The sequence below is a fragment of the Epinephelus fuscoguttatus genome, linkage group LG1, assembly GCF_011397635.1.
Source record: "Epinephelus fuscoguttatus linkage group LG1, E.fuscoguttatus.final_Chr_v1".
NCBI lineage: Eukaryota > Metazoa > Chordata > Actinopteri > Perciformes > Serranidae > Epinephelus > Epinephelus fuscoguttatus.
In genome coordinates this window covers 10,860,566-10,931,315 of record NC_064752.1, presented here as the reverse complement: position 1 = coordinate 10,931,315, position 70,750 = coordinate 10,860,566, and the positions used below count along the sequence as shown (strand labels likewise).

At 41.3% G+C, this 70,750-nt stretch overlaps 5 protein-coding genes and 1 long non-coding RNA gene across 10 annotated transcripts in view; 2 read left to right on the top strand and 4 right to left on the bottom strand.

Moving 5' to 3' along the window:
• LOC125889390 (uncharacterized) overlaps positions 1-9,212 on the bottom strand; it is an 11,274-nt gene extending 2,062 nt beyond the window's left edge. Inside the window, exons 1-5 of one of the 2 annotated variants that reach the window (XM_049577318.1) lie at positions 8,916-9,212; positions 7,822-7,912; positions 5,827-6,021; positions 4,138-5,733; positions 3,882-4,050 (exon numbers count right to left, since the gene is read on the bottom strand). In XM_049577318.1, coding sequence (XP_049433275.1) covers positions 3,882-4,050; positions 4,138-5,733; positions 5,827-6,021; positions 7,822-7,840 — 1,979 coding nt within the window. In that variant the 5' untranslated portion in view covers positions 7,841-7,912; positions 8,916-9,212. Of the gene's footprint in view, positions 1-3,881; positions 4,051-4,137; positions 5,734-5,826; positions 6,022-7,821; positions 7,913-8,012; positions 8,112-8,915 lie in introns of those variants that run through there. The other variant, XM_049577330.1, reaches the window with a different exon arrangement.
• Positions 9,213-16,434: 7,222 nt separating this feature from the next.
• LOC125889446 (transcription factor HES-1-like) lies at positions 16,435-17,200 on the bottom strand. Its single transcript, XM_049577476.1, has 2 exons — positions 17,078-17,200; positions 16,435-16,781 (listed from the first exon to the last, which is right to left on the bottom strand). The coding sequence occupies exons 1-2, from the start codon at positions 17,198-17,200 to the stop codon at positions 16,449-16,451; spliced, it is 456 nt and encodes a 151-aa protein (XP_049433433.1). The 3' UTR covers positions 16,435-16,448.
• A 4,719-nt stretch (positions 17,201-21,919) lies between these two features.
• Positions 21,920-34,236, bottom strand: LOC125889386 (uncharacterized). The gene is made up of 6 exons (XM_049577302.1): positions 33,821-34,236; positions 30,341-30,564; positions 29,163-29,265; positions 28,831-28,926; positions 27,417-27,931; positions 21,920-26,256 (listed from the first exon to the last, which is right to left on the bottom strand). Exons 1-6 carry the CDS (start codon positions 33,860-33,862, stop codon positions 24,804-24,806), a joined length of 2,433 nt encoding a protein of 810 aa, XP_049433259.1. The 5' UTR covers positions 33,863-34,236; the 3' UTR covers positions 21,920-24,803.
• Positions 34,237-38,380: 4,144 nt separating this feature from the next.
• Positions 38,381-55,010, top strand: LOC125886287 (ATR interacting protein). 4 transcript variants are annotated; one of them, XM_049572383.1, is made up of 18 exons: positions 38,381-38,460; positions 41,998-42,341; positions 42,865-42,956; positions 45,070-45,240; positions 45,326-45,438; positions 45,737-45,882; positions 45,971-46,069; positions 46,551-46,656; positions 47,360-47,530; positions 48,611-48,878; positions 49,074-49,127; positions 49,320-49,495; positions 50,280-50,416; positions 50,637-50,728; positions 52,092-52,178; positions 52,261-52,339; positions 52,426-52,647; positions 54,318-55,010. In XM_049572383.1, exons 2-18 carry the CDS (start codon positions 41,999-42,001, stop codon positions 54,389-54,391), a joined length of 2,430 nt encoding a protein of 809 aa, XP_049428340.1. In that variant the 5' UTR covers positions 38,381-38,460; position 41,998; the 3' UTR covers positions 54,392-55,010. The 4 variants fall into 4 exon arrangements, with proteins under 4 accessions (XP_049428340.1, XP_049428331.1, XP_049428349.1 ...); XM_049572374.1 differs by lacking the exon at positions 38,381-38,460 and adding an exon at positions 40,368-40,682; XM_049572392.1 differs by lacking the exon at positions 38,381-38,460 and adding an exon at positions 40,368-40,691 and having other exon boundaries at positions 45,974-46,069.
• trib3 (tribbles pseudokinase 3) lies at positions 54,770-62,019 on the bottom strand. The gene is made up of 4 exons (XM_049572404.1): positions 61,396-62,019; positions 57,542-57,820; positions 57,144-57,436; positions 54,770-56,913 (listed from the first exon to the last, which is right to left on the bottom strand). Exons 2-4 carry the CDS (start codon positions 57,818-57,820, stop codon positions 56,421-56,423), a joined length of 1,065 nt encoding a protein of 354 aa, XP_049428361.1. The 5' UTR covers positions 61,396-62,019; the 3' UTR covers positions 54,770-56,420.
• Positions 62,020-62,093: 74 nt separating this feature from the next.
• LOC125886283 (uncharacterized) lies at positions 62,094-66,688 on the top strand. The gene is made up of 3 exons (XR_007449020.1): positions 62,094-62,235; positions 63,944-63,994; positions 66,657-66,688. It is a non-coding gene; the product is annotated as an uncharacterized LOC125886283 (long non-coding RNA).
• The last annotated feature ends 4,062 nt before the right edge of the window (positions 66,689-70,750 follow it).

Genomic DNA, 70,750 nt, shown 5'->3' with positions numbered 1-70,750 from the left:
CAAAAACTGTTCAACAAAATATTATCTAAATCAAGATTTCGGACACACAGATCATCGTCTATTTGCGTCATCACCATCAGTTATAGAGTCATGCAATGGTAAATGTGGAGCACTGCATTGTGCGATTGTTAGCATAAAGTAGTGAATATGCCATGAACACTCCTTTTTTCCTTCCATTATGGAATTTCTGAGGGCACTATATAGTGGATATATTTACACACTCAGCGTTCAGACCCAGCCTATTCATTTCTGTCCACTGTACTGAAAATTTGTTTTTGGTCTTATCTTTTGACTCATTTGAGCTACCCTACTAATTCAAGATGTGCTCTATAGAGGACCTGGCCTTTCCAATGATATCTCATGTGGGTGGGATGATGGGAGCTTTCTTTTCATGTTGAGACAAAATGGAGAATGTAGCAAAACGCCCATGCTGGGAAAAGAGATAAGTCAAATATTGTTAAGATAGAGGTTTTTTTTTAACCTATGGTAATCATATTTTCTTTTTTTATGAACATGTCAGTAATTATAAATTGGTGTCAGAGTGCAGTTAAACATTTTGTTAGGAAAAATAATAGCCTTTTTATGATTGTCAACTGTAATGAACATGAGAACCATTTAATGAGGTTAGTTAATAGATAACTAGCTTGCTAGTTCTTTGTTTACTTTCAAATCTCTTCCCAAAAACACATTTCTTTGTGCGGTAATAAACATGGTGAATGTATTTTATATGTAAAGTAATTAATGTAATAAATAAATACTTATTTATAATGTTTCATTCAACCTGTTTCCACTATTGTAGGAGGCAGAATATGGTGTAAGACAACTATCAGAAAGATGTGTGCATAATTTTAACCATTCATATTCGTAATGTTAAACATTTGTATGTCATTAAAATTGTTGTACACACAATTCTGCTGTCATATACGTGAGTCTGTGAAATTGTTCGGGTTAGGATTGTTTTTATGTGAGTATGAATCTTAAAGCTGTGAGTGCAAAGTCTTGTGAATACAACTCTAATTTCTACGACTACGAAGTCCTCACTGTGAACACGAATTCAAGTTTGTGGGTACAAGTGGCAAAGTGTTGAAGTTACGTCACTCAGGTCACAGGCAGGTCACAGGGGAAAGTAATCGAACCGCGATTCCTCCAAACAAAGGCAAAGGTGGCCGTTGACAGAGGACCGGGTGGAGCTGCCAGCTTATGTTGCGGTGTCCTATTTCTGAAGTCCTGTAAATCATTCTTTAGACCAAACAGCCTACAACAAGAAATTTCTGATGTAAGACACTAACAGCAGAGTTGGAGCAGAAGGTCATGCAGGGTTGACTCTGAGCTGAGAGTAAATGATGAAGGTATAGTGTACAGGTGGTGCTGTGACTGGCTGGTAACTGAAGCCTGATCCACTGAATCGTGTCCCATAAGAACAACCCAAGTGTGTCTTTATTTTTCGTTTATTTTTCATTTTCATTTCTGCCACACTGTCAACACATGCTCATTCTTCCATACAGGTAGGCCTACGTGTGGTTCTGAAATGACAAGTAAATACATGCTTATCTATAACTAGGTTGTAAATAAACCTCTTTGTATTACTCACGTTCTTCACGTTCTCTTCAAGAGAACAGTTTGCAAAATAGTTTAACCAACAATTACCAGCAATTACTGTGTGTGCAGAGTTGATACTGTTAGCAGTGGTATTTAACTGGGTTTCCACCTTAATGTGGAAGAAGAGTGGAAGTAGGTTAAGCTGCCTCTCCACCAGTAGATGGCAGTATGAGAACTTAAATGTATGCCTGGTTTGTCTCTTTGTGAACTGTTGGCTTATTTTCCAGGTTATTGATCTAGATGTATTTAGTACTATTCATTTAATTTGTTATTTGATCTTTATTTACAACCTAGTTATAGATAGCATGTATTTACTTGTCATTTCAGAACCACACGTAGGCCTACCTGTATGGAAGAATGAGCATGTGTTGATAGTGTGGCAGAAATGAAAATGAAAAATAAAGACACACTTGGGTTGTTCTTATGGGACACGATTCAGTGGATCAGGCTTCAGTTACCAGCCAGTCACAGCACCACCTGTACACTATACCTTCATCATTTACTCTAAGCTCAGAGTCAACCCTGCATGACCTTCTGCTCCAACTCTGCTGTTAGTGTCTTACATCAGAAATTTCTTGTTGTAGGCTGTTTGGTCTAAAGAATGATTTACAGGACTTCAGAAATAGGACACAGCAACATAAGCTGACGGCTCCACCCGGTCCTCTGTCAACGGCCACCTTTGCCTTTGTTTGGAGGAATCGCGGTTCGATTACTTTCCCCTGTGACCTGCCTGTGACCTCAGTGACGTAATTTCAACACTTTGCCACTCATACCCACAATCTTGAATTCGTGTTCACAGCGAGGACTTCGTAGTCGTAGAAATTAGAGTTGTATTCACAAGACTTTGCACTCACAGCTTTTAGATTCATACTCACATGAAAACAATCCTAACCCGAACAATTTCACAGACTCACGTATATGACAGCAGAATTGTGTGTACAACAATTTTATTGACATACAAACATTTAATTTTTAGCCGCTGCGCTCGGAGTTGAAATTATCTGAGTGAAGCGCGTTGTTCTTATCATGTGAAGGCCGCTTTACACCATAGAGCAGGGGTGTCAAACTCATTTTCACCAAGGGCCACATCAGCATAATGGCTGCCCTCAAAGGGCCAGATGTAACTTATAAATGTAACTAAATGTAACCAAATGTAATGTTAAATAAATGTAACTACTCCTTAATGTTAAATAACTTTGAATTTATTACTTATTCAAGTTACAAATATTACAGTTGCATAGAAAAAAATATGTTTGCTTGTTGCTTTGTTATAACATAAATCCTTTTAATTTGTCAGGTTATGAAACCCACATAACTCCATCAATCAAGGATCAAACTATCCAAGTGAATAAAGAAAAATAACATCAAACACAAGTTATGACATTAACTTTGTTCAAAACGGGTTAGGATGTGGAAACACTGCCGTCTAGTGGCGGGAAGCCGTCACTTCGCGGGTAACATAATCGACATGCATTGTGGGAAATGTAGTTTTTGGTCAAATCACGCTTTTGACCTATTTATTTTTAGACAATCAGACCTTTTAAGCTCTCGCGGGCCACATAAAATGACGTGGCGGGCCACATTTGGCCCACGGGCCTTGAGTTTGACACATATGCCATAGAGGAAGAGGTCCTGGAGAAAGTTTTAGAGGTGTCTGTCTGTCTGTCTCTCTCTGTTCCTCTGTCTGTGTGTCTCTCTCTTCCTCTGTCTCTCTCTCTCTCTCCCTCTGTCTGTCTGTGTGTCTCTCTATTCCTCTGTCTCTCTCTCTCTCTCTCCCTCTGTCTGTCTGTGTGTCTCTCTATTCCTCTGCCCTCTCTCTCTTCCTCTGCCCTATCTCTGTCTGTGTGCCTCTCTCTCTCTTCCTCTGTCTGTCTCTCTCTTCCTCTGCCCTCTCTGTCTCTCTCTTCCTGTCTGTCTCTCTCTTCCTCTGTCCATCTCTCTCTCTCTTCCTGTCTGTCTGTGTCTCTCTCTTCCTCTGTCTGTCTCTCTCTGTTTCCCTCTGTCTGTCTGTCTCTCTCTCTCTTCCTCTGCCCTGTCTTTCTCTTCCTCTGTCTGTCTGTCTCTCTCTCTTCCTCTGCCTCTCTCTTCCTCTGTCTGTCTGTCTGTCTGTCTGTCTCTCTTCCTCTGCCCTCTCTGTCTCTGTCTCTCTTCCTCTGTCTCTGTCTCTCTCTCTCTCTCTCTCTCTCTCTGTCTTTCTGACCCAGTCAGCTGATCAATTAAACTGATATTGATTTTTAGGGGTCTTTTTATGTATGTGTGTATGATTATTCATGTACATTTACCTTTGAAGAAACTCCATTGTGGCCCCGAGTTCCACTGGGTAGTGCATATTGAAGATGTAGAAACACATGAACATGCCAACCAGTGCGTCGGTGAAGCTCTTCAAGTTATCCATCATCACCTCCTGGTCCACTGCCACCACGAAAGCTGTTGCAGACAATGGACTCTCTCCTGTGAAAAAAAGTCATCAGTAAATCCACCCATTTAAATGCCTCTATTTGCATGTAGGGCACACACATTATATTGGCCCTCACTTACCACATACAACAATGCATGGTGTGGGTGGCAGGTGTTCTGTCTCAACCTCCACAGCGATGCATGTTCTGTCGACCATGTGGAACATTCTTGCATGATCCTCTTTGAAGTGTGAGAGTAGCATCAATACCGCCCCACAGGGTCCACCTCCAGCTTGGATCTCTGCTCTCTGTTTTGCAGCTATGCTTGATTTCTCCAACGGAAGAGACTGAAAATATTCCAGGACTCTGGCCAGTTTTGAGGTCATAGCCTCCTCAAATCCCTCATTGATGTGGACACCAGTCAGGAGTTTGAAGTGTGCCTTCATGCCTACAAGTGAGAAGAGGAGAGGCCATTCTTCAGTAAGGGCCCGGGTGTCCTTACCAGACATTATGTCGTTTCTCTGAGATATGAAGGTGTCTGAGATTAACTGTTCTATTTGTTTTTCATTCCTCTCATTTTCCAGGAATATTTTTTGCATGTCTTTTTTCTTTTTCATCTGTGCTTCCACATTCACAGGTCCAGATTCCCACTGAATACAGCCATATGAGTCTTTCCGTTGCTTTGTATTTTCTGGTACAGTGCTGGTGTCATCTGGGATGATCCTCTTGTTACCCAGCGCCTCATTTCTCTTGCAGTTATCAACTCTGCACTGGAGTTGTTTTGTAAGAGAATCATAGCCGCTTCCAACAACTTCACCTTCTATGACGTCTTTGAAAGACTCTGGGTACTCTAGGACCATCTTCTGTGCAACTTCACGTAAGTGCTTCTTCACTGGTGTCTTGTAAGTGGCAAGAATTTCAGCTGTAATAATGCGAATCACTTCCCTCCTTTCTCTGGCTGTGGGCCGCTCTTGATTGTGTAATTTCTTCCTTACAATAGCTGGCAGCATGTTCCAAGGGACTTGAAAATTGTAGTGCCAGTCACTGCTCAGTTGTCTAGTGGGACTAGAGCATTCACTACCAGATGGAGAGGAGATTCGGCTTCCAAATGAGGTTCGAAAGGCTTTCCGTTGCTTTGTATTTTCTGGTACAGTGCTGGTGTCATCTGGGATGATCCTCTTGTTACCCAGCGCCTCATTTCTCTTGCAGTTATCAACTCTGCACTGGAGTTGTTTTGTAAGAGAATCATAGCCGCTTCCAACGACTTCACCTTCTATGACGTCTTTGAAAGACTCTGGGTACTCTAGGACCATCTTCCGTGCAACTTCACGTAAGTGCTTCTTCGCTGGTGTCTTGCAAGTGGCAAGAATTTCAGCTGTAATAATGCGAATCACTTCCCTCCTTTCTCTGGCTATGGGCCGCTCTTGATTGTGTAATTTCTTCCTTACAATAGCTGGCAGCATGTTCCAAGGGACTTGAAAACTGTAGTGCCAATCACTGCTCAGTTGTCTAGTGGGACTAGAGCATTCACTACCAGATGGAGAGGAGATTCGGCTTCCAAATGAGGTTCGAAAGGGTGTTTCTGGAGTTTGAGGTGTGCCTGGGCTTCCAAATGAGCTTCGAGAAGTAGAGGGTATGCTTGGGCTTGTAGTGACCCAGAGTGTTTCTTGAGTTTGAGGTGTTCTTGTGAAATCCTGCTCCATGCTTGAAGCTGCATCACTCTGAGCTGAGAAGACACCTAAAAGCACAGAGACATACATAATGCTGAATAGTAGACCAACAATGGCACTGGTGGCAATATACTCATATTACAGATTGAGCCTTGACTTACTTTTAACATGTGCAATAAGCTTCCTTGCTTGAATGGGTCTGAGCACACCTGCAAGGTCATTTATCTGGACAAGCTGCATATCGTCAAGCGTTTCCACCCCAATGTCTTTGAGGATATCCATAATAGGTTGCAGTGTAGCTGGCGTGCTACACATTGGTAGTGCTTCTTGAACAAAAGTGGCTATGTCATCCATGTCTAAAAGGGGGGAATAAATGACGAGTGAAATGAAAACATATTTACAGATCCAAAACACTATGCTTCAGGGATATTACTTTCATTGCAAGCAGACTGTATGCAGCCAGTGGATAAAAATCAAGACACTGATCAGCATTGATGCAAAGCATATCCCTTGCTGATTCTCCAACTTTATGAAGCCCATACTCTGGCATGTAAGATGATGAGTGTGGTGTCACAAGAAAATACACATTTTTGTTTTCTTTCATCAGTATGAGCTCAAGTTGTCCAAATTCCACAGATTCATCATTCTTAAGGCACAGAAAGGAACCCTTTCTATAGAGTGTTCCCTGATAGCGCACTTCTGCGGATATAAAGTCGGGTGTGACCAAGCTCTCCTCAACAGCATTGCGTACCTTACTGCTGTACAACGGAGCATAGTAAGGGGAGGAATCCTTCACTTGCAATGCTGGAGGAAAGAAGGAGCTGTAGTTCCTGTAGGACTGCAGTAGCTGGTGGTTGTTTGCAAGAGATTTACAAACATTTTTAAAGTTTTGTGTCCTCCTTACACATCGTTTAAAGTACGAATGCTTGCTCTCAAACCTCATTGTCCACAAGCGAATGAGTGGGCCAAGCCTCATGATCAGAGATGGGTAGTGAAGGAGGTAGTGATGCTTTGGTTTAAGTTTTTCAGAGGGAAATAGATGCTTCCTTGTTTCAAGATATTCTTGTATGTGGACCTGAAGGAAACTGACTTGGCCAGCAGATATCTTGGGTGCACAGACTAACTCAACCACTTCCTTTAGCATTATAACTAGCTGCCATACCTGGTCCTGGGTGTCTTTGATTCTGTCCCCAATAATGATGGGAAGAAGTCTCAGCAAACACCAATTCTCAGCTGCCTGCCCACCAACCGTAATGCCACATTCACTGACTTCTGAAGGAACAGAACTAGCATCAGAACCCAGGTACTTGAACTGTTTGATCTGCCGGTTGAGCTGCTGGTAAGTCATCCATTTCTTTACCTTCACAAAGTACTGAATGTAAATGGATAGGTCATAGGCAACTACTCCTTCAAACGTGTCATGGCCTATGCACGGTGGAAGGCCTGGCTGACACATATGAAAATACTGAAGACCATTGAAAAGTGAGTCAAACTTTACTCCATTTACAGTTGTTGTCTCACTGTCTTGTAGTAGCTGCACTGCCTCTTTGTAACTCTCAACAGTTCTCACTGGAAACTTGACACTCACTTTGTCCATGTCCTGTCTGGGCACCAAGCAGTACCTACAACAGTGAGAGGAGGTACTGAAATTGTCAGCATAACTTCCAATGCACTGGGATCCCAAATTGTCACCCTCAGTGCACAAGACTGTTGCTCGTACAGTATGACCTGAAGAAGTGACAAGCCCATTATCCTCTAGCTTTCTCAAGTCTGAGAACATTTTTGAAAACAGTCTCTCATGTCCAAAGTATCTGAAATCTCGCTCTGTGCACAAAAGTAAGAGCTGCAGCTGATCAACACTTGACTGATAGAACGGCTCAAAGTTGGCAAGTGTGAAGGACACCCCCACTATCTTGTGCTTTTTCTTTGCTGAGCCAAGAGGGTTGACTACCTCAAAAGCATCCTGGTATAAAAGAAGCTTTAAATTTATACCTGGCTGCATACACAGAGCATTTGTCTTGAACACTGATCCATCACACACATCAGTCAACACCCCAGGAGGAGGGACATTTTGAGTCTTCCCACATTCTTACCATACGACAGGATCTTTTAGCATAGCTTTCAGTGTTTCTTTGAGAGGGATGTACTGTACATACCTGTCACTTCTGTTGTCATCCGTCCCTAGATGAATAGGTTGTGGGTGAACATAGTTGAAGTTTTTGAGGAAAAACTGCTTCCTGGTATATTCTGTAGAGAGAGGAGTACTGCATGAAGAATGCAAATCTGTCAAACTGCTTAAAGCTTCATCAACATCAGAGTCAAAGAGGTTTGTTCTGGCTTTAAGTACCTCTTTGAATTGCTTTTTTGTGTGCTGACTGCAAATATCATGTAAGTCATATGTCTCTTCAACAATCATCTGTGTAGTGGATGAAGGAATGAGGTGTTTTGCCTGCAGTTTCATGTAAAACATACAGAGATTTTTTGTGTACAAAGCTCTCAAATCAATATCATCTGGCATGTCTACAGATTCAGGGACATTTTCAGCTGTACCACTTTCCATCACATCAGATGCTGTCTCAGTACTCACCAACTCTACAGAACATGTAGCAGATACTTGCCCTGCTGTTGCATGTTTGTGGATCCTGGATATATGGGAAGTAAATGAAGACCTTACTTTAAATGTTTTGCCACATTTAGCAAATAGACAATTTACCTACTCACTTTTGGAAAGATCATGACCTGAGATGTGCAAGAAGGTCTTTGAGATCTGTGCACTGTTTCTGACAACTTATGTTCTCACATGTATATGGTCCTTGCACAATGTCCAATTCTGACACAGACGGGTTGTTATGGCGTCTATAACAATGCGTTTTAAAAGCACTGTATTTGACAAACACACGTTTGCAGTCAGCAACACAACATGGAAACTGGGCATTAGCTTCATGTCTATGTAGCGGTTGGTGGTCTACATAACATTTTACTGATGTTAACAAAAGGCTACAGAAGCGGCATGGAAAGACCTTCGCCATTTCGCGTTACACCAACAACTGTAGGCAATAAAACACACTTGAAACTTAGAGACTTGTTCACACCAGAGCTAAGAGATCCATGTATATATTATTTCACGAACTGCTTAACATGGTAGCATGGTAGAACAAGTGCTTTTGAAATGAAAACCGAGTCAGACCACTCAGAAAATCTTACGAGGCTTAAAATCTTACCATATATTATTAGCAAAACACGTACTTACATGCGTCAAATGTAATTGGCATGGAGATACCCCTGAGCAGCAGCGCGGTCTTTTGCTACTTTGGATGGATGCTACTGACCAGCACAAAGCTAGTGTGCGCAGTAGAAACAGTGTTACAATATCTACTCACAGTCACCAAACATACATTTCAACATGAAATTAAGCTAGAAAGTTTATTAACGTTACTCATTGTGTTCGCCGCGTGTGTATCTAAACAGGGAACAGGGTCGACACGTCCGTCCGTTTTTGCTGCAGCAACTTGGTTCATGCACAGTTCGCCTCAAAACAATAGTTTGAAGACTGAGCAGGCGCCGCATGGATGGGGGAGGGGTAACTGTGCTCAATCCTTTCAAAAGAGAGACTGTAGCCTGTAGCTCTGACTGCTTCTCTGTGCTCCGCGTTCACGTGTGCGCGCTTGCGCGAGACCAGCGAAAGCATGAGCTTTGCTCACCCGTGTTTACATCACGTGACACGTGAAACACGTTTCAAATGCAAAGCAATGCCAACGGATGAGGAAAGTCTTTGCTGGGACTGGAATTGGCGATGCCTGCACTTAAGAATGTGGACATCAGCAGAGGTGGGTAGTAACTAGTTACATTTACTTAGTTACATTTACTTGAGTAACTTTTTGGATAAATCGTACTTTTCAGAGTAGTTTTAATGCAAAATACTTTTTTACTTTTACGTGATTTATATTGTTTTAAAGCAACAATACTCTTACTTGAGTACATTACGTACGTATTTGGCTACTCTACCCACACATATACACACACACATTATATATATATATATATATATATATATATATATATATATACACACATACATATATATAGTGTAAGAATATATTTGTGTTTGTAAGAATATAAGAATATAGTGTAAGAATATATTTGTTTCTTTTGCCTTGATTTATGTTATGTTTGTAAAGATTTAATTTATTTTTGTTTTAGTTAAAGGGGTATCATTTAAAATACATGAATTTGCAGATTATTTTTGATTGATTGATTACATTCATTGTTACAACCCGGCTCAAGTGGCCATAACAAAAGAGAGACACACCATGATGAATGGTTAACGAAAGATATTTTATTGGAAGCAAATCAAACCAAATTAAACCAAATTAGCAAATAACTAAATAAGAATAACATATGGAGTGTGAATGTCAGTGATATCAGTACTATGTGTGAGTAATAAATGATGGGTGTGGGAGAGTATGTATGTGTAAGTGTTGGAGAGTGCGTCAAAGCAAAGAAACTAAAACATTACCAAACCAGACCAGAGTGGTTGCCTGTAGGAAGAAGCAGAGGGTGAATGAATGAGTGGCCACAGCTTTTATCAGCTTCAGTGCACTGGGCCCAGGTGCACTGAGTTGCAATCAAGGCAGCTTGGGAGAGACAGGCCTGAGACACTCACAGCAGACACACCCCTAGATGACACAGGGATCGTCACATTCATGTTCTTATTTTACAAATAAATCAGATGTTACTCAACAGTTACTCAGTACTTGAGTAGTTTTTTCACTAAATACTCTTTTACTCTTACTCAAGTAATTATTGGGATGACTACTTTTTACTTTTACTTGAGTAATATTGTTCTAAAGTATCAGTACTCTTACTTGAGTACAATATTTGGCTACTCTACCCACCTCTGGACATCAGTACTGACGAGACTGCTGCTCTTCAGAGACCGTGCATCACCGATCACCCTGAGCGCGCACACGTGAGCAAGGAGCACAGAGAAGCAGTCAGAGCTACAGGCTACAGTGAGGCTAAAAACAGAGTTCATATGATGTTTTTCGAAACAGCTTTTTATGTTGGTGCTACAGCACACTTGGATCACTACAGATGAACAGTATGGAGATACTTTGTGGATTCAATTTTGTGTTCTTGGACATAAGTCTGGGGTGCCGTCTGCCATTAGGTGTGCTAGCTGCTCCCCTCGCTGATCTCCGCAAGGGATGTGAGGACTCTAAAACTTCACCAGGGCCTCCATCGACATATGGGTGAGTAGATAATGGCTGAATTTTCATTTTTGGGTGCACTATTCCTTTAAGAGGGAGCTGTTCATTTTCCAATAAGATACTTTTTTAAGTCCAGATGTATCAAGAAAAAGACAAACATTAATTGTTATTGCCTTGCGATTTGTTTAGGGTGTAGATAAAACCATCACAACCATGATACTGTCCTTATCAAATGTTTTGGATACAAGCCAAAGGTCTATACGAGAATGTCTGGAACAATCCTTATTACTCCATGTGTAAATTTGACTCTTTGGAAATTTCTCTCTCCATATATCAGTTCTTCCTGAGCTCAATCCTTGCCTTTGGTTTGATTTATTCTTTTGAGCTTTGTTCCTTCCCAGCTTATCTGAGTTCTGTTGTATGGTTGTGCTATACAGATTTAATTGCAAACTACAACTGTTTGGTAAGTTAAAGATGTGTTGCTGATTACAGCTTGAAGTGGCGATGAGGTCTTAAAATATTTTGAGAAGGTCTTTTAAAAAGGTATTGAAATTAACTTCAGGATTCCTGTATATGCTCTGGTAATGTATGATAATTAAAAAAGCAACTCAAATTAGAAATGATCATTTCAGTTCTCGGGCGGCATGGTGGTGTGGTGGTTAGCACTCTCGCCTCACAGCAAGAGGGTTGCCGGTTCGATCCCGGGCATGGGAGCCCTTCTGTGCGGAGTTTGTATGTTCTCCCCGTGTCAGCGTGGGTTCTCTCCGGGCACTCCAGCTTCCTCCCACAGTCCAAAGATATGCAGATTGGGGACTAGGTTAATTGATAACTCTAAATTGTCCATAGGTGTGAATGTGTGCGTGAATGGTTGTTTGTCTCTATGTGTCAGCCCTGCGATAGTCTGGCGACCTGTCCAGGGTGTACCCTGCCTCTCGCCCGATGTCAGCTGGGATAGGCTCCAGCCCCCCCGCGACCCTCAAGAGGATGAAGCGGTTAGAAGATGAATGAATGAATGAATTTCAGTTCTCATGTTTGTCTGTAAAACGCCAAAAGGTTTACACGGATTGTCTAAAGAAATGCCTGTTTTCTCCCTAGATGGAAAATCGGAGGTATTTAAGGAGGCCCCAGCAGCCAACCAAGTGAAGAGACAGTTTGAAATGATCTGACAACAGTTTCTCACGCACAGTATGTATTGCCCAAATTGAATGTGTCCTAAAATGATTTTTTCATTTGTTTAATTTGCAAGAAATAGTTACAAAGTTTAGTGGCTTTGACCTAAGTCCAAATATTGCTGATTGTCTTCATAAGCTGCTCCTGTGCTCCACAATTGTGGAACAGAGTCCAGCTCCCGATACATATTCATTGCATTGAGAAAAAGGCCTCAAAATTACTCTTATTGCACATAACAGGCAATAAGTAGATTCTGCTAGTTTATGTTAGAAAAACCTATGTAATTATGTTAAATTTTAATCGCCATCCCACAGGGATACATTGCTTTTTCACTGTGGTGAAAAAAGAATCCATACCATACATACACAATGTTGACTTGCCTTATAACAAATGTAGACATCCTTCTTTATCTTCTTTACGTTGAGTTGACTGTGGTCTACCACACAGCTTAATCCACCAGAGACATTTAGCTCTGTTTAGATGTGGTTTAGGTAATGGGATGTCGGGGATGAAATATACCCCATCGCCTAGCCTCTCAGGTATGGAAGCAAATCGTGACTAATATTTAAATTAAAATGCATTTGCAGAAATGCTTTTTCATTTTAAGAATGTGGCTGCATTATTTCTCTCATAAATAAAGTTAATAATCAATCAACCTATTTGCATTTTAATTTTCTTCTTCAAGACTGCTCATTCTTTACTTAATTAAAATGAAAAATAAAAAGTCATTTGAGATTTAATTTTCAAAATATGCCCCAGCAAATAGATATCAAAATTCAATATGAAATGTAAAATTTGAAAATTAAAATGCATTTGCAGAAATGCTTTTTCATTTTAAGAATGTGGCTGCATTATTTCTCTCATAAATAAAGTTAATAATCAATCAACCTATTTGCATTTTCATTTTCTTCTTCAAGACTGCACATTTTATGCCATAATCAAAAAGAAAACAAAAAAGACATTGCAATTTCCATTTTGTGGTCTGCCCTGCAAAATAGTGCCCATAAATTCGAAAATGATTTGGCAATCTGAGCGGCACAGGAGAGTGATGTCAGTAGCCGCTCTTATTCAGCTCCGTGCTGACCGTGCTACCCATCTAATTCGGTAGGGGGCGGTGTGCACATTTGATATATGGATGCATCACAGATCATGGCGCTCTCTGAGATTGTGCTTTCTAAACATCGTAATTTCCCAAAACTGAATAAATACCACACATAGCAACACAAAACTGCTTTGCTAGCTCAGTCATGTTGTAACTAAAATATCTGCTGGAAAAAATAATTTTTTCATGGACTGTTCATTGAGTTACGGAGTTAATACGTCTGCTGACTTGACAGTCATTTAAGCTAGTAGCAGGTGTGGTGTCTCTCAGTGTTGCAGCCAATTTAGATTTGTGTATGTTTGTGTGTGTGAATGTGTGTGTGTTTATGGTAGGCACTATGGTTGCTACGGGCTACCTGCACAGCTGTGGGCATAGGTGGTGATCAGTCACATGCAGGTTAGATAGGGGAGTCACAGCTGATCAGTGTCAGGGACGTAGTCAGTTTAGAAGTCAGTTTAGAGAGCACAATGAAAAAAAACCCCAAAATGAAAAAGTATTTCTGCAAATGCATTTTAATTTTCAAATTTTACATTTCATATTGAATTTTGGTATCTATTTGCTGGGGCATATTTTGAAAATTAAATCTCAAATGACTTTTTCTTTTTCATTTTAATTAAGTAAAGAATGAGCAGTCTTGAAGAAGAAAATTAAAATGCAAATAGGATTACTGATGATTAATTTTATTTCTGAGTCAAATAATACAGCCACATTCTTAAAATGAAAAAGCATTTCTGCAAATACATTTTAATTTAAATATTAGTCACGATTTGCTTCCATACTCAGGACACCTTGTATCAGAGTTGTATTACCCCTGCACATTTTGATGGCTTCTGGACGAAACCAGGTCCATCTGTCTCCAAAAGTTGTGTATAGCACCTTGTATCTTGAGAAATTGCTTTGACACTTAGCTGCTATGCTAACGGCTACTATGAGAGCACGGTCAGACTGAATAATGCAGTGAAACGAAATGGCAATTCTGAGTATCAGGCTAGCAATGCATTGAGTTGAGTATGTGCAGTAAGCTCACATTGCATAATCAAAACTTCTTGATAATTTAGTATACATGCGGGCGTTTCTTGCATATATAATCCACATACTATGCAGCTGAAACACTACATACTGACATACTTAGCATGAATAGTACATTAGCAATACAGTATGATGGACAGCATGACAGCTCCTCAAGTAAAGCCAAAACATCTCAATCACCCCCTGGTGGCTGGCTGTAGTATAGGACATAAAGTCCACCCTCTCCATGTTGTCAAGTGGAACATGGGCCAAACTCAAAAAAAACTTCAAGTACACATAATTTATTTATTTATTGTAGGTAGGTAGGTAGTTCTTATGCTGATGTTACTTATAGATGAAAGATGTTTCTATTTCCAGTTTTGCCCTGCAATTAATTAGGGCAACTAGGTCTAGTCAAAGTAACTTAATTGTAGAGCACAAGAGCAGCTGCTGAAGAACCTACTCAATTTTTTTTGGACTTGCAGTATGGACAGTACAACACAAAAGTTATGAATATCACTTTAAAGGATAAAACTGGTGGAGTGTTTACTTATTGTAAACATGACCTGTGAAAAGAGCAAAATCTGCAATGCTTTTCTGTTAATAACTAGGGTGCATCTATCCACCGCCAGAAATATATATTTCATATCATGTAACTATTTGAACTCCATGGTATTCAAAAATAAAACAAGTCACAGATTTGCAATTTTTCTTTGCTCTGCACAGCTTTTTCTAAACAATATTTTTCAAGATAACATATTGATGATTACTGTATGATTATACTGCGAGTGTCATGTTTTGAAGAAGTTTATCATAGATTGTTGCTCATGCCCATGCAGTAGAATAGGAGAGGGCTTTCCAGTGTTACTGGATGGGCAGGGTAGGGAGCTATCTGGTTTCTGCTATTAGGGATTGTGACTGAAAACATGTCATTTGGGCCCAGGGTTTAAAATATTGAAATATTCCTATTTTATTTTTTTTTTGTTCATATAAAAACAATATTTTGGAAGTCAAACACTATATTGAACAATTTTATAAAGTAACTGCTGAATACCTTACATTTACAGAGATTGCCATAGCTGTTTTAATGTGTAATGAGATTTTATCAATATTTGTTCAGATTACTAAAATGATTGTTTAATACCTTAAATGTACAGATATTATCTTTAAATATACCTATTAATGTATTTTGATGTACAGTGTTTAATTTTCCATTGCCCAATTCTCTAAAATAACTAATACTGTAAAGGTGCAGAAATTCCTATTTGATTAAAGGTATATATTTTGTTTATACATTGTGTCATTGTTTTTTTACTTGGGGAAACCACAATTATGCAGCAAATCAGTGTAGATGGACAAGACAGTTTCATGAAATGACTACTAAATACCTTTCATTTACAGGGATTGGCCTTAAATGTAGCTATTTTTGATGTATTTTTAATGTACTCTGCTTTTTTCCACTGTCCAACGTACATTTTTAAATCTTGTAATTCTTTAAAATTACAGATTAATACTGTAAATGGACAGACATTTATTGTTTATAACATTTTTATACATTATTTCTCAGTCATTGTACATGAAGAACAGTATTTAAACAGGAAATTACTCTAGATAGATGAGGCCATTCCATAAAAAAACTAAATACCCTTAATTTACAGAGATTGGCCTTAAATGGAGCTATTTTTGATGTATTTGTAATGTATTTAGCTTGTTTTTCCACTGTCCAATGGTTGTTTTTTAATATACTAATTCTCTAAAATGACAGATTAATACTGTAAATTTGCAGATATTTATCTTAAATTTTATGAACCTACTTCATTTTTATACGTAATAACTTTGTTATTGTACATTGAAAAAATAGTATTTTAACATGAAATTACTATAGATAGACTTGGCTGTTTCCTAAAATAAATAATATATACCGTGAAATTAAAGAGATTAATCTGAAAGGTATCTGATTTTAATGTTTTTTGACATAATATGTATGTTATTTTACAGTATAATGGGCATTTATCAACTATAATATACTGTATTTTAATTAATTTTGACTGTAAAAATCTACTCTGTATTTTTACAGTTATTGTACGTAGTTCTGTGATATGGTTATTTACTGTAATTTTACAGTATCTGTTTGGAAACTTTGCTGCCAGTGCTTTTACCGTTTTTTTTTTTTGTTTTGTTTTGTTTTTTTTGTTTTTTTCATCAAATGTCAGAATTCAGAAGAATTAAATTTCAGTAATCTTTGACCAATATGGTCATCTGAGTTTATCTGGTAGCTCCAGTCTGTAGGTGTCTACCACGGCCTCCAGAGGGCGCTGTTGACTGGACTCTGTTCTTTGGTGATGCTGGTCTGGACTGTGGAGCTCAGAGGAGAGAAGTCAGCCTCTGTCAGGTTGTTATCAGAGGAAGACTGCAGCTTGTTGAAGTGGTTCAGCAGTCTTCTCTGCTGTTGATGCTGCTGCTGCAGCTGTGTCAGGACACAAACTGTCATCTCCAGGATGTCTGCTTTCTCCAGCTTGGAGTCTGGCTGCTGTTTGAGGAACTCTGGACCCAGGAGAGACTTGAGCTGCTCAATGCTGCTGTTGATTCGCTCTCTGCGTAACTTCTCCACCAGAGGCTTTCTGAGCTGCAGGAAGAAGAACAAAGTCATTAATAAACTTATTCTGGAGTAAATGTTTGCATGAACAAAGACAAGCTTTCAATAACAATATTTAAATGTTGTTGGATGTTGAGTTTACCTTGTGGGTCAGAGTGAGATGCTCCTGAGAATTGGAGTCTGGCTGCTGTTTGAGGAACTCTCCACCAGAGGCTTTCTGAGCTGCAGGAAGAAGAACAAAGTCATTAATAAACTTATTCTGGAGTAAAGTGTCAGCATGAAGCTTTTATTAACAATATATACGTCTTGTTGAATCTTGAGTTTACCTTGTGGGTCAGAGTGAGATGCTCCTGAGAATTGGTCATTACTGCAGTGATTGTAGGTGCCATGTCTGGATCTGTGTGCTGTAGAGGTCTCTGTAGAGAGAATCTGATCTGTGCTGGCTTCATCCCTCCTATTTATAGTCCCACATCTCCATATCAATGTGTGAGTCTGGGTATGACTGGACTTTCTCACCGTTTTCAGCCCATCAGAGTGCCGCTCAAAATAAAAGGGAACGCTGAGCTGCCACATGCTCAGTGGTCATATTAGACGAACAGATGGAGGACAGGATCAATGACCGTAATGAATCACACGTGCAGTGGACTGTGGATTCTGTATACAGTCAAAGTATAAACATCACTTACATTCTGTAGGGTACAAATCACTGAATAGAAACATCAGTGGAAAAATTATTTGTCCGTAACATGTCTGCAATACTCATTGAAATCCTTGGAGGTGATTAAAAGTATATCATCTGTATGCCGGCTCCAAAACACAAAAGCATTTAAATATACGTTTTGATCCCAGTTGGATCTTTGTCAGGTTAAAATAGTTTTGGCTGCCACACTGATATGTGCACCAATAGTCTGACAGGCTCTATGATGACAGGTGGTGATAAGCAGCTCAAAACAATTAGCAATTAAAAAAAATACACAATCGAAGTTTTACCGAAAAGAAAAATACAAGAAACAGCTGACTGAAGTGCTGAGGGTCACACTACATGGAAACTGTTTGAATGCAAAAAATGAATAGATAAAAAAAACCCACAAATTTGTTACTTATTGCCATGTATGCTCATAATATTCATTCTAAAACAGATGAGCAGGTTTTCACATCAGTACCACCACACTCCTTAGCCCCTGTGTCTTCAGGGCAGAGGTCTTGATCTTTTGTCCCACTGGGGGGCTCTGTGAGTCACTTTTCCCTGGTTTCTCACACTCTGTCTTTTCATTGCTGCTACTGAAACATCAATACAAGTGTGTGAGGCCAAGTGTGTGGCCCCTTGGAAAGAAAAAGGTTTAAAATAAAGTGTTCTTTCCTACAACACCTCCAACTGATTACTGCACTGAAGTAGAGAAAGAAAAAATATTTAAATATTATGAGTGGCACATTGAAAATGCCTCCACTGAGTCTGTGAACTAATTATGACCCACTGCATTTAAAAACATCAATAATCATCAATCAGTGAAATATATATACTTTATGAAAAGACAATATAATTGAGACTGAATACCGATGTTTGTCATTGAACCCCAGTGTGAAGGTAAAGTGCTGTACTTGTAGATACTTGGATACTTGCAGAAACTTTGCCTCCCAGAACTTTTTACTGCAGCTCAAGGTTTTCATCAGCAGATAGAGTTTGAAGTGTCATAGAGATGGCTCTGTTGTTATTATGTGACTTGGTGAATTATAGATGCATTGATAATAAGTAACTTTTTTGTTTTTTCTTTTCTGATTTTGAGCTTCAGGGCCAGCTTTGCTTAGCTTAGCACAAAGACTGGAAGCAAATGGAAGCTGCTAGCCCAGCTCAGTCCTCCAGCACCTCCAAAGTTGTCTGATTTGAACATACAGGCGTCTCTTTATAAACATTGCATATGCAGAAAACAAGGTCTGAAAGAGGTTTACGCCACTTCCCACGCAAAAGTTGTGATCTATAAAAACAGACTTGATGGTAGAAACTTTGACCTACGCTTACGAACATTTTGAGAGACAGGAAATTGGCAACGCAGATGCTGAGGTGGAAGCCTGATTGTAGAAATTGTCAAATATTTTTTGGCGCACACCATATTTGAATTTTTGAACATAAATTTTTAGCATGGATCCTATGCATGGTTTTATAAATGAGACCCCTGAGGAGAGAATAAGGGTAAGCTGCATATATCTGGTGAATGTAATTTTGTTTTTTTAATAATAGTAAACTTTATTTATATAGCACCTTTCATAACATAAAATGCAGCTCAGCTTTACAGCAGAAACAAATCAGTATGACAGGTATTATAACAGAAACCACAAAGAGCAAAAAAGTAGTACTTGCAATAGAACATGTTAATAATGCAAAAAAAAACCATTCAAAAAACATATTTTTAAATATTTATTTTTATGATTTCTTCTTAATCTCCATCCTATTTATCAAATGCTGTCAACAGTTATTACAAGACATTTTTTTAAACCAGCAGTATTTATTCAAACCTTAACTGCAACATCTGATTTAAAAAAAGGTTCATGCCTTATTTATTTAAGGTTAATTAATGACTGACCCAACAGAATATTGTTGTGCTTTAATGCATGATGTATGTTAATGCATGATTTATAATGGACTCATGTGGGGTCCAGGCCAGTAGCTAAAGAAGGGACTCTTAAGTAATCTCTTCACATGCTGTACATAAAACATGTGGCCTCAATTCATAATGTATAACAGTATTACATTAATTCACCTACTCAGACCAGTTATGAAAGACTTAAATATCTGTGTCCAAGTTTCAAAACATCTAAAATATCTGCAATGTGTTCAATAAAAACACAAAACCACAGTTTCATAGCTAATTAAAATCTCTTTATTACAATCACATGTACATCATCATATTCCAAAAAGCTTGCTGTTGTGAAAAGTACCCTTGCACAGACAGATGGAGGTGGTGTTGCAGGCTGGATGGAGGGATTGTCAGATGGAGTAAAACAAGTGTTGAGTTCCCCAGCAGCAAGTGTCTCCGCTCCAGTGTGCTTTTAATTTTCACATCACATGAGGACAGCAGCGCTATTTTCAGCCCTCAGTGTCCTTGTGTAACGTAAGCAAAGAGAGTGAAAGGGGGGGGGCGGGTGGGAAGAAAAAAATCTTTCTTCGTCATCCATTATTCAGACTGTTTGAGTCACAGCCGAGAGGGAGAGGGAAAACGTGGAAACAAACAGATTCCACTTCTCTTCTCTCTCTGAGTCTGAACGTTTAAGGTGTTTTAAACAAACAGTTCGACATTTCTGTAAACCATCTTGCTCTCTGTCTTCTCCAGAGTCAGATGAGTCAGTCTATTCTCTATTCTCAGTACACAGGCCATGGATGTGTTTAGCCTCGCACAAAGACTGAAAGCAAAGGGAAGCTGCTAGCCTTGCTCAGTCAAAAGAGAAAAATCCTTCCAGCAACTCCAAAGCTTAGCCTGGTTCCTGACCTCTGAATTACTGCTGCACATCTCTGATTATTTAGTGATTCAGCTATGTGTGGTGTTGTGCTGAGGGACAGCTATTTCCCTCGTTGGGAAGAAAAACAAACAAACAACCGAGCCATGCAGTTTTTTCTCTGCCAGAGTAGCAGTAGCGTGTATATCAGGTTCCTTTATTTTGGACTCTCTCGAGGCAGTTTGCAAATTGTTGGATTGATGACTAGCTTGTTAGGGAACAGGATAAATCAGACAGCTTTGTTGATGTTGTATTTTTTTTCTTTAGCCCCATGAGCAGCATCATTCTAGATTCACCACCCCTGGTCCAGACTATAGACTGTATAAAGATGGATGACATGAATGCTTCCCTAAAGTGATGTCAAAACATCTCTATTGACCCCTGGTGGCTGGTTCACATCCTTCTGTGACCCTGTGTCCTCATATGGGGACATTAAATTTTGGGTTTACTTGACCTTATACTGCATTCTACTCAACTGAGACCTATTGTCCTCATTAGTGGACACTTTTTTTTGAGCCTTCTAGTGATAACAAAACGATAATACACTAGTCAATGTAAAAACAAGATGGCAGCCATCTCTACCAAGTCAGTCTGCAGCTGATCCTGAAACAAAAGTGGACAAGGTCCAAAATCTGATCGCAGTTTATGGTTGAAACTTGTTTTATGTGATTAATAATGTTTGTAATTTGACAACAAATTTGGCAACAAATTTGACCAATTTTAGCAACTGGTTTCTGTCATTTTAGGTAGATCTGATCACGCTGATGTGTGTTCATTTTTCTGATAAATTTGGTTTTAATTAGTTATTTGATGTTATAAAAAGGAGATGTGACATCATAGTTGACAGCTGTGTCTGTCAATCAGTGTGCTCACAATCAGGACGTTAGCATGTCGCTCAGAGTACTGGCAGAAATAGGCTAGCTGTATCTCTCTGTGCCAACTAAACCAAACACATCCTGTAGAAAATGTAAGTTCTTGTATTTCTATTCCTGCACCCTAACATCTGCTGTTGGAAGTTTTTCTTTTGCTTCCAGTATTTGTACTAATCTGGGCTAAACACATCCAGGAACCATTGTTTTACTAAACACACAGAGATGAAACTGATATCCAGCTGAAACATCCGACCCTGGACAAGACAGAACAAGAATATTTATCCAAAATGTTGCAGTGTTCTTTAAAGCATTAGTGTCAGTGATCCTACTCAAAATTCATGGATGCCACATTTAACAAAACTGAACCATTTTCCATGGATTTTGACAATATTGTGAGTGTTAAACGTACTACTACTACAATGTTGATCTCTGTGCTGTATGTACAGCCTCCATAACACAGCTATAAACCTACAGAATCACATGATAAACCACTGGAGGCGTCTGATGGCATCAGCATGACCTGTTACTATCTCTGACCTCATCTGCACCTTCTGACAAAATCAATATGTACATGTCATAATGACACAAAACAACAGTAAAATTCAATTTAGCCATTTAAAGCGACAATAATATTCACATTTTGTGTTCACTCTTTGAAAATGGTAAATCAAAAATTTCACCAGCTTTTAAGGAAATTAAGTAGATTTTAAAGATCATAAAAACTGTTCACATTGGTTTCGTAACCATCACAAGAAAAATATTGAAATATGTCCAACACAATGACAATAAACTTATTTTTTTCCTCCATAAATCACTATGATAGTTTATAAAGAAAACATCAACACATACTGTCGTTCTATCTACAGTCTTTCCACTGGCCTCAGTCCCTGGTACAGAAAGGTAGGGAAACTTTTAGTATAAAAAACGATGTGCAAAAAGTTGTTTTCTTAGGTCCCTCTCAATGAAAACAATGTAAAGAAATAATGTAAATATCTACACAACCTTTGCTCTTGCCATTTCAGATTCTAGGATTACTGTGCACTCATGGCGACTCGTCACATTTGTGCATCTGTTTGATTTAAAACGAGTTACTGCATTCGATGAACTCCTGACAGGTAGCGCACACAACACCTTCATTTTCATATTAAAACTAGCTTGAGGTATTATTGCACATTTTCCCGAACTGCAGACCTGGAATCAGCAGATTTCAGATTCACTCCCACTGTACCTGTTTTTAGTGGAATGTCAACGCTGTCTTGAGCTCTGTCTGTCCTGACTGTACAAACACTGCAGCAGTCTAGACAACCTAAGTTGACTTGAGGTGTATCTTCCGTGGAATTTTTTTCCGCACAGTCAACGCATGTCTGTAGATTTCAGTAAACGTGCATAAGCTGTTACCTGGGTAGGTAGATCTGTAAACATCCTGCCAACAGTAAAGACACCAGCAGGAACAGGGAACTATGTGCCATGAAGAGCCCAAAATCTTACGCTGCATTCACGCAGGCCAGCAGAACAGTAACAACACTCTGGTTATTTAAACTTCACACGTTATTAGTGCTTCCCTTTCAGAGACTTCCTCTACCTCCGCTGAGGAGGTCATGGTTTTGATGTCATTTGTGCGTTCATCTGTGCATTTGTCTGTTTGTCAGAGGGATAACAGAAAAACTGCTGCCCTCATTTTCATGAAACTTGATGGAAGGGTGGAGCATGGTCCAAGGAAGGAGACATTAAATTATGGAGCGCCTCCGAATCATGAGATGGATACTAGAGCTGCTCACTCAAAGTCAGAGCAATTTTGTTTTTTAGTCAGTGTGCTGTGTACAATGGAGTGAGTGCGCCTCACTTTCATAATCATGGTACTCATGTCCTAAAAAGTACATGTATTGTTTTAATTGGTGGGGTTTCTGTGGTGGTAAGAGCGTCAACCTGCTGCCGAAATCCTCTGAGAACCTCCATGGCACATTGTTCCCCATCCCTGATCAACACGGTTTCACTAGTGTTTCACAACCAAGGAAATCAGGTCGCTTTTTTTCATTTTAGTTACAAAAGCTCCCACCGATTGGTATTTTAATTGTAAACAGAGTTTCTATAAAAACCATTCAGGATTTGGTATCAAATCTCAGTTGTCTTTGTCTGCATTGCTACAGTAGATGTGTTCTGTGGCCCTGATGTAAAAGTAGTCGTATGTGATCTATCGTTAGTGCACAGCCAGGTACATCACGCAGAACAGTATTGCTCCCCGAAATCTCATGGTCTGTTTGAGGATTTGAGTCTGAACCCAAAAGTTTTGTAAATTTTGTCAAAGATTCTGTGAAATAAATGTAGCATAAGATGTAGCATAAGACATGATGCAGACACACACGCTCATCTGACCTTGTTCAGCTGTTTGTCTTTACAAGCGTCATGCACTGACACACACATTTTGTCCAGAGTGCTGTACAGTGGTGACACACCCACACATAAAGCTATCAGTTGAGGTGATGTACAGCGATGACAGTGAGGTTCCCTCTCGCGCGCACATTCATTAAAGGAACAGCAGCATGTCCATAAATCCTCTTGTTCTGTTTAATCATATGAGAGGATGGATACCAGTTTCATCTTTGTGTTTCAAGTATGTCGGGCCCTATGAAATGTGTTTTTATTTTTTCAGATTTGGTTTTAATTTTTCTGAATTCTGTGTTTTATTGTTTAAGCACATTTTGTCATCAGAAAGAGTGTCTGAATATGTTGTGGATGAATATAATTTCAATAATTAGATAAGAAAAAAATCAGTTTAATAATTATCAATGAATTTGAGGTAAACCACCAATGCATTCTTTTTTGTACTATTTTCAATAATTTAATAATTTCCCTCACAATTTAGTGAGATTTCCTTATTCATAAGGGACACAGGTAACATGTTTATACTTCCTGTGAATATAATCCAATTAATCTTATTTCCATACATGCATTTACACTGTATTAACTCCTTATTTTGAAAAGCCGGCATAGTCATTTCTGTATCCTGGGCTGTTTCAGTATATTTACAGAGTAGAATACGGGTACTCTCCAGGTGCACTACAACTTTAATGGCAGCTACCGGCTTGACCACTCAAATGCTACGTTGGCTAGCTTGATACAGAAACATTAGAGGCTGACTCTGGACAACCTTATCTCTGCAGTTCCATCTCTGTTTTCGGTGCTGCAGAAATCATAGGGCCCTTAGTACGGTACTCCAGAGAGGACAGAGAGAGCAGGGTGGATGGCAAAATGCACTGCGCTGTGGATTCATAGAGTCTGCACAGTAAGATATTTTGGGGTGGAATAAAAAACGTCCACAGAGGGTCTGCATGCACGTGAGCAGATAAAAATGACATCAGTCAGACCCATGCAGCTACACAGATGCATAATCCAGCTGTTTGTTTAGATCAGACAGCTGTGGGGTTGTTTGAAGGTGAATTTTTGTTACTTGTTAAATTAAGCTAGGCTAACAGCTTCCCCCTGCCTCCAGTTTTTGTGCTTAGCTAGGCTAAAGACATCCTGGACCTCTCTGTGTATGGGACACACAAAGATGAAACTAATACCCATCATCGGACTCTGGAAAAAATTGAACAAGAGGATTCAGTGAAATGTCGTACTGTTAGCTCAACATCACGCACACTCACACACGCGCGCGCACACAGAGTTACAGTTAGACGTGGTGCCCATGCAATTAGACGGTGGTGACCGTCAGCAGAGAGCTGGTACACATTATGTCCTCCTGGTTATCCAGCCTGGTCCCATGAGTCAGCAGCTCCTCTACTGTCGTCCAGTCATCCAACAACTTCCTGTTCCTCAGACGACTCAGCTTCCTCTGACTTAGCTCCAGGACCGTGTTGCACCGCCCCTCTGGAAAAGCTCCGCCTCCTCTGCTGTCCACCACACCTCCATCTCCAACAGAGGCTCCTCCTCCTCCAGCGATGGATCCTCCCCTGGTGATGGCGTCCCGCATATTCCCTCCTCTTGCCTGCAGCTGCTGCTGCTTCTGCTCACGGGCCAACAGGAAGTGTTCCCTTCTCTCCATTCGACTCCAGTACCGACCCATCAGCATGTCAGTATTGGTCTCTTCATCCGTGCTCATTCCACTTCGTTCATCCGCCAGCTGAGACGCCCGGTCTCTCAGGAGCTGGTTCCTTGAGATCCGTGAGGTTGCGTTGGGTTTGGAGCTTGGATTAGATCTTGGCTGAAAACCAGAACTGGGATTAGGGCTTGAACTCGCATTCATATGTCCTTTCTTTGCATCCCATCCAGCAGCAGAGCCAGCTCCTGTGTGGCCCTCCAGGGTGCTATAGAGACCTCTGCCTCCCACGCCACTCTGGGACTGACGGGTGGCTGGTTTCGGCCAGGTGTCATTGACGTCTCCAGCCTGAGGAGGATGGACTGAAATCTGAAGCTGCTGTTGTTCTCTGGCTCGGCTCCTCCCCAACTCCTGCTGCCTCTCTCTGTCCATCTCCTCTTGAATCTGTGCCTCCCTTTCTCGCTCCCTTTCCCTCTCCAGCTCTTTCTCTTGCATTTGTCTTTCTTGCTCTAGTTCCCTCTCAATCTCTCTGTCCCTTTCTGTCACCAGTTGCTCAGGCATCAAGCTTCTTTCCTGTGAATGCCACCAGTCGTGGTGAGCGATCTGGGCATTGGGGTTGTTGTCGCAGCATCGTTCATGGGTGCTGGCACCCCTGATATGCCCCAGAGCGGCGGGGTGTTGTTGTGGTGAGAGGGACAGGCCTGCTGGGTGAGAAGCCATCACACCAGCCACTAGCTCACCTTCCTCTGGCAGGCCCTGTGGCAGGATGTTGTGTGGCGGGACACCTCCACAGTGGTGCAGGGTTGCTGCGCAGTAGGAGGGGGAAGCTGGGTGGCTCGCTCGACGGCGGTACTCCTGGGGAGGAGGGCGATGATGGAGCGTTCGGCTTCTCCTCAGCATCCCCACCGAACTCGAGCCCTGGTGGTGCTGCTGCATGGGTACTAGTGGTCTCCGGTGGCTGGAGGGGGTGCTGCAAGTGGAGAGGACCGGGGCGTTCATTCGAGAAACTGCAGCATGGGCGTGGGAGGGGTTGAAGAGGGCTCCACTGCTGGAGCTGTGACGGTTGAGACAGGGCCGGTCAGCTTTATGGAACTGGACCGATGAGACCCTGGAAATATAAAGAATGAGGTCAACAAACAAACAGTAATGACACATTTGAGAACGCAGATATTTAGAAGAATTTAACAAGTACCTTAACTTCAGATCGATATTTAAATTCATCTACTGCATATAGCTATGAAATTCTTGACGATGTCATTAGATATTCTTGGTAAATTAAAACTAATGTTTAGAGTCAAACATTTGTGCAGATTGATTAACTCCACAAAACTTGTGTTGAGAGTTTTTAAATTGATTTAAACTAGTCTAGAGAGATAGACATAATCTTGTTTTAACTGGTTTAAACAATAGAGATACTTGTTTAGGCTGGTGTAAATTATGGATGTTCTGATGCAAAATGATTCAGTTTAGACAGGTTTTACAAGGTTCTAAACTGGTTTAAACTAGCAAGTAAATTGTGCTCAATACTGTCAATATTCATTATATTATTAATTACTAGTATATGAGCGGGAAAAACTATTTAATTGATTTGTTAGTGAACCTTGTTAGTTATAATGGAGCTGAATTTTGAAACTTCCCCTTTGTTGAATGTTTCTTTTGTTCCTGGTTTCATATGATCGGGGGAAAACTCTGCTAGCTGCTCGGCTAATTTATGCAGTGTAAAATGTCATTGGATTATGCTAATAATGTTACCATGTTTTGGGGAAAATGTGTCTAGCAAAAGACAGGTGTTATATCAGAGCAGAATTTTGTACTTTTGTTTAACATTGTTGCTTTTAAGCCAGGTTTTAGGTGTGTTTTAACTCAATCAGTATTTACAGCACTTCACAAAAACTCATCATAGTGGCATAGCTACCCCACTGCCAAATAGTCTTTTGAAGGTGTAACTACAGAGCGACACAGAGACACCACTGCATAAGAATAACTGCTCATTACGACGTGAGCCACTTGCGTAGGCTTTGCATACAGCCTGCATGCAACTATAAATGAGCCTTTAGTGGCACTGGCTCTTTTTTAACAAAGTTTTGTCCACCTCCAACCCATTTTCAAAACAACAGGAAGCCTTTGCTCAGGCTTGCTCAGGGCTCGATAAGTTCTCTGACTGTTGCTGTCGCTCGTAGTTTATCGGGACAATTAGTCACACTTAATCTGCCAGAGTTTGCGCACTCACTTTATCTTTAGAAGAGGTGTCTTTCTACAAGATTCTACCTGAAAAGGCCACGGGGTGGGAGATCCATGATGGGCCCAGTGCCCTCCTCCAACTCGAGCTGCAGGCGTGGACACTGAGGCTGCATGGTCAGGGCCTCAGGGATGGCCTCCAGGAGCTCGCGGTGGCTCTTAGGGCAGCTGTCACGCCGCTCCCGCCTCTCGCAGGGTTCGCCCTGATGTTGCATTCTGGCATTGTACAGCCGCATTCGCTTCTCCAGCAGCCTCTGAAAGTGCCTAAACTCCCCAGTGCTTACGCTGTAAAAACCAGAGTCGCTGAGCTCTGAAGAAATAAAGGACTCAGAGGAAGGAGAGCCACCGCCACCAAAGCCTCCACAACCCCCCGGGGCGAGGGCCCCATGAGAATGACAGTCTTCCAGGCCTCCTTCCTCGGTCTCTAGCCCAGAGAGGTCCCCCTGATGGATGGAGCCGTCAGTCCAGCCCAGACCGCTGTCCAGCTCATGATGGAGGGGCATGAAGCCCATTGGCTTCTCCAGCATGAAGTCCTCGTCATCCGTCTGCAACAACAGTCATCGTCAGTCCCAAGATCATTTACATTAATACGCACACCAAAACACTCAGTTTATATTGTTAGTGATTTTTGTTTTCTTAAGATTGAGTAATAAAAATGATTGCAATCACGCTTGCAGGCGAATTCACAAAGAATGGATAGCAGTTGCTGATTGCTCGCATCACTTGAAAACACTTTCTGCCCTGTGTCAAGGTCAGATAGACAAAAAATATTGTGTTCGTGATATAACGGTGCACGCCTGTGAAGTCCGTTTTTTGCATCTGATTGCAATTATCCATGTGGATAAGTATAAATGTTGCCCCTGGAGGCAGAATGATGGCATAGAGAAAAAAAAACTGAAATTCTCAGATGTGACCTGCAGGTCCTGACCCGCAGGGTGCAGAGGCATTCCTCAAATCTTCAGGCAAGGACTTTAAACATGACGGAGAGAAACCGTATTTGGGTCAGTGCCAGGAATGACACTCCTAATAAATACGCTTCAGTTACCGCCAACTCACTGAAGACACTAATTATTTCACTCTAACTGCGTGTGGCTGTTAGCGCTGATCTTTGTGAATTGGCCTCTTTTTCCAGTGAGGCACAATTTGATAGAAAGGGGCAGGTTTTGTGGTAGTGTATGAACATTACCTAATTTAGCTCTGTGCAAATGGCACAGGAGCTCCAAAATGGTATTTACCTGGCAGCACAGTTAGTGGTGCGTTTCACCCTTTGCGGGTGCTTTTAGAATTACACAGTTTCTTTTTGTCTTATTTGTGCTGGTTCGGCAGCCCAGAGGCCAAACAATTCTCATGTGAATTCCCTCTCGGTTTCTATATTTTCTACTCAAAATAGGAAAGTGATGGTATGCAATCTTAACAATAAGATACTCAACACAGTTTTGGATACCTGGCTGTGGCAGCCATTGGGTTCGTCTAAATTTGCATTGCAGCATCCCATCAGGCAGTTCTGTCCCTTTGGTCCGCGACCACTCAGTTCTGGATCCTGAGGGATTCATGATGTGATAAAAGAAAATGAGAAACAACACAAAGTTTCTGTACGTTTATGGGTTGGTCATTTATTACTAACTGAAGGAAGTCTTTGTTAAATCTCGACTAAATTAAAGCATTTGAAACTGATTGTTGCAGAGGCCAGAGTGATACCCAATATTTTGGTTTTTGCAGATTGCAATTAAAATATAACATTTATATTCAACAAATGTGTGTGGTTCTCCTTTTCACCTGGTGACCGATGTCCACAGTGTCCCGTGGGGAGCTGGACAGGTAGCTGTACCGTCCTCCTTCACAGTGATCTTGTGGCAGAGACAGATGGCTGTAGTAATGTCTGAGACAGAGGACAGGGACACACAAGACATTTTCAAGGCTAAATCATTTTTAAATCCTGTTATGACGTAGAACTTAAGACCTTAATATACTCCTGTGGTTCATCATTCTTAGGCCCTGATCACACAGAAAGCATTTTACAGGTTGCAAAAATGCTTGCTTTGCCTTTTTATTGTTGCCAGGCAACCACCTCATCACCTTCTTACCCTAACCTTCCCATGCAATCATTTATCATTTTCTAGTAATTAGTAGTGATTAAAATGGGTTTCCTCTAGCTCTGGTTGAGGGTGAGAGACTGACTGCAAATAGTTTGTTGGGCACAGATAAACAGAGATCTGTATGGGTACATGAAACCCTAAAAAAGAGGGTGGATCACGGGAGTACCACCAGTTGGTCCAGGAGCTTCACTTCGATGATGGCCGTTTTAAGTACTGTATTTATTTGCTTCCACACCTGCTGTTTTCTGTTGAGATTGTGGTAACTGCGATTTGTAAAGTTGTATAGCTTTGGGTATCCAGCAGCCGCTACCACCAGTTTCTCCTCCATCGTTTACCAACTGTAAACGTGACCACCACAGAAGGCCCGCCACTCAAATCAGCCAATTCAGAAAAAGGAAAAAAGCAGAGACAATGTGGGGCACTTTTCTGCTCTGAGATTAAGTTTTTTCAACTTGAAAAGTTCAGATCGCTCCTGCAAAAACACTAGGCACCTTGAGCACAGAAACGCAAGGCGCATACAGCCAGCAAAAAGCTTCATACTCATTAAGAACAGTTACAAAAAGCTGCCTCCAGCTGCTAAAACTCTTTCTGTGTGATCAGGGCCTTACTGATCATAATAACTTTATGCTCACTAACTTCAAAACTGAACTAAGTTTTAGGACATTCTTTTTTTTGATGTTGCAGTGGTTCATGGGATTACACAGAGCTGATTTCTGGTTCAGTTTTGAACTGATGTACTACTGATAGTTGTTTGTGTAAAGAACACACCGTTAGACACTTGTTCTAACTTTTTAAAAGATGCTTAGATTTGCAGATTTGTGTGTGTGTGTGTGTGTGTGTGTGTGTGTGTGTCTATACCTGTCCTGGTAGGAGGGACTGGAGGCATTGAGCCCCGCCCCCATCAATGGGAGGGGCAGGTTGAGGTGCTGCAGGTTGAGGGGAAGGGGCTCCCACATTCCCCTGTCTGCTTCAGTGCCACACCCCCTCTGACCCTTGATCTGCATGGTGATTGGACGCTGACTGGCCGCCAGGATCCGCAAAGCATCCCGCTGGCTCAGGTTTGCAAGACTTCGCCCACTCACCTGAGACAAGCAAACAGGGGAAGAGAAAGGATGTGATGGTGGCAACAGTTGGCTATTCCCAAATCCAGCCGACACAGAGTGAGATGGTCACCCTGACGGAGTCATGGTTATGTCCACATGATGAATGTAAGTGCAGTATTTGCTTTCCTTTTAGCTGCGGTTTGGTCTCCACCAACTCGTGAGAAAAACATCTGGCTCTTTAGCTGTTAGATATTTCACTGTCTTCACCAGTGGTCGTCAACTTTGTCTGCTGTTTGGTGCTGCAAACTGAACAGATGTGGATAGTACCTTTTGCCTGGTACCTTTTTTGGTACCACCTCTGCCGAGGTTTCAACCGAGCTGAGCAAATACTTGAAGGTGGAGCTAAAACACTGCAGACCACTGATTGGTCAGAAAGAATTGTCATCAGTGCAACATGCATTCGTCATTTATAAATAGTCAAGCTACTGTCAATAGTGACCACAATTTCTTATTCATGCGACCCAGATTTTAAAAAACAGCAGCTCCCAACACTAAGCCACGCTACAACTGCCAAAATGCAGATATTACTCAGTTTGGTGGCCGATAAGAGTTCACCAAGTGTCACAATGACGATGATGTCACGGCAGTTTCATTTGGCATTGCTATGCTGATCAGCTGAGAATCCTGCCTGCATTGAGGGAGGACTATCTACAGTGGGAGATGAAATAGAGCAAAAGGACCTGGCACCAAAAGTGAGTCTCTGCAGCAGGCGAGTATGGCTGTGTGTTTGGGTTTTTTTGATGTGTCACATTTGACGTCACATACAGGCTGGAAAACAGATTAGTAAACAGCAAAGAGCAGCATGGAATCATCTGAAAGCTTTACCGTGCTTACTTCTTTTCATATATCTCTTACTTTTTCAGTGGCTCTCTCAAACTTGGTATAGACTAATTTGAACCTATGTTTGAACGCTACTTTGGCGGAGACGGACAGTATTATGTGGTGGCACGTGACTGCATTTCACCAATTTAGGGGCTAAAATTAGTGTGATTACCTGGGTGTTGTTTTTCCACCAATGCTGACTGAAGCTGGAGCTGATAAATACCTGTGACTACTACAGAGTCATTTGACCCAGGTGTGAATGCCGATTGTAACCTTTCCCATTACATTAAAAAGACAAATGTTAGTGTTTTTTTGTATTTTTTGTTTTTTTTAGTGGCAAAGTGGCTTTAGAGTTTCGGAGTTTCCAATCTTTCTCTGTGGATTCACAACTACCACATTACTCAATTAAATGTTTGATCAGAGGAGCTTCATTACGTGTAAGATCTGTACAATTCTTTGACACTTGTTGGCAGTTTTATAAATCAATGAGCGGGACGGCTGAATGGCAATACTCAAATTCACTAATGACCTCCAGAGAATGTAATGTAATGTAAATGTAATACCTGCTCTCCTCCTATTTTATACCCTTTTTCCTCCAATATTAGCGTGTGTATGTGAGTTCCCCTCAGCCTGTAAAATTATTATGCACCGATACTCTACTTGGTTCGCCCGAGGGCCGCTTTTGCAAAATGACTGGAAATCAGGGGGCAGTTAATAAACAAATGTTAATTATATTTATCAGTATATATAAAAACAGAGCTGCCTGTTTTCAGCCTTTCAGTGTTTGCTCTGCTCACTCATCTTTGCCAAGAGGCAAATCCAGTTGCAGGAACCCTACAGGGCAAATGCATGCATGGGTGTTTCTAGAACGAAGGACATTAAGGGTGTAGCCTGGACCTCTGTCCGGGGACTTGGGCGGGATCCTCCCTTGGCACTTTATTCTATTTAATTATTTAAAAAAGCTAAATTTTAATGATTTTGATATGTACTCTGACACTGTAGTTGCTTTCAAAGTAGAAAAAGATATCCCAGTCAGAATCAGTGTATTTTAATTGTGAATTAGACAGTGGTTGGTAGGCCACCCGGCAACACACGATCACGGACCAGATTTGGCCCATGGTCAACAAGTTGAGTATCACTGGTATAATGTCTTCTGTAGATTTGGAGGAGCTCTGTCAGTAACCCTGATGATGTCGTTGTGATGTCATCAGGGTTATCCCAGCTTGGACTTGAAGGTGATGAATGTATAACAGAAAGTCTGCATCGTAAGCTGGAGGTGTGGAGTTCTAAAGATGTGGCTGTTTACCAGGCACAGGGGGCCTAATCACAAGACACTATCCAACTGCATTATGGGAAATGTAGGTTCCAGTGTTGTGGGAGTTTGACCCATACCTCTGCTGCACCACTCTTATTAAATCTGTCTCTCAGAAGTCCAACAACTTTATGGGAATGCCAGACATGAGAGAAAGCTCTAATCCATCTATGCATTGTGGGAAAACAGCATCAGCGATACCACAGCCAAATTTTAGTCAGCATGCTGCCATTTTAACTGCACTTCTAGCGCCTTTTATTTTACAGTGTGAACACACTACAGACAAACAAACTGAATTAGTCAACATTATGCAACTGGGTCACGAGACACAGATCTGCCTGCAGACAGATGGTAGATTTATTCCAAAATTACCAGACAGTCAAATTCTGAGCCATTTATATCAAATATGACGAATGTGAACATGATGTCCATATTTCCACTAAAGGGTTAACACCTACGAGCCAGCATCAACCTCATCCTGCTTCTCACACACACACACACACACACACACATCACACACACTCACACACACACACTCACATACACACATGCAGCTCAGCAGCCATCGAATTAGACGCATGAACAGTATTGTTAACTCCAGCACATCACAACCATGAGTCACCCTCCGCTACATTCAACCAGACACACACACGCATACACACACACACACACACACACACACACACACACATTACATGAGCTGAGAAGCACAAAATGGCACCTGTGTGTGGCTACAGAGGATGGCAGCAGAACGACTGTGAGCCTTCAGCAGATGGAGATGACGAATATGAACCTCATTCTTGTACACAACATGATCATTTTATATATTTCCCAAAAAAGGACATAAACTGTTTCAGATTCAACACACACATTAGGCTCATTTTACACATACATACATACACACAAATGCAGAGTCCTGCAGAAATTATGAGATGATGCCATTTTGCATCTGCATCTACAGGCGCGCACACACACACACACACACACACACACAAACCTGAACGTGTCTTACAGAGCTCAGTTCCATCTTCTTCAAATCAGACATCATTAAACACACACCCAGCATCATTCAGAACATTGAACAGGTCTTTGGACGCTCACCATTTGGTCTCCCATCCACGGTCCAGAGAGCCAGCAGCCCATCGTCACGGCAACAGAGGATAGCTGCCTTGGTTCCTGTGGAAATCAACGATGCTGCTGCTTCCTCCAGCAGATCGTCTCCTCCTCCTCCTCCTCCTCCTCCTCCTTCTCACTCTCTCTGTCTATCTCTCCTCAGCGTGCCTTTCACTATCACTCTCTCCTCAGCATCTGTCCTCTCCTCACTGTCCTCCTCCTCCCTTCTTCTTCTCTTCTGTGTATCCCCTCTTTCTTTCTTTTTTCATTTAATTTGTCAGCGTCTCAATCCGTGCCCCTCCCCCTCCTTCACAGCTCCAGGTTTTAGCATCCTGCACACACGCACACACACTCATGCATGCATGCAGCTCTGCAAACATAAAAATATGCGCAGGCTGACACGGTGCGTTCAGAGATGGAGAGGGAAACACACGCAGTCACACAGTGAGGATGGTGTCTGATTGGTGGCCTGTTAAGGGTCATCAGCCAATCAGATGCAGCGTTCTCCCTCTGGATGTCTTCCTCTCTGACTGAAACTCCTCATGAAGCCTCGACATGTGCAAGAGGGAACCTGTACTGCAGCGATACACACAGTAACAGAGGGAACACACCGTACAACCATCCATCTTCTAGCTGTTCATCTGGGATCCTCCTGCAGATGCTGCTCAAGGCATGCTGGGAGATGGAGTCCCTCGTGTCTGCTAGGGTTCTTCTGTTTTAGATTGGGACCAAAATGTTCTAGCAAGTCAATGTGCAAGAATTTCCAGATCCATTATTATCAGTCTCAGCTGTGGAACTAGAAATGGTACATGAGTTGATGTGTGTGATCTGTATCGCTCTCCATCCCCATCCTCTCCTTAAGTGCTCACCAGCAGTGGTGGGTAGAGTACGGAAAATCTATACTCAAGCAAAGGTGCAATTACTCCCTTAAAAATGATTCAAGTAAAGGTTAAAAAAAGCTAATCAAGTTAAAGTTGAAAAGTACTGGTGCCCAAGCCACACCAAAGGACAAGCCAGAATCTCAAGGCAACACCTGTATCTATATCTGTGCACAGTAGCCACTATGATGTGTGTTATCACTCATCGAAACATAAAAGTTTGTTTTTAATTACTAACATTAATTACAATTGACAACCAGCCGTTACTCATGAAATATTTATTAACCAAATGATTCAAGAATTCATTTTAAAGTTTTTAAAATCACATCAAAGCAACAGTAACACATCCATTTAGACGGGAAATAATGTAAGGTAATGTGATGTGGTGGCGTTTCCCATCTTTCTTAGGAAATGGGTGCACACAACATACTGACACAGACAATAAAAAATGTATTCATAACTTTTTGTATGGGCCCATTTGAATATTGCAGTAATAATGTGTGGTTATCACAAAATCCCACGGCACACATGGATTGGCATCACGGCACACCAGTGTGCCACAGCACACCATTTGAGAACCACTGGCCTAAACAAATGAGATATAAACCATCTCCCACTCTCACTGTCCATCTGCTCCTCGCCTACAGTTCTCTTTCTCCTATTTAATATCTGTTCCAAAGTGGATAAATTAAATGACCTTGCTTAGAATAAGGTTAGTTAGATAACTTCATTTTCACCACCAGTATGTGCACCTTACTTCAATGTGCTTGTGGAGAAGAGGAGTTTTTAAAGGCGGAGATCTCATCAAGCATATCATCATGTAACTTGTCTTTTTAGATTTTGGTAAATGAGTTGTGGCCAGGGATTGTCACTGGAAGCTGCCTCTTGTTCTGGGTTTTGCTCCGTCATGATTGCATTGTGGCCAAAAGACAGGTGGTGCGTCTTTTCTTCCAGGTAGCTGGAAACTTCACATCTGTAGCAGAGGTGCTTCTCACACTTTCACCCCCTACACTACATCCTCACATTTAGAGCAGACTAGTTGGAACAAAGGTATAGATGGCAAATTAAGTCAAGTAAAAAGTGGATTACTGGCTTAAAAATATACTCAAGTAAATTGTGGTATTGTTTAAAGAAAGGGACATAAAAGGTGAAAGTGAAAGCCCACCCCAGATTCACTCTTGTCTTGGAGCGAGATTTGTCTCCTTGGCATTTCACCTTGCTACCTTTGTTTTTTTGGCAATCTGCTAAGCGAATACCTTTTTATAATGTCCCGACCTTACAAGCCACTGCTCAAATGTAGCAGCCCAGTAACGTCCCGACCTCAGCTACATTAGAAGAGAAGAGGGCAGCGTCTCTGCAGATAAATACACCCCCACACATCTCTACTGATGGTAGAGAGGAATTGCTTTTGTATGAGTCTACGCATTGTTTTTTTGTTGTTGTTGTTTTTAGGAAAATCCTGCATTATATACATTTAATAACTGGGGCCCAAAGCACTACAACACCTTGATTTCAAAGTTTCAGTCTCATGAGTGTATTATAACAGTCTATTCATGTCATTGTGCAGTATTTTTTCAGATATGAAACATCAATCTACCATATTGGTGTGATGTAGGCCCTGTCACAGCTATAGGCTTCATGGTCAGCATTTTTGTGATGCATGGAAATATTTAAAACCTGCAGAGTTTTCATTTGATATGAATCAGCTGGAAACATTGTAAAGTCATCTTGTGACTGAGCCAGCCACTGATTACAAAATCTGCTAGTGGCAGCTGTCATTACAGCCAACAGTATTTTTGTTCATTGGCAAAAAGTGAGAAGCTGCTTCTGTTGCTTTCTCAAACTGCTCACTGTTTCAGACCCTGTCAGACATGCGCCTCTTTATGTTAATCTGCAGGCAGTTTTAACATGTTGGTGTCTTCAACACAGCACAAGTCTGAACCGGATACCATGACATTAACATAAAGGTTGCAGTAGCATGAAGTTAAGCTCGCGAATTTGCGAATCCGAGGATGGCAGAGGAATGGCACGCCTTACTCTGCCTCTGATTGTCTTACCCTGACATTTTTATCCTAACCCCAACCGATCCCAATCCTCTTGCCTAACCCTAACCAATCCAACCAATGAAGGCGACGAGTACCAGTCAATCATAGGGAGAATAGGGCGAGTCATCATTTGCAAGTTTGCCTCTTGATTGGCCTTCTCAATAAATATATTATCTTAAGCTTCATCCCTAATGCACAAAGAAAAGAAAATCAGTTTAACAAACCATAAAACACAGTTAATGAGACAGTTTTGAACTATTATGCTGATCTGTTCTGTACGACATCTATTGCACGTCTGTCCGTCCTGGAAGAGGGATCCCTCCTCAGTTGCTCTTCCTGAGGTTTCTACCGTTTTTTTTTTTCCACGTTAAAGGGTTTTTTTGGGGAGCTTTTCCTTATCTGCTGTGAGGGTCCAAAGGACAGAGGGATGTTGTATGCTGTAAAGCCCTGTGAGGCAAATTGTGATTTGTGATCTTGGGCTTTATAAATAAAATTGATTGATTGATTGATTGATTGATTGATTATTTTCAAGTCAAGTCAGTTCAATTCAATTTGTTTATAAAGGCCAATATCACAAATCACAATTTGCCTCACAGGGCTTTACAGCATACGACATCCCTCTGTCCTTTGGACCCTCGCAGCAGATAAGGAAAAACTCCCCCAAAAAACCTTTAACAGGGAAAAAATGGTAGAAACCTCAGGAAGAGCAACTGAGGAGGGATCCCTCTTCCAGGACAGACAGACAGACGTGCAATAGATGTCGTGCAGATCAGATCAACATAATAAATTTACACTGTTCCATATGACAAAATGATGCATAAAGAGAGACAGAGAGAGATGCAGCACAGACAGTGATGATATTAGCTATGATAACACTCAAATTAGTAATAATATAATAATGATAATAACTGTATTTTGGTAGCATATATGTTATAAGTAAATATTAGTATATGACAGTATATTTATGTGACAATAATAGTCATGTGTATAATAAAAGGAGAAGTATGACAATAATAACAGCAGTAGTAGGAGGCATCAGGCAGGAGCACAGCAGCAGCACAACTACGATCCACGATCCTGAGCCAGCCCTAATTATAAGCTTCATCAAAAAGGAAAGTCTTAAGTCTAGTCTTAAATGTGGAGATGGAGACGGTGTCTGCCTCCCAGACCAAAACAGGAAGATGGTTCCACAGAAGAGGAGCCTGATCAGTCTGTCCTTTGCAGTGTGACGGGGGGTAAAAGAGGTTTACTACAGTAATAACCTGACCGGCGCTCAGCCTGTGTGACAACCGAAAATAATCTTTGTTTCCCCTTATTATTACCTCTCTAACTCACCTCTCTCTTTCTCTCTCTGTTACAGGTGTAGCATCAGTAACAACAAGGGGCGGGACTTAGCAAATGGTTACTGAGTGTTGGAAGTTCTCCATTCCTCAGGTGTTTGAACTCGAGTCAGGTTTGCTGGGTTTGAACTTGTTGACTCCCTATTGAGAAAGGTTTATACCTGTCTATGAGTGTCACATCACAAGGGACATCCTGTCCATCTTCATGTGTGAACACAGCTCTCACTTAGATTGGACAGCAGCCTGAGTCCCACTGCAGGCCCTCCTGAGAGGACACTGCAGGAGAGGACAGTCAGAGATGTCTCAAACCCACATCGGACAGAATCAGACACATGTGAGAGTTACAGCCGCTCCTCTGCTCTGCAGTAAGACACACATACACATGTATGTAGGTTTCATTTCATCTGATTCACTCAGTGACCCTGCTTTGACTGTTTCGTTGTTATGGCAACCAACTTGCCCACCAAATGTGTGTATTTGTGTGTGCCGCTTTGCTCATTCAATGAAAGATCTTTTTAAGCCGTAAACAGCTGAATTTGTGCAGAGCAGACCTGCCAGAGCGCAGAACACTGGTGACACCGGTGACGCCATGGTGCTGCAGATGTTCGTGATGTTCGTGATGATCGTGTGTGTGTGTGTGTGTGTGTGAGAGAGAGAGAGCTGCTGCTGATGCTGATGGGTGCATCTGGATGCCTGTCGCTGAGCTCTGCCATTTCTGTACTGAAGTACGGAGGCGGAGAGAGAACGAGAGAAAGAGAGGGTGCATGTGTCAGTGTTAAACACACACACACACACACACACACACACACACACACACACACACACACACACTGTAGAGCCTCAGCTGCGACACACAGACCTGTCTGTGTCTAAAAAAGGAAAGCACACTTGCTGTTGCTGAGAAGCCACAAGAAGCTTCTATATGTGGCGCGTGTACATACAGGGATTCATACTAACATCAGCCTTCGAAATAACGTGGATAAAAACAGTGACCACTAATGTCAGGTTACTACCATGGTGGTTGTTACAGGGAGGCAATTAATCAGTTTTCTTTGTTTTAAATATACGCATTGTAATTTTCACGGGGGACAGAGGGACATGCCCCCCACACTTGACAAAATCCAAAGACTGTATGCGGCTATATAAAATGTGACCATGTTGCTATGGAGTGCAAATACAAATGGTTAATATCAGATGTCAATATCAATGTCATCGGTGCGAGGCTACAAGGCAACCAGCAGAGACCCCGAGAAGGTACTAAACATGGCCAAGAGATAGTCCCAAACATAACCACAACATGTAATTTCACACTTTGTTGTTTATGCATTTGTTTGTATGTTTTTGGCACAGAATAAACAAACAACATGTAGAATAATATTTACTGGACTTTAGAGATGCTGCCAAGTGGGGTTTGTTAGCTCTCTTTACTTCATAATGTTAATGTTTGCACATTCCTTGGTCAATATTTTTGCACATTCCTGCACAAAACTACACAGCTTTCATTTTAAGTCATATATTTTCTGATTTTTCTTTCCATATGTTTATTGTCTTTTTTTTTTAAAATGTTATGTATGTTTCTTGACTGTTGCAGTATTTTCTTTTTGTCTTTTTTTTTTTATTTTTATATTTTTACTATATTTATTGCTGTGCACGGAAACACAAAGGCAAATTCCTCATATCTGAAAAACTGATTTTAAAAAAAACTGAATTCCTAAAATTTATAAAATTAATTCCTAAAAGTCCTGAAGGTCTTTCTCCCCGTCTGTCGTCTTTGTGCTGAGCTAAACTAACCAGAAGCTAGTTGTAACCTCTTATTTACTGTACAAGACAAAGCAGCTTTATTTGTATAGCACATTTCATACACCAGGGCAATTATAAGTACCTATATAAAATTTTTAAAAAATTAATTAAATGAATTCAAAGTGCTTTACAGAGCAAGAAAATATAAAACATAACAAAGGATACAGATTTACAATTAAATTAAAAAGTAAAGAGAAAATTAAGATATAAAAGGTAAAATTAATTACTATGACACGATAGGAAGATATCCTCATCTATCTGAAATGTTTCTCAAACTTCGAACTATTCCTTTAAAGACGCTTTTTCTCTCCTTATTGTATGTTGATTTCAGTTTGTCCCTACGAAGGACCCGTACGACAGCCAGTGTAGTGCATGGTCGCCTGTGATTGGTCAGATTTGCCGGTGAAGTGCTTTGATTGGTCAGATTTGCCGGAGCAGCGCTTTGATTGGTCAGATTGACAGCGGCGCCGGAGCGGGCGGAACAAGCTAACACACTTTTCATGATAATTATATCTTCGTGTTATCCAGCTGCTGGCCACCGTAAAACACATTTAACCGTTTGATTTAGAGCTGAGTTTGAAGTCTGAAGAGACGCCATTATCAGATATATGTTATGTCTTTTTCCTGAAGTTTAAACAGACAGTTACATACTGTTTTGACGGAGTGAGCCCTGTTAGCTTAGCAGAAGGTTAACTTCCCATTGGAATCACAGCTAACGTTAGTTATGCAGCGGTGTCGTTGTGGCTAACAGCTAACAGGAGCGACAGCAGCAGCACCGGGACACAAGGTAACACAGGTAGCGAACCCAAAGGAACTACACACTTAATAACACTTAATGACCTAGCAACAGGCTTTTTAAGAAGTTTATGTTAGCGACAGACTGGCTGTAACTTTGGTCTGAGCTGAGCTAAACTACAAACCTGTGTTTTCATTCTTGCTGAGCATTTTCTTAACTCATCTCTTAATGTTAAGGCTGAGGTCCTTTCTTCCCAGACAGCCTCAGATTTCAGTTAATTTCAACATGCAGAGGCTTTAAACTTGCTGTTGATGTTGGATAACCCAGTATGTTTAAAACATAGCAAAAACAGTCTGATGAATGGAATATATATCTGTGAATTTGATTTGTGATTCAAACAGTTGTGGGCAAAGGTGAGACTGATTAGCTTTGTTTAAAGTAGCTCTCATAACTGTGTTAAAGAAATATTAAAAAAACAATAATCATATGAAGTGATAACCACCACTGTAGGTGCTATGACCTGTTTGTGAATCAAATTGATGTTTCATTTTTGACCTAAAAATGAAACATTTCTTTACAAGCTTTTACTGACAAGATCATATATTTAGAAGCAGCTTAATTTGTCATTTCTGTGTTCTTATTCATAGTAATTATTAAATTATTAAATCCATTATGTTATGAATTGACTGTGCTGTAATGCTGCCACCTGCTCGTCATTCCTTACTGATTTAAGAGACCTCTGTAGCCCTCTGAAATAATGTGGGAGGGCAATTCTTGTGGAAATAACTCCAGCAGACTGTCTAACTTGTAAAAAATAATGATTTTAATGCTGCAATGTTTTGATGACGAGTCCTTCATCAGGCAAAACCTGATGATAGTTATGCCTGAGGTTTTGCAGTTAAACAGTGTCGGGAGTTTTTTCTACAAGTTGTGTTCTGCTTGTCCCTCTCTTACGCACCTGTTTGGAAATAGATGCGCAAAGTATTCCTTTGTCCAGAGGGCGAGGCTTAACATTTAGGAATATGAATGAATGAATGCAAAATGGTTATTAGTTGTTCTTAGAAATTTGACATAATTAAAACAAATTTTACTCCTGAGAGGCTTTATGGATATTGAACTAAGGCCCATCTTTATCAAAGGTCTCAGATATGCAAACCACCATGTGATGCAGCTTTGGTTGTAGTTATCAGTTTAGGAGCTTCACCTCATATGAAGTTGCATCACTCATTTTTGGCCAGCTAGAGTTATATCCCACTCTGACAAGATGGATAAATACAGGCCCTGATGCTAAAACCAACAATATCGTAAACCAGTGGCTGTTTGTAGCTCATTAACCTGCTTGTCTTTTTCTCTTTCTCCCCCACAGCATGAACTATCCCCCCACCAAGCGCCTTCGAGGCCTGAACCAGGAAGCAGTGACGACAGTGGCCTTTGATGACCCGTTTGGAGATGATGAGGACTTCACTCAGGACGACTTGGATGAGATTGATATCATTGCCTCGCAGGCCAACACTGGTGTCACCACACCTGGGCTTGGGTCTAAACCAGGAACCAAACCCACTGAGCTGGCCCGTGGGTCTGCCTGGCCGTCGAATGCAGGGCACAGTAAATCTGTCAGCAGAGCCACATCCAACCACAGCAGAGAGAACATGTTTGGGCTAAGCAGCAGCAGCAGGGGAAATCCTGGGATACCAAGCAGAGAGCCTCTCGGTGAGCTCAGAGCAGATCATCAAAATACGGTCATATGTAAAGATCAAACCTTTGCTGAATTACATATTTCATCCCACAGACTACCAGCATTGTCATCTGTGTTTTAAATTCCTGCTCCAAAATTATTCAGCAGTTAAAGATTGATTTTCTTCCTTCTAGGCAGTCACTGATTTCATTAAATTTCCTTCACATCTACCTACATATTAAAGACCGACTGTAACATAGACCATCACAGTCAGTTTGAAGATGAAAATCTTAGGCTTTGAATGAAAACCAGGTGAAAACTGAGTGATAATCTGGTACGTTTGTAAATTGGTTGGTCTAATCAGCTGCTGTGTGTTCTTACAGTAAACACACATACTGTCAGATGGGAGACTTGTGAATATTTTATACAGTGTATTTTGTATACTGTACTAAGATGTATTGATATACCTCTACTTTTTAAACCTGCAGAACGACTGTATTATCCTTTAACAAGCATTGCTTAACATGCTTTTAAAATTTTGTTGTTTTGTGTGTTCAGGTAACAGGCAGCAGCAGCAGCAGCAGCTTGGGTTGGACAGAGATGACTCTTACTGTCTGCTGGAGGCTCAGCATGCAGAGCTAAAGAGGAAGGTGAGGCTCACTGCTTTCTCACTACCTAAAAAAAGATAACCCATGTGCATCCAATCAGCAGGAAGCAGCTGTTGTAAAGCATACTGAAGAATCAGTACAGTGAACAAAACTATATAATCAGAGCAGGGAGACATAACAGTGCTTATGATATTCCATTGGCATGTGAGATTATAACATGAATTAAGTGTCATTTTCAAGTTTCTGTATTTTTGTTGAGCAGGGCTCATAAGATAAACTAAAACTGCTATTATCATGTGATATCATCTGAGTATCTCGAGGATATTTGCTGCACAGCAGTTGCAATACATGCGCGGAAGAGTGCAAATATAAAAATCTAAAATACCAATAATAATAACTTGTTACATGATTACCTCATTAAAAAACTACTGTAGGGCGATGTAACGTCCGCCAAAGGCCTACAAATGAAAAACAGCCTTTTGAATAACTCTGGGTAAACACTGCTGTAAATCTAACTGTTATCCTCTTTGTACATTTTCCCTTTTGTTGTCTCTTAAGTGGATTTAAGGTTGTTTAAATTATTCCAAACTGTCTGACTGTATCATACACAGCATGTTCTGTATCAAGTAGTTCTAACTCATAGGGCCTTATTTTAATGATCCATAGGACATGGTACATGGCTCAAGCACATTTAGGACACTGCTTGTCCAACTCCTCTTTTGCTAGTTAAAGGGCACATAATCTGGGTGAAAAGTAAGGCAAATCAATTCAACCAATCAAAGTGTGATCTTCCATTCCCTTTAAAAGCCAGGCATGTCTGCCTATGGCACACTGCAATTTACATGGCACATTTGGCAAACTGGAAAAGTGAGCAGTTCTCTGCTGACAGTGATACAGTAAGAGGAGTAATGTTACTGCAGCAAATATTGTTTAAGCAGCAAAACTAAAAGCTGTAGTTATAATCCTGACAGAAGAAAAAGGACTCAACATTTAGCCTCTGAAATAATCAATGAAGTAACGCTGCTCCTCGTGTGTACATTCGCACAGCGTGTCTCTTAATGGGGAGTTGGAAAGCAGCTCTGCTCAGCTCTCTGCTATGTTCACACTTTAGAGAATGTAATTAATATCCTCCTCATTAATAGTGTATTATTTCACCCTCCCGCAACCCATCTGTGTGTCTCTGTGTGTAACAGGCAGAGTGTACGCGTGTTGTGAACTTCCCTTTGTAGGCGCATCGTACTATCTGAATAATGCACTCTTTAAATAGCAGTAAAATACTACCATTGACCAACAAAAACTTGGCCTGAAGTCAATGACGGAATCGCATTCTGCTGCCTCAAAATAGCTGTTCGCCAATAATATGCCTGACCACACATCATTTTGAGACTTACATCTCCATGGGCGCACAGATGGGTGCAAGTACATTTCTTTCTTACACAACGTGGGTGCCGGCTGTGAAAATGACACCTGCATCAGTCTGAAAGTGGCAATGACAGTCGCACTGAGCTGTGCGCTGCTTCATGCTGGGTGTAAGATAGGGCCCTCTGACTTTACTGAAGCTGTAGGATGTTTACACTGTGTGAAATATCAAAACCCTAAACTCTTTGTTTTTATCACCATTGCATCAAATGGAAATATTACACATCTTGTACTTCATTTGTACATTTTCCCAAAGTTTATCCTGACATCTGATATTTCTGTGAGAATTTCTGATTAAGTACAGTGTATTTAAACTACGTAATGACTGTCCCACTTTCATGTCACTGCTTGTCCAGGCGTTTTTAAGTACATAAATAACTTCGCCTTTCATCTGAAAACCTAAAGTCCAGTCTCTGTAGTTGGTAAAAGTCACTTTTTAGTCATTACAACAAATTAAAATTTGCATATTGATATGAAAACTTCCGAATCTGACCAGGCATTTGTTGTCACTGTTTGTTGGTGTTACAGACACATTTCAGTCTGGACCAAGAAGGTATTGAGGTTTGAAACCCAGATGTAGTAGGATTATATAAAGATAACAAGGAGCAGTGTGAGGTCATCCAAAGCAGTGGATATTTGCCATCAGTGTGGTTAAATGTCAAGTATAACGAGTGATTTGATTCTGCTGAGAACGGACTCTGTATAACTACTTCTTGCTGAATGTTTGTGTTATTAGCTGAAGGAGGTGGAGGAGGAGATTGTGTTGAAGAACGGCGAGATCCGGGTCCTGAGGGACTCTCTGAAGGGAGCTCAGCAGGAGAAGGAGACCCAGAGGCAGAACCAGATCCAGCTGGAGATCCAGAGACAGAAAGAGCAGAGCGATAGGGAGAAGGAGCTCAACAGGAAGGTGAGGAGCTGAGAATTACACACACATATGTAATACAGTTCATATAATCCTCAGAATAACATAATGACATGTTGTCCTTGTTTAGGTTCAGTCTTTACAATCTGAGCTGCAGTTTAAAGAAGCAGAGATCAATGAGATCAAGACCAAACTGCACAGCTCAGACAAAAACAAGACGGCCTCTCCACTGCCAAGACACAGGTCAGTTATCATCAACAGCAGACGATAGATTTAAATGCTCTATGTTTTATATCAATGTAAACTGGATGTCTTTTTGGACTGTTGTTGGACAAATCAAGACATTTAAAGGGGACCTGTTGAACTAGAAGAGTGTATGGAGTTGAGATAAGTGAAACGAGACCTAAAGGAAATATTTCATCAGGAGGTCAAAGGTCACACTGTAGAGGAGCAGCTGCAGCTGTACGACTCACCAGTTTTGGTTTTAAACTGAATCGGAGTGATTGATTATCATCTGTTTTTTCTCTCTCTCTCCTCTCAGTCCTAAAGTGCTGAGCTCTCTGGCCCAGCTGCATCATGGGACCGGTAGCAGCTCCTCCTCTCCAACAGGAAATGGGTTCATCACCAAGGAGTCATTTGGAGCTCCTGGCCCGTCCAGAACAACACCAGTGAAGACACGGAGAGACAGTGGGTCACATGATAAAGGTGATAATAGTGAAACAGATGTGTTGAGGAGAAGCAGATTTTGACATTTGCTTGTATTGGTGTGTTCCAGCAGACAGGGGGGCGTCCAGCAGCAGATCTGGCGACAAACAGGACACGTCTCGCCCAGACCCTTTCCTGTCTGTCAGACCTGCGCACCTAAGGCACCGAGGTCAGTCAATCCGCAGTGCTGCTTCATACTAAACGACCTGCAACACAGTTTGAATAAAATCTCTTTGGTAGCTCCCCTTCCTCTCATTTACTTACGCTCAGGTCAGACCAAAGAGAGAAAAGTTGCAGCTGTGTGAGTGACCATAGTTGTTGACTTCCTCCCTCAGTCCTCCGAGTGTCAATCTCACCAAGTTCACTTCAGGTTTTCAGTCAAATGGAACGACCCTTATGATGGCAGCAGGGATTTCCCTGAGGGGAAGTGCCAAGGCAAATGAAACACAACCTTGAAGTTTGAAAGATGAGGGCATTTAGCAGACAAGGAGGGTCTAATCAAAGACACTATCCAGTTGCATTATGGGCAATGTAGGATCTTGGTCCATATAAGAGACTGGAAGTCAGGTAATGCCATCTGCTGGACACATTTTGACCATTCGTTTATTAATTATTGAAGACGTCTGTGTGTGTTCTGTGGTGTTCTCCAGGTGGAGTCCTGCTCGGGTTGTTGCTGCAGCAGCCTTTGTCTCCCAGCAGCCTTGGCCTGTCTCACTTGCTGTCCATGAGTCTGACTGATATCCACCTGGCATCCAGGTAAATGCGCTCATCTGTAGCCATGGCAACGTGGTCACTAAGGGAGTGTAGTATGTATAACAACACAGCACTGTAGTAGTCAGAGGGAAGGAGTTTGCAGCAGTGACTTGAGAGAGAAACAGATTTTGGTTCAGTGTCTGGTGTGCCAGAATAAAGTTTGATCAAGGAGTGCAAAGTATGTAACCTCCCCCAGCAACGTCAGTGAAGCAATTCATGCTCATTAAAAGTCACCCTGGTTTAATAAAGTCAAGGAATAAACACATCATTTTGTGTGATTAGATCAGCATCATCGAGTTTGTTTCTAAAGCCAACGCACCAGATGTCCTTTGGAAATCTTGCATTTACGTCCACCTCACTCACTTGCAAAAAACATACATGTTATTATGTTATGATCACTTAAACATCTACTGTATCTTCAGTGTTGCTTTGAAGTCACTAAATGCAACCAACTCACCTCGTCAGCAAATTCACCAAAACACAAATCGCAGGAAAATTTTTATTTTACTTTTAATTAGATCTCATCTGAGATTTCATTTTCAACCTTCATCACACTATTTTGACTTCAGTAGTTGGATCAGCAGTAGTAGGAGTCATGATTGTAGGACCATCAGTAGGTCACATTGCAGAGGAAACATAAAGGAGCTGAACTGTTATAAAGACTAACTGATGTGGGGTTTTTTTTGTTGTAATGTTGTGATTTCAGCGAGCTGTCTACAAATTTTCTGTTGGACTGTGATGCTGCAGCCAGCGTCCGAGGCAGTGGAGGCGGAGCTCCCAGAACAGGTCTGAGTTCGGTCCAGAGTCTGGCTATAACCGGACTCAACATGCTGAGTCAGAGCCGACCAGCAGCTGCAGCCAGCAGCAGAAACAAAAGGTAGACTGACTGAGATACTTCAGCTGCTATGCTGAAACCTGACTGACTGATAACTTCTGAAGAATCCTGAGCAACAAAACACTACAGTTCTTTAGACAATAGAGCCCTCTGGTGGCCAAAAGATGTATCAGCAACACTGAAATGGCCACATAGCAAAACACTATCACAAGGACATGTTAATGTTGATTACATTAAAGTCAATTAAATCAAATTAAAGTTAATTTGCATTTTTATAGTGTACATTTTTAAAAACTTCACCATTTAAGAAAAAGAAGGAAACACATCCATTAACAATAGTTTTATCAAACTAAAATAGGAGTTTCTGTCTGTCTGTCCTTGATTTTCTTGACACCTGTTCATCCTATCAACTTTACACTTGGCAGGTGAGTTCTGAAAACCCGATGAAATGCAGTGTTGAGATCTGAGGGACATATGTGTTAGTAGTGTGTTATGTACACACTGTGTAATGTATTGAGAGGGGGCCCATATTAACTGTTACACTATTGAACAGCATGCTGGGTATGTTTTCGTTCTCCATCGCTCCCCACAGTACTTTCAAAAACAGATAAAGAAAGAGGGGCATAACATTGTAGCAAACTCAAACATTTCAAGCGTCAGCGACTTAACTTTCTGACTGAATTTATTTGTCCCCAGGAAATAGCCTGGTCCCAGATAGCTAGCTGATAGCAAATAATGTGTATACTCTGGCACAGTGGTGGGTCACAGTCTAAAAGTGCATCACAAGTCCATTCTGAATTGTCCACAAGTGACTTGCAGATGTGTCAAGTTTATAAAAAAACACTTTATTTCTTAATACAGTGAATATCACTGATATTCACTGTATTAAGATCTTTTGAAATACTGTTTCCTGCTGTAGATTGAGTGACTAATGGACAACTACTTGACAGAGACAGCAAATTAGCTCACAACTGAAAAAGTAGGCAATAAATATTGAAATAATTGACCACACCACCCCTTTATCACTGATACAGATGTAATGTGTGATTTGGACAACCATCATTTATCTTAGCGCGACATTTTTAAAAACATCTAAATCTTTTTTTGTGTGTGTCTTTGGAGGTTGTGTCCTGGAGCCGTCCTCCTCCTCCCTCTGTTGGACCTTCACCTGTCTCGGCTCTGTCAGGCTCTGGATTTGCTCCATTCCTCACACTCTGCTGGCAGTGGTGGATCAAACTCTACCGCTGCCAGCTCCCTTCCAGCGGGCCGCGCTGCTCCTGCTGCTGCACAGGGAAGACTGGAGGAGGCTGGTTTGACTGGTTTCAGCGTGGAGGACACTGGCTTGGCTGCTCTGAGGCTCCTCTACCTGGTGCTGGCCCACAGTGACGAGGTGATGACACAACAGTGACAACTCACACATGATAACTACTGGTAGTTGTGATGTGACAAAAGCTCTTTTCCGGTCCAAATGTTAAACTCACACTCGTGAAATTCCTGGAAAAGTTATGAAATTAGAAAAAGATTGTTCCATCTATCTGTATTGGTTATTGGCCAAATAAGTTGTGATGTTTTGTGATGCTCTCAGGCGGTGGAGGCTGTGCTGTCAAAGGAGAGTCAGAGCAGAGCTACAGACAAAAAGGTACAGACAAAAAAAACACGTTCCCACTGTCAACGTTATCACCTGTCCCTCCTCACCTTCATCACAGTCAAGAAGGCTTATATCAAAATACCAACTTTATGATATGAACCTACATTTTGTTTGTTTAATTTCCCCTAGAGGAAAAACATTTCACTGAAATCCTCCTCTCTCCGTCTCTCCCTCTGGTCTTAGACTGAGCGTCCTGTTGCAGGTGTGGGTCTGAGCTCCCAGAATGCCTTGCTGCAGTCAGTGTTAAGGCTGTGTGAAGCAGGGCGAGGCAGTGGCTCACAGAATGAGGAGCTTGTCCTCAATGCCATGAAGACCCTGTGTGTCCTCATTGAGAGGACGCCACACACTCACACAGACAGGTACACAGACTGCAGGCAACCATTAAGAACAACCAGCAGTCGGGAGGTCAAGGGTCAAAGTCGGTCGTATTGTTCTTCTGTATGATTATATGATGGAAGCATAATAATCAATAGTTAATAATCTGATCATATGTGACAACAGACTTTTGCAAATAAAATAAGCACCTTGAAAATAAATGCATGAACATGAATTCAACTTTTGTTTGAGTACTTAAAAACCTTGAAACCTTGACCTTGAAATGTATTTTTCAAAATGTATTTAACACTATATTTAATGTTCAAATATAGGTTGCAAGATATTTGTCAATTTTGCAATACTACCATTGTTTGTTAGAGTTTGTTTTCCAGGTGCAGGCAGCAGTGAATTTGTCATGAAACTTCACCCACTCACACGCCCTTTATTTCAAATTCTTTTTAACAATCCTCCAATTACATAGAACAGTTTACAAGATCAAACACATATGATGCAACTCTCACCTGGGAGGAATAGTACTGGAGGTAGAGGAGTGGCTGAGCTGGGAGTGATGCAGGTTTACGACTTTCCACTGACTGTCAGCGGTTACGTAAAACATGACTGTAAACTACGTGCAGTGATTTACAGGCACTGACACACAGAGTAAAAATATGATGAAATATTAAATCATTAGTCGGAACAACAGTCCAGTAACCAAAAGAAGGAACTCCTGCGTGTTATAACTAATAACTAATGTGATTAATTTATTATTTCAGTGTTGACTAGTATTGTTTTAGTTTCACTGACAGTTTCTCTGTCTCTCCCTGTCAGGTTGCAGTGTGTGTTGCAGGTGCTGTGTGTGTGTTTGTCAGCAGACTGCAGGTTGCAGATGGTTTCTGGGAGTGTGTCTGTCCTCACGTCCATGTCCGACCACCAGACACTGGCTCAGCAGCTGTGCTCTCAGCACGGTGAGTCTCTGCCCACTGATACAGCACAGTTACTGCAGTGACTCCAACTCCTCTGTAATTTAATGTCATTTATACATTAAGTAACTGCTCTTTGATGATTTTTTTTATCTAGATTTTGCTTTAGATATTCACTCAGTTGTTTTAAGTTTCTGCTCCACATGATTTTGATTTTTTTTTTTAAAAAAGAAAAGCTTCACTAATTGTTTGTTGTTTTGTTTAGACCCGTGTGTTTTCCTGAAGTTGTTCCAGTTCATCAGAACCAGACCAGACAACCAAGCAGCACACAGAGACTGGATTCTCCTGGACCTGCAGGTAACACATACACACACCACGTTTTGGACTAACTTGCATTTGCCATCTGGTCTGGCGATGTCAGGCTAACATCCTACATGAGATGTAAATGAATAACAGCATGGATAGAATTTTCTTATGTTTCAAACAAAATGTTTTAAGCGGTCCGACCACATCTTAAGTGTTCCTACCTCATACTGTCCTCCAGGCTGCATCCCACTGCTGCCCTGATGTCTCTCCAACAGCTGTTTTGTGTGTGTGTGTGTGTGTGTGTGTGTGTGTGTGTGTGTGTGTGTGTCTTTGTAGTTTTACACCACGGGTTGTTAAAATGGGAATAATGCTACACACTTTGAGACAGTTGGTCTTCAAACACTTTCTTGGTGTTGCAATCTGTTGTTACCATGAAGTCGTTGAGTAAAGAATGACAAAAAGAGATGTTCAGATGCTGACTTCTTTCTCACCTCCACATGCCTTCTCTGTGTTATGTGGTACACAAAGTCAGATTGTCAGGTTTGGAATGTTACAAAAAAAGATGCTGTTATTTTATGTGATGTCATGTTACGACAGAGCGAAAGAGAACAAGACAGGTTGGTTAACAGCTCACACCTGTGATATTTTATCATCATACTGAAGTCCTCAAGGCACTGAAGCCGGACATCAACCAGTCAGTGTGGAATTAAAGCTGCATTAATCAATGTTTTTATATCAGAAACAGGCCTTTCTGTCCAACTTCCTGTGTTTTTATATTTAAAAATATTTTAGAAAGAATCCTCCCTGTTTTGCAATCTCCTCTTGTTTTAATTACTGATAAAAACTCAAATCTTCCTTCATGTCTACGTGTATCTTGATAAATTACACCTTCAAGTTTCACAACAATTAAAACAAATGACAGGGCGTTGGTGGCTTAGTGGTAGAGCAGGCGCCCCATATACGATGCTGTTCCCGCAGTGGCCCGGGTTTAACTCCAGCCTGTGGCCCTTTGCTGCATGTCACTCCCTCTCTCTCTCCCCCTTTGACGCTTGACTATCCTATTGATTAAAGGCAGAATACCCCAAAAAATATCTTAAAAACAAAACAAAAAAGAAAAAAAAACAAATGACATAGAACTGACCGAGATTAATTCATTAATGAAAGCAGTATTAGTATTAAAGACAGGAAATTTGAAGGCATCAGAGTGGTGAGTTCAACATGACTGTGTTGGTGGAATTAATGTGGAAATGTACACTATACTGAATTTATTATTTGAAGAAGAAGAATACAGGTAATTTCACTCCTCAGTGTTTTTATAAAGGCTTGCCCTTCATTTGTTCGTTTCAGTTGCAGCTAATATTTGAGCTTAGCTTTTATTTACAGTGCTTCTATTTTGGCTGTTTTTGTGTCTCAGGTGGTTCGTTTGCTGAGCAGACTGATGACTCAGAGGGCAGAGAGCTGGACCGCCAGCCAGCGCAGAAGCTGTCAATGTTACACTGAGGTAAAACTCTCTGACCCTCTTTTACATAATGACACTAAGATTGTGTTGGAGTTTACTACAAGTGTCTGTCTTGCTCTCTCAGTTGGTTCAGACAGTGGTGATTGTTTTCCATCGTCAGTGGTTGGATCTTCGTGGTTCTCAGGATCCAACAGACTCAGCAGGTCAGTCGCATCTCATGACACCTAACAATCTGCCTCTACACAATTATCATTTGCAACTCAGTTTGTTTTTCTTGTTTTCCCCTCAGGCATGGCCCCGCCCCCGCAGAAATGCCCCACCCCCTCGTTGCCATGGTGGTGCGGCCCAGCAGCGTCTCTGCTCAGGGAGTGTCTGCTGCTGCTTCACTGGCTGCTGCTGCATCACGGCAGCTTCTCAGAGAGCTGCAGGCCGCTGCTGCACATGTATGACCAGGTGATCCCTGCTGTGCGAGACACGCTGAGGAAGATCCCCAGGCTGAGCGAGAGCGAGGGTACACAGACACACACACACACACACACACACACACACACACACACACACAACTTTCAGGCATTAGGACATGCTTTTCACTCATTTTCACTTTACTTCCTCCTAAAACATTACTCAAGCTAACAGAAACACCTGTAAGTTAACTGGGAAAACATTACTCAAGCTAACAGAAACACCTGTAAGTTAACTGGGATAACTAAACACTTAAGTACTACTGACTATGTCTAACACACACACTATCAATAGACTTGAAAACGTACAAGCCTAGCAACACTAAGGCTACAAACGACCCGCAGTGCAGCGCTCTCTGTGGCAGCTTACACTGGTATGCTCTCTATTTTAAAAAGAATATCTGCTATTGTAAAAATTTTCAAACAAATAAAATACGGTCCCCATATTTACAGGCAATTTCTAGAAATAAGTAGTGTCTCATATTTGGGCCAATATGGTGCGTTTGTTTACAGCAGCTCATACGGATGGATTTTCAGGCTCAGAGAGGCAGCTGTTGCTCTACACTCTACCAATATTAACTTCAGTTACATGCAGATTGTATTTGATAAAACATGTGCGGCTGGTGATTATCAAAAGTAACTTCACCCTGGTTTTTTTGGAAGCCTTTCCTCACACAACCTACACTGAATGTGACTGCTGAGACATTTGACTACACTTTCCTCAACTTGCAACAAATGAAACTGTATTTAAAGAAATCCAAATAGATGTTTAAGGGTTTTTAATCTCATATGTCTTGTGCTGATTGTCACATATATGCCAGTATCTGGCCCAACGACAAACAAAGTAATTTAGAGTTTTTCCTTTCCTGGAAAAAAGATTAAAAAAAATGTTGATGACTCATCCTGGACTGGGAGGTGTATACTAATGTTGTGCCCAGTGAAATGTAATAATATAGACACAGGCCTGAAAGTGGAATGCGTCAGCTCCATCGTAGGGGTGAGCCTGCGTCTCTTTTTCACCAGCAGCACTGCTGGCTTCAGATCTCAGCTCAAACATGTATCATGGCTTCACTCCAACATGACTTTGTCGTGGTCATCTTTTTCCTCGATTTCATGCCTGTGCAGTTTGTTGGTAAAATCCGCAGCTGTAAGCATTAGTGGCGGCAAGATGTTCTCGACCACAGAGAGCAGGCTGTCCTCAGCCCGCTGTTCTTCATGTCGAGTTAGTAGCCGCTGTCAATCTGAAATCTGGCAGGGATGTGTAACACATTCAGCTCTGTTGGTTACAGTAAATGCCAATCAATATCCATGACAAGACCGTCCCTAGCTTTGTGTTTTTACAGGAAAGATGTAAATATGCAGAATCAAATAGTTCTCTAACAGTTTCATCGAACTTCAATGTGTATCAGTCATGTCATGACCGATCCCTGATCCACTTAATCAGGTCAGTATGGATGTTTTCTCTTTCAGCCATGTGTGTTGCTGCTGTCTGTTATTACAGTTTAACTACATCAATGTCAAAATATTAATATTATGGTATGACATGTTTTTATTACATTAGGATTTGTACATGTCGTATCATTGACAACCTTATATAGCATCCTTAGTTTCAATTTCACATCTTACTGTGAATGTTCAGGTGTCCACATACTTTTGGCCACTCAGAACTCAGAAGTTAACAGACCCATCTTTTTCCTGCTTCCTGTTTTCTGTCTCTCAGAGCTGGCGCTGGAGGAGATCTGCCGCTCAGAGGGCGACGACACTGATGACATGGACACTGATAACGGCTCCTGATTGGCTGCTGCCACAGCGACCAATGAGCCGACACAAGAGACAGTTTACTGACTGTTAATTGGACTTTTTTAGACTGAGACAAGGACAGAACCGTTCTGTGATGAAGTGGATGTTGGAGAGAAATGAACTATCATTGAAAATTCAGGGGTCTGAAGTGACGGACAGTCACAGGATTTATTCTGCTGTCTGATGTGATTTAATAATAAAATGTGAAGGTGAGACAAACTGCTGCTGCTCTCTTGTTGTTTCTTCACCTCCCGTCTGTACTCTTTGAGGGACTCTACTCAAATCTTAAACATTTGAATCACAACAAAAGAAATACAGGTTTTAGCACAAGTAATAAAATGTTTCCTTAGTTAAAACCAAACAAAAACCAGATCGGGATCAGAACAGTTTGTGAAACATCTTTATTTATTCTCCAGCTGTAAGTGAGGTCTGAGTGACACATTCAGAAGAAGGCATCCTATTGGCTGGCTGCAGGTCGTGATCGGTCAAAGGGAGCACAAGACTTGAGTGATGGGAGTAATTTTAGTCCAGTTATCTCAAGATTACAACTTCATTATTCACTCATTATGATTCAGATTTAATTATTCTGTTACATAAGAAATAGTTTTCTCATGATCACAACTTAAACTCTGCTGTCATTGTGGGACGATGGTTGATCCAGAGCCACTTATGTCACGCAGTCAGTCCTTTACAATATGAGGTGTCCCAGAATAAACCAGCTTGCATGTAATAATTATTATTGCAGTGTGAACATGTTCAACATCCAGTATTACGTCATGTCTCAAGAAACCTACTCATTACATAACTAATAATATGAGCAAATCGTTTTTTCTGCATAACCGTTTGTATGGACCCAACAAAACAAAATTCCAAAGAAAATTACTGAATCAAGTTAAGATCATGAGAAAAGAGGCCTGAAAATATTTTAAGCAATCGTGACAGCTCTCAGCTTCTATTAAACTGGGATCATCAGAGAAGAATGAGACACTTTGATGTTTTGACGTCACGCTAAAGCTGAATTTAAAGTTGTGTAATTTCTGTTTTTCAGAAACGTGTCTTGTGACTCTTTAACACTCACCGATCCTTCTCTTATTAATGCTAGGGAGCAACCAGTAAGTGTAAACACTGACAGAAAGAAGCTGTGTGCCATTTTAGGCTCCGCCTGCGTCAAAGTCTATTTTGAAACCAGTCGTGTTTAGGCAGTCTTTGTCAATGTCTTAAATCAGAGATGATGATGTCACCAGGTGTTGAGAGGGGACCTGAACACACTATTTGATCTGGTTTGTGTCAGGTACTGCACTGGGGGAGCTGGTGACTCTGATAGTAATCTGGCGGAGCTTGAATTGAGACGCAGCGACAGGAAGGCACCTGAGGGTCGGGTCAAGTAATCCAGGATCAGACTGTCTCTGTAGTGTGTGTGTATGTATGTGTGTGTGTGTGTGCTCTTGTCATGCTATCTTTGCGAGGACCTTTTGGATTTTCTGATTGCTTGTGAGGACTTTTTGTCTGAAGGCTGCTTGAGGGTACAGACTTGGTTTTAGGGTAAAAGAGTCAGGTTGAGGTGTAAGTTTGGGGTTCGTAAGTTAGGGTTAGAGGATGCATATTGTGGGTCCTCACAAGTATAGAAGGGCAAACGTGCTGTGTTGGACCTCGTTTCCACTGCATGGTTCGTCTCGACTCAACTTAAGGTCCTTTTCTCTATTTCATTTTCCACTGTGGATTGTACCTCTTCAATGTAGGCGGATTCTTGGCCGAAACTGCCGTGACATCATCTTCAATCCGGGACTAAAGAAACTGCGGTTGTTATGTTATGTTATGAGAATATCCACAGGCTTGTTATTGGTGGTATCTTGGCTATTAAAAATGGCGGGGTTTCGCAGGATGGCCTGTGACCAGACCAGTCAGTGGTCTGCAGGGTTTTATCTCCACCTGCCAACACAAGGATCAGGTTCTATGCACAACTTTTGCCGATGGAAGACAAATAGATTTGATCCGTGCTGTACCATGCACTGGAAATATGGCATTAGTGTTTTTCAGTCCACGTCGGCACCACCTGATCATCGTCCTCTTGTGTATTCTGTAGTGTTTTTTGTGAACTGTGTGTGTGTGTCTTTTGTGTGTTGTGATGTGGCGTGCAGGGATTGGTCAGCCACGGGTGCATCAGCAGCTCTGACGCCGTCAGTCTCTCTGTGGGCAACTTCCTCAGCATGCAGCCAATCAGACACTTGGCCTGCGGCGACAGCCACTCGGGCAGGCTGAAGGCCCCGCGGCGTATCTTGGTGAAAAGCACAGCAGGCTGTGTGTCCTGAAATGGGTATCGTCCAATCAGCATCGTGTACAGAGACACGCCCAGACTCCAGATGTCTGCAGCGCGACCCGAGTAAGATCTGTTCCCGTTGGTCAGCAGCTCAGGGCTGACGTAGGCGGGGCAGCCGTGTCTGTCTGTCAGAGAGTCGTCTTCATGGTTACCATGCAGGAGGACGCAGTCGTCCAGGCCGAGCAGAGCGAGACGAGTCCTGCAGAAAGAAAACCACATTTTTAATCTATGTGCTGCATCAGCAGTGACAGCTGTAGCATCTGTAGTACTGGTGATGGATGCAGTAGTATTCAGCACTTTTATTAAGTATTTATTTGCAGTATCAGTGGTAGTATTAGTAGCATCAGTATTGGTATCATCAGTACCTCTCTGTCAGTTCACCTACATTTGTCTGTATAATAGTATTTTCAGAGTACTCGACAGTCTCACCTGTATTGGTCAATGAAGACAAATCTGCGCAGCTTCAGATCTCTCAGGACGACTCCATGGAGATGACAGTGCGTCACGGCGTTCAGCATCTGAGCGAAAAGATCCCTCGCCTCGTCTTCTCCTAGACGCTTCCTGCTTCTCACGTATGCATGCATGTCGCCATGGTGACCTGGCAGGAAAACGTAAACGCTCTCCTGGCCAATCACCACATCCAACAGGCCACAGATGTTGTCATGGTGACCGATGCGGGAGTAGGCAGCCAAGCGTTCTTGATAACCACGCAGAGGAAGAACCTGCAACCATGGCAACCAGGAGGGAGGGTTAAGGTAACTATAAAACATTTGCTACAGTTACAGTACCAGTTGTATTTTTGCAGTGTCAGTAACATAGGTGACTACCTGGCAGGTGTATTGCTGCTTTGTCTGTGCGTGCACAGCCCTGTAAGTCTTCTCCCCCTCGCAGGGTTCAAACAGGAAGTACGATCCGACTTTGGTTGGAGACTGGCTCTGGTTGGCTTCAGGGGCGGGGCTTTTGGGCCTGAGGCAGTGTGATAGGCCGGTGGCAGGAGGGTGCGGATCCAGACGGGCTACTTTACATTTCGGTAAATTGTCCTGCGGCTCATCCAGTAACCTCTTCAGACACAGCTGAGATCTGGCGGCTGTCATGCCCATGCTCATCTGTGATTGGAGGAGAAAGGTGACATCATAAGGTTAGTAATTAATATAAAAATTGTGGTTATAGCTGCTTCGAATCTGCAGATTTCAGTTTGCCTATGTGGTATATCTGAGGTGTACTGCAGCTGAGATCTTGTATAATTGATTATTTTACTGTGTGTCAAATATAGAAAGCATCCTAACCACATGTCCTGTGTGCAGATTGATTATTGTGAACAGTTAAGTATTTTAATTTCAAGAATCTGTGGTTATAGTTGGCTTTATTTCCAGAACTTTACTACCACGAACTTCAGGCTGTTGAGTTGTTTGAGACTGGCTGGTTTCTGCACAGTAGCGCCTTCTGCTGGTCTCATCACAGCTGAGCCACTAAAACCCCTCCTCAGTTATATTTCCACATACAGTAAGAAGAATTATATTCGCATCACATCTCGCTGTGTTCTGTGTCTCTGCTGCTCACACGTTACACTGTTAACGTGTCTATAGGCTTCATGATGCAACTTCCTGTAAGCTGACAGACGCTTCAGCTTTCAGATCGTTGCATCAGAGCACAACAGTTTGTAGTTTAAACAGCCTTTAAATACAGTCAACACCTACCACACACACACACACACACTCACACACTCACACACACACTCACTGTGAGAGTGTGTGCCTATGTTTTTGTCATATAAAGTTTTTTTAGAGCCTGTGGTTGCCATGGTGACGCTGTGTGGCAATATGCTGTTGGCCAACTCTGCTTTCACTCTGGTGAAACACCCTGAGTCACCGCGGAAACGTCACCCCCTGACACACACACACACACTCAGTGACTCCGTGCTGTTTGATGTCTCATCTTGTCAGCTGCTGTTTCACAATCACAGATCAATGTTAAAAATAACGACGGGAAAAATTCCACCAGATTCTCCTGAACTCTCATGAACTCTCTCATTGAGGATTTCTTTCATCTGACTTTCTGAAAATAACAAAGCATGATCCTGAGGTTCAAACTTTTGTGCTTTACACGAGGTAAACAACAATTCAGCTCCTAAAGTGCTCGAGTTATCCATATTATTCACCAATGCTCGTTTCTAATTTTCCTTTTGTGTTCAGCCTTAAACTCAGCTGTCTGCTTTCTTAAAATATAAACACCGTTGACTCCTCTCTGTCCTGGTGTTATTACAGACACATCTGATGTAGCCACAACCTCGTGGACTCGTCTGTTTTGTCAAGATGTGACGTAAAGCTCGCAGAAGTCGGGCTTATGGGAAATCGTGTTCACTAAAGGTAGCTAAAAACTGAAACTGAATAAAAAGAAATCAGCATCCTTATCTAGATTTACATCAGTGGGATTTTTATGAGGTTTTGTTACTTCTACAATAGGACCTTCCTCTTTCACATTGGCTCTTTATTTGAAAGTACTTAACACTACTTGTTTCTGTTTATTCTGACTAAGAAAGAGGTCTTTAACCCAGCATTACTGACAAGTTTGACTCTTGTCTTCACATGAACATTGGGCTGTGTTGGGAAACTTTGTCACCTGGTGTGAGCCGAACCATCTACAGCTCAACGTGACGAAGACAAAGGGAAAAAACTTGTGGATCTGATGAAGGTAAAGGCATCGTGGATATTGTGGAGTACTTCAAGTACCTGTGATTGTACACTGGGAACAAACTGAGCTGGGCAAAATACGCCAACGCCTTTTACAGGAAGAGCCAGAGCTGTTTCTACTCTCTGAGGAGGCTGAGGTCTTTCAACAATGCTGACGATGTTTTATGAGTCCGTGGTGGCCGGTGCTATCCTGTTTGCTGTGGTGTGCTGGCGCAGCAGGTTAAAGGTAGCAGATGTCACTAGACTCAACAAACTGATCCGCACGGCCTGTAACATTGTGGGGGTGGAGCTGGACTCTCCGGCGACAGCGTCAGAGAGGAGGATGCTGTGTAAGTTGTGTGTCATCTTGGACAATCTATCCCACCCACTCCATGGTGTGCTGGTCAAGCACAGGAGAACATTCAGTACAAGACTCATTCCTCTGAGATGCACCAGAGAGCGCGACAGGAAGTCATTCCTGCCTGTAGCTATCAAACCTCTCAACCCCTCCCTCAGTGTGTGTGTCAGACACCCTGAGTCACAAGACTGAGAGTCAATAGACTCAGGCTCTTGGACTTATTTCACCTGTCAGCTGATATAACCTCATAATTTATTCATTATTTGTATTTCAACGCTGTAAAGCCAACTTAACTGTGCAACAGTTCACCTGTGCAACACTCTACTCAACTAATATTCTTATTTAATTCTTACTTATTCTAGTCTTGCATTTATATTTAACACACTTTGTAGTATGATACATATTCTTTATATTCCTTTTATATGTGTTATGTATTTCCATAGGTTTATATGCAATAGAAGAGAAACTACAACATGTCCCAGTCATTAGTATTTATGATTCTGATCTGTTTTGATTGACAGTCAGATGTCTTCTCTCTGTCCTGCAGGCCGGACCAACCAGCTCTCTGAGTGCTTTAAACATAAACATGTTATTAACAGTCGTTATTATGTACATGCTTCTAATCCTTTAATTTGAGTATCTCTTGTTACTGAGTCGAATCCCTTTGTGTATTTATGATGTGTGTGTGTGACAGGGAACTCTTTCCAGTCAGTGGATGGAGTTTGCTCAGTTGTCATGCAGTCAGTCTTAAAAGTATTTATGCCTTTCATACTGCAGGTGTCTTTAAAAATCACACTATGTATCATAGCCAGCAAACTGCAAAAACAGAATTACTGTTGTTGTTTTTTAAATTCCCGACAGTCCACATCATGTGCAAAGGCTCAAAGACAAATATGTGCAGCTTTGGGGAGGGTCCAAAAAAACAAAGACAAAGTCACACCCCTTCCTCTTATACATAAAGAACAGTCCCTTAAACCAAACAAACCCAGCTCATCCTCCACTTGCCAGCTTTTTCCAGAACTTTCAACCGTATCACACAGTTATGCACGCCACACATAACAGCTACTGGGCTCACATGTCAACACACCCATCCTACATGACAGCTGGGCTCACTCCATGTGCTGATGAAGACTACGGTTTCATAAACTCTGCTCAGCAGAATCTGCTCTTTTGAGCTCTAAAGTAAAGTAAGTAAAGTGCTGGAGTACAGTTTACAGAAATACAAAAACTAAGAACTACAACCTGTCTCATGTTATATGACTGTAGACAGTGGTGTAATTTCTTATTCTTATAACAAGGAAGCTGTCAGAATATAAAATTTGTGTTGTAAGCAGAAATTCTATCTTTACACCCAGACTCTGTTTACATGTGTTGCATTGGAATTGATGTAAGTTCCCATCAGAAGTGCAGACTAAGTATATTTACTCAAGTACTGTAGGCTATTTAAGTACAGTCTTGAGGTACTTGCACTTAATTTGAGTGCTTCCATTTACTCCTCGACATGTATCCTCTCTCCACCTTTTCCAAATTATTTATTTGGAAACTACAGACTAAAAAGTGCACAGCATAGTGAAGTTGTATAATTTGTTGTTTCCTTTGCCATGTGAATAATCTAAGTGCTTCCTCCACCTCTGCTCTCAGCTCAGTTTCTTACCTTGTGCTCTCTCTCGTGACAGACAGGCAGACTGGTTCGGGCTGCAGGTCAACAGGAAACCAGTTAGACTCAGTAGAAACCCAGTAGAGTCAGAGAGAAGCAGATGGTCTGTCTGTCTGTGGTGCAGAAGTTGCTGAAGACATACAAAAGCTTTGCCTTTCAAAGTTCAAACTCCGACTGGGACCTGGAGCTCTTGTAGCAACTGGGAGAACTGGAGCCGACTGTCCGGTGATGACGTCTTTGTCTCGTTATTATTATTGTCTGGGTTGCGCAACGTGTCGTCAGTCAGCTGGTAGTTTGAGTTTCTTTTTATCAGTCTGAATTACAAGAAACTCAGACGGTGGACAACAGAAGAAGAAGAAGAAACAATAAAAGCTGTTTAAAAAAAAAGTGAAAATGAAAGTATGTTTTAAAATATATCCGGAGCTGAAGCGAACAAAGCCGAGTCACACCGAGTCCTTTCTGTCCTCCTGTCCGTCCGCCTGAGGTGTAAATTAAAATATTGTCCGTATGTGGCTCTGCTGTAGATCCAGTCTGACCCTTGGACCCTGATCTGCTCGGTCCCTGCTCGTCCCCAGAACTTTGCGGCGCACACTGACTCTGGGTCTGTCTGGTTACGGTGTTTCCTCCCGTGATGTCGTCATCCAGCGGGGGGCGGAGCCTCGATGTTGCAATCCTGAGCGGATCAGTCGTCAGAAAGCAGACACGAGACTCAGCAGAGCTGTTGCATTATGTTTCTTTATTGAACATAACGACAGCCTGAGGCGGAGGAAGCACTCACAGCTTTTACTAAGGTGGCTGTACAAGTGTATTAACAGAAATGTACTCATAGAACCAAAGGTAAAAAGTACTTATTATGCAGAATGACACGTTTTAGATTAGTGTATAAGCTGGCAAAAGTGGAGCTAATTTAACTACTTAAGTTGTTGCTGGGAAGCTGTGGGTCAATAATCTTTTATTTTAATCTACTTTGTAATATTGCATCATAATTCATTTGTTCATATTCATCTGAATGCGCAAGGTAGCTGAAGTTATTAAGTAAATGTAAGGGAGTAAAAGATGAAATGTTTCCCTCTGAGGTGTGTAAAGAAGCAGTAAATGCAAGCACTTAAGTAAAGTGCACTTACATCTAAACTGTACTTAAATAGCCTACAGTACTTGAATAAATATACTTAGTCTCCACTTCTGATGGGAACTTACGTCACTGGCAATGCAACACATGTAAACAGAGTCTGGGTGTAAAGATAGAGTTTCTGCTTACAACACACATTTTATATTCTGACAGCTTCCTTGTTATAAGAATAAGAAATTACACCACTGTCTATAGTCATATAACATGAGACAGGTTGTAGTTCTCAGTTTTTGTATTTCCAAAGACATTATTTGCAGGGGAAACATTTTCAATGACCAAAAAAAGTTCCTATATGACACTATATTATAAACAAATATTGATCTGGTGGCAAGTTTAGTTAAACAGAGACAACTGTCTGACAAAGCGAGTGTACCTTTCTTTTATGGGAGCAAGGATATATGTTAAAAATATCAGACACGGCACGGTGGTGAGTCAGAGATTTAATTTTACACAACAGCTGCTTGTTTATATTCGGAGGATTATTGCATTTTGCAGTGACACACTGGACAAGTTTCAAAGCCCGAATCACGAACTTGGTGTAGAGCAGGGGTGTAAAACTCATATTAGTTCATGGGCCACGTACGGCCCAGTTTGATCTCACATGGGTCGGACCAATAAAACGATCGCACAATAACCAGTATTTTTCAGTGTAAAGAATTACAAATACATTCTGTCGAGGTTCATCCTTTTACAAAACAGATGAACAGCCTGAGATAGCTTAAGAAAAATAAGTGCAGTTTCAACAATATGTCTCAGTTTTTCCACATTCAGTCAGTCTACTTCTCACTGTCATTACACATGCACTACCCACACATTTCCTGATTATTTTGAACTGAAGCTGCTGACTGACAATATTTTGCACAACGTTCAGTATCTTTAAACATGGTCACAGTAGGTATTCGCTCATATATCGGAGAACTGTATCCTAGTCAGGGTGGAAAAAGCCTCTGAAGCAGAATTTCACATGAAGTACGCAGTGTTTAACTTGCTCCTGAAACCTGGAACCTCTTAGTCTGGTCATCCAGTGGGCTGGATTGGACCCTGTAAGGGCCGGCTCTGGCCCACGGGCTGTATGTTTGACACCGACGGAATTTTGTTTGTTACATGTACTTTGCATTTAGAATTGTTTTTGTGGATGAAAGGTGAAACACAACTAAATTTACCTTGAGTAGCTCATTTGTTACCCAGAAGGTTTTCCTCTGACAGTAACATTGGTATAATACAGTCGATAGAGGTTTTCCTCTGACGTTAATCACGGTCTTGTTTGTTTGTAAACGTGACCTGTAAAGCTGCAGCCACCTGCTGACCTTTGACCTCTGACCTTAATCTGTGTTCAGTCTGTGAGTTTGTTCCACATTCAGACGTGTGGCACGTTTCACCTCGTAAACTGAGCTTCACCTCATCTGTCTCACCCAGGATCACCTGCCTCACGTGTCTCTGTCTCTCCTCACTGATCTACACACTCAGGTGAGTGACCTTATTATCTGTTAACTCAGACTGAAATATCTCAGCATGGTACCTACAACTTAACTCACAGCTGTCGTACTGAGAACAAACCTACAGAGGTGGAAGAACTACTCAGATCATTCAAAACTGATCTTAAGTAGAGTGTTTGAGTTAATGTACTTAGCAGTGGTGAGAAGTGCATTAAGTCAAATACTGTACTCAAGTACATTTTATAGGAACTGTTACTTGAGTAATTCCTATTTTCTACTACCTTCTACTTCACTAAACCTCAGAGGGAAATGTCGTACTTTTTACTTCACGACAATGATTTTACAGCTTTAGCGACTTTACACTTTCAGGTCATTGATACAAAATATGAATCAGCTAATAGATTGTGATGTATAATTTATAAAGTGCTCCAGGGATTGTTTTTCTGTAGGCCGACACAGAAGTTCGCATTGCACTGGTTCCCTTGTCAAAAAGTCTTTGGGATTTTACCACTGGATTTTGGATTATTGCAGAAAATAATCTCTGTGGCAAACAAACATTTATGATACTTATAAGTTTTGTTCAGCAAGATAACCTTAACCAATAAACACCACTTTCATGATTCTTTAAGCTCAAATGCAATCACCAGAAGTAAAAAGCTAACATTAGGCTGTAAATGAACTACAGTGTTCAGTGTGACGATGTTCTGTTGTCTCATTTAGCCACTTGTTAGCAACTGCCTTTTTTAAGACACAGAAGCTTTAAAATTCTTGAGTGGGGCATTTACTGACGTATTTTATATTTGGAACAAAATGTGAAAGTCTCCGAAGCTTGTGTGAACCACAGATCCTATTTCAGGTGTCTGTGAAAAAAAACATTTAAAAACTGCACTTACGGTGAGATGAGGGAACCGGGGGTGCAAAAATGCTAGCTATACCTGTCAGTATATAAAGTCAGTAAAATGAGCTCCAGCCGCAAGATTAAAGCAATGAACACATTAATACATCAATAATTATAATCCAGTAATATAATGTAAATCTGCATGATGAGGTTTTTTTACTTTTGGTACCTTAAGTATATTTTAATGCTGATAATTTTGTATTTTTACTCAAGTAAAGTTCGGACTTTTACTTGTAACAGAGTATCTTCGCTGTAGTATTCTGAGTACTTTCTCCACCATTGGTCCTTAGTTACTTTACACATCTGCAAACCAACACATAACTTAGTCGCCTCTTGATTAAAATTGTTCAAAATCCAACGGTCCATCAACAGGCCCTCAGAGGGTGATTTTTGATGATTATAATATGTAAAACAACAGCTGTATTTGTTGTGGTTAAGGTGGTTTACTCGTATGACATATCGTTCAAAAGTTACGCTCCTTGCAGTGCCATTAATGCTGACCATTTCATGATACAACCACCACAGCAGGTTCAATAAACACCTCTATCAGACAAAAACCAAATAAATAAACAACTATTACTCTCCTATGAAGCACTATTATAATCCACAGATCAATATTCTCCAGACAGAAATTCTGCTTATACAGCTATCAGTTCATTTCTCTCACACTGGCAGTAGTTAGGAGGATCTGAATCCAGGGAAACATTTAATCTAAACACATTGTTACATCCATAGATATCAACAAACTGCCACTGGATTTTTCAGACCTTCATATTTCTTCACATAATATCCATAATTTCTCTGCGCTGCATGTAAACATCCGACCAGCTGTGGTCTCAAATGGAGGCAAACTCGTGACATTTCCACTGACACCTAACTTCAGCCAGTTCCAATATTGTTGCTACGGCCTCAATAGCCGACCAAGGCCTGAGCTGAAAGAACATATGTCAGTAATATTTCCTGCAGGTTAAAGGTATTTAAAGAGTCGACAATTGGCCCAATTTTCCGAGGCTTATGAGTTTAGTAGTTTATGACACTACTGACCTCGAGTGCACTTTTGAACTACTTATAGGCACCACAGATTTCAAGACCTTAAGCCCACTTCAGACCAAAGATTCGCCACAAGACAAAACTGTTGTAGAACATTACAGAGAAAAGTTGCAGCAGTGTGAACTGGCAAGTCTGAGCTTGAGGAGCTTACATTCTCATTAACTGATTAAGTGCCGCTGTTGTTTTATATTATTGTGGTGTATTTGTTATGAATACAGTCCATCTGATGCTCGTTTTGTTTCTGTTTTTGCTGTTTCATCACTACTACGGATGAAGCTGTAGCCAGTATCTCACTATCACTATCCTCATTCATATTTTAAGAAGCCGGAAATTGGAATGTAAGAACAGAGAGTTGTTGCATAGAGATGATACACCATCTCATCTAGTTGCATTAGTGTGAACCGTCAGGTTTTTAAAATCTTGCAGAACGGTGCATTGCAAGTAGTTGCCTGTTTCAACTCATCTCGTAGCGAATCTTTGGTCTGAACATTAAGGGAAAAACAGTCTTATCAATTTAGGTTTTCTAGAAGCATTTTTATATACTCTAAGCTCTCTTAATACACATTTATATTTGCGTTAAGTTTTTCATACATTCAGTACATTGTTTTACCTTCTTTTTTTAAATGTTTAGACAAAACCTCAGAAAAACATGTAGAAAATGGTTTTTTTTTCTGTGATATTGTTGCATCCTCTTTGAATTCTGACTAGGTGAGGCTTCATGATGTGGTCTTATTGTGTTTTCCAGGTAATACCTCCCCAGTCCTAGTCCTCTGCAACATCTTTTCAAGACAATATTCAGGTAAGGATTAAAAAAACTCTTTATTTAAGTGTGTTCGTTTACATGGACAGTTTAATTCCCTTTTCATTCAGAATGAAAGTTCATTCCTATTAAAAGTGATCTTGTAAACACCTAATTCGGAATGAAAATGGCCAATGCGATTGAAAATTCAAACCGATGTAACGGGCCGGAATATTCCGTTTCTAATTCCGAATGAAAGAATTTCTCGCACTTGTATACACTCATTCCTCTTTAAGTTCATACCGGTCTTTCTGCGCATGCTCGTTTCCTTGCCCTTCTGGCGCGATGACTTATACAATATAGCGCGCATAGCAACGGGCTAAGATAGAGCAGTCAGACTCGTTGCACACACCGGTTTCCAATCGCCACAGCACGGTCTTCTACCTCCCTTCTTCGACCTTCTACCTCCCTTCTTCGACCTTCTACCTCCCTTCTCCTCCACAACAGATGAAGCATTAGCAGAACAAGGTTGCTGTCGTATTGCTGCTTCAAGAATATAAGCAAAACAAGCCCGAAAAAGGCACTAATAATGGCGTCGTCAAGCATCTTGTTATCCTGAACGAGGACTACAGTGTTTTCTTCTGGTAAACGTAAACACGTAACATCCGCCGCGCCCCCTATCCAATCAGAAACCTTCCCTGCCCCAAACCTTGCGCAGACCCGAATACAGGCGATTAAACTGATCTCCCGTGTAAACCCTCATTCGGAATGAATATTTCTCATGTAAACTACCTGGAAAGACTTTAATTCCGAATGATTTCATTCAGATTTATTTCATTCTGAATGAGAAGCCATCATGTAACCGTAGCCAGTGACTCCGACTGTTGGGGGAAAAACATGTTTTGAGTGTCACCTTTCAAATGAGACCATGCACGTACCTGTTACAAAATTGGAACAAGCACAGCTCTCAGTTTACTTTGGGTATGCCTTGGAGAGGTGTTCTAGATGAATTTAGGTGAATTTTCAGGATGTTAATGATGTACAGTTCACCCCAAAATCAAAATTACATATTTTCCTCTTACCTGTTATCTTACTATTTATCAAAGTAGATTGTTTTGTTGCGAGTTGCTGGGTGTTGGTTGCCTGACATCAGGCAGAACTGGCAACTCATTACACTCATTTTCATCCTCAGTCTGACATTGCTTCCCCTCTAACCGATTTCCATCTGGGAGGGGGATTCGATTCTCCCTGACCAATCACTACAGAATAACATATCCGCCTCAAAACCCGGAGCTGTTCCTTGAGGCTTGTTCTGTGTGGTGATGAGGGTGACGGGAGTAGTTTGATAGACAGAAAATAGTTCCTACATGAAACTGCTCGCAACGAGGTCTGCGGATTATCTTGAGTAGCGGAGTCATAATTTCTGGAAAGAGACATTGCTGTTGAGTTTCTCTAATTTTTTTTCTCTCTACCGCCGTTATTTCCAGCGCTCGGCAACTCACACCAAAACGATCTAGTTTGCTAAACAGCACCACAGGTAAGAGGAAATTTTGTATTTTAGATTTTTGTGTGAACTGTCCCTTTAAAGCCTTAAATCATCTTTAGTTTTAGAAGTATTTTTTACACAGGACAATACTGTGTATTTCTTACAGTGTAGTAATGTTAGTCAGTGTGAATGACTGAATAACTTCACGTGGACGTCAGGGACATGTGAGACATGTTGATTAATCCAAGCAGGAAGCTGACACAGACACCTGCTGCTCTACAGGAAATGAGGTCACAGCTTCATTATGTAGATTTCCTGTTTGTGTGTGCGTTGACCCATGAGTACATGTGAAGTCAGCTCTGCTCTGATTGGACAGATTCCAAGCGACAGGTAGAGAGCCCTGACTGACCTGGTTACATACACACACGCACTCACACACACAGCAGGTTATCTCCACATGGTTAGTGTGTTTTTACGCCACATGATGAAATATTGAAGAAACAGAGGAGGAAGAACATTGTGTGTCTGTCTGTGTGTGAATGTGTGTGTGTGTGTGTTACTGCGTGTATATGTGTGTTTGTGCTGCGTGTGTGTGTGTTAAACTTTACTGTCTCTTTCATAACCGACGTGATGAAATCAGAGGCCAAGTGTCTGACTCAACTACGGCCTGCCACAAGAACACACACATACTGGGAACAACACACACACTCTTTCATTACACACACACACACACACACACTGTCCTCGTTCTCAGGATTATCACCTGTGCGACACCTGTGCTGCTGTGATGCTTAAGTTTTGATCTACGCAAGAGTCAGGCTGCTGCTGTTGCTGTTGCTGTGTGTGTGTGTGTGTGTGTGTGTGTGTGTGTCTGGTCTCTCAGCTCTGTTCTGGTGGCCTCTCTCTCCCTCTCTCTCTCTCTGTTTAGCTTCAGGGCATCTTGAACATGGTGAATAGTGGGAACTCTAAACGACAGTTTAAGCTCCGCGGTGGTTAAACGCCACTGTATCCTCCAGTGTACTGATCCAGTGCACTCGGTGGTCTGTGTTAAGTGCAGATTTAAACAGCTAACAAATTTAAAAAATCAAGATTGTGTTGAGTAATTTAAGAAGCCAAGCTAACATTAGACTGCTTGTGAACAAATAGCTGTACTTCCAAACTGTGCTCACCTCTTTGTCTCACCTGTAAGAGCAGTAATACAGTTTTTATGCCTCCGTGTCGGCGATAGCCGTGTTTTCAGGTTGTCATATGTCCACTCATCCATCCCATTCTCGTGAACGTGACACCACAAGAAGACTGTGAGGGATGATGAACTGATTAGATTTTGGTGATCAAAGGTCAAAGTCCACCTCATTCTTATGAACACAATGTCTTAAGTCCTGAAGTTAGTTTCCTCAAATTTGGCACAAGCATCCACTTGGACAAATAATCGGATTAGAATTTGGTGGTCGAAGGTCAAATGCCAAGCTCAATGTGACCTTAAAAAATATGTCTTTTTGCCATAGCTCACAAATTCATACACTTATTACGACAGAATTTCACACAAATATCAGATAGGATGTTATGATGAATTGATGACATTTTATATCCAAAAAGTCAAAGGTCAACTTCACTGTGACATCATAACATCTGCATAAAACACTTTTCTGGCCATTACTCAGCATCATAATTCTTTTGACATTTGGTCAGATACTGAATTGGTGACACTAATCTTTGGGTGCCCACCATGAAGCTGTGCTGCATCGGGTGAAGATGTGTGTGAAGCATCCATGTTTTCACAGACATGGATGTAAATTGTAACTGCAACTTGAGTGGGGCATGCAGTCATACATCCGTGAGGTGGTAATTCTAGTTAATATATATTTACAGACCAATTTTCCATCATGTTTATGTGCTATTTTAAGAACAGTTTAATTTATACTCAAAAACCAAACATAACACAGTTACTGTAAATTACACTAATTTGCTATATTATTCTGCATTCATTCATTCATTCATTCATTCATACACCCTGGACAGGTCACCAGACTATCACAGGGTTGACACATAGAGACAGACAACCATTCACACTCACATTCACACCTACGGACAATTTAGAGTCACCAGTTAATCTAACTTATGAAATTGTTTTTAAATAATTATTATTGAATTAAACCCAAATTTGGATTGTGTAGAGATCAGCGATCAGAGATCAGCCTTCCGATACAAGTCTCTGTGGTTCAGGTTTGTGTTTCCTTAGTGTCATTACCATTTTCGTATTTCTCGCTGTAGGGAGAAGATAAACTTCAAGTACATCCACTGACCAGGGATCAGTTCACAATCACTTTGATCTCTGCATGATGTGAGGTGAAGAGTTAAAACATGTGACAGATGATGATTAAATCGGTGACCCTGCGTTGTGTCAGCTGAGGCAAGATGTAGCAAACACTTGAGTCAGAAACACTTTGGTGACAGAACTCCCACCTGTTGGCAGATTTACATGAGGCTTAACCTTCTGTCCAACAGAGAGACTCAGGACAAGATGAGGACTTAGTTGTCTACATCAGGTGAGTGTCACTCTCAAAGATCAACACACAGCTGGTTCAACAGCTGTTGTTAAATATTCTCCTCTATG

Bases quoted from the DNA above. Each gene is read 5' to 3' on its own strand.
- LOC125889386 (XM_049577302.1), bottom strand. From the start codon at position 33,862: ATGGGCTGCTGGCTCTCTGGACCGTGGATGGGAGACCAAATG. The intron at 29,266-30,340 runs GTATAGACACAC...CCTCTGTCTCAG, and splicing joins AGTCCCTCCTACCAGGACAG to ACATTACTACAGCCATCTGT. The intron at 28,927-29,162 runs GTGAAAAGGAGA...TGAATCCCTCAG, and splicing joins CTGTGGACATCGGTCACCAG to GATCCAGAACTGAGTGGTCG.
- trib3 (XM_049572404.1), bottom strand. From the start codon at position 57,820: ATGAGCATGGGCATGACAGCCGCCAGATCTCAGCTGTGTCTGAAGAGG. The intron at 57,437-57,541 runs GTAGTCACCTAT...CCATGGTTGCAG, and splicing joins AGCAGCAATACACCTGCCAG to GTTCTTCCTCTGCGTGGTTA. The intron at 56,914-57,143 runs GTGAGACTGTCG...TTCTTTCTGCAG, and splicing joins GTCTTCATTGACCAATACAG to GACTCGTCTCGCTCTGCTCG.
- LOC125886287 (XM_049572383.1), top strand. From the start codon at position 41,999: ATGAACTATCCCCCCACCAAGCGCCTTCGAGGCCTGAACCAGGAAGCA. The intron at 45,241-45,325 runs GTGAGGAGCTGA...GTCCTTGTTTAG, and splicing joins AGAAGGAGCTCAACAGGAAG to GTTCAGTCTTTACAATCTGA. The intron at 47,531-48,610 runs GTAGACTGACTG...GTGTCTTTGGAG, and splicing joins GCCAGCAGCAGAAACAAAAG to GTTGTGTCCTGGAGCCGTCC.
- LOC125889446 (XM_049577476.1), bottom strand. From the start codon at position 17,200: ATGAAGCCAGCACAGATCAGATTCTCTCTACAGAGACCTCTACAGCAC. The intron at 16,782-17,077 runs GTAAACTCAAGA...TTCTTCCTGCAG, and splicing joins ATCTCACTCTGACCCACAAG to CTCAGAAAGCCTCTGGTGGA.